General features: G+C 37.1%; 3 protein-coding genes across 3 annotated transcripts; 2 read left to right on the top strand and 1 right to left on the bottom strand.

Moving 5' to 3' along the window:
- Positions 1-19,647: 19,647 nt before the first annotated feature.
- Positions 19,648-20,421, top strand: LOC120355197 (protein NYNRIN-like). The gene has a single exon (XM_039443529.1). It carries the CDS (start codon positions 19,648-19,650, stop codon positions 20,419-20,421), a length of 774 nt encoding a protein of 257 aa, XP_039299463.1.
- Positions 20,422-43,770: 23,349 nt separating this feature from the next.
- On the bottom strand, positions 43,771-47,056 carry LOC120355196 (GTP-binding protein Di-Ras2-like). Its single transcript, XM_039443528.1, has 4 exons — positions 47,041-47,056; positions 45,893-46,179; positions 44,989-45,081; positions 43,771-43,842 (listed from the first exon to the last, which is right to left on the bottom strand). Exons 1-4 carry the CDS (start codon positions 47,054-47,056, stop codon positions 43,771-43,773), a joined length of 468 nt encoding a protein of 155 aa, XP_039299462.1.
- Positions 47,057-62,400: 15,344 nt separating this feature from the next.
- LOC120355195 lies at positions 62,401-63,965 on the top strand. Its single transcript, XM_039443527.1, has 2 exons — positions 62,401-62,793; positions 63,521-63,965. Exons 1-2 carry the CDS (start codon positions 62,401-62,403, stop codon positions 63,929-63,931), a joined length of 804 nt encoding a protein of 267 aa, XP_039299461.1. The 3' UTR covers positions 63,932-63,965.
- The last annotated feature ends 8,124 nt before the right edge of the window (positions 63,966-72,089 follow it).

The following is a 72,089-nucleotide window of genomic DNA, read 5'->3' as shown; positions in this document are numbered from 1 at the left end:
GATAACAATACCAGTGTTACTCAAATACAGCCATTATAACGTGGACCTCACTATACTCGTATTTGACAAAGTGCCATTTGACAGTTCAACTATGGTATAACGCTGAACCACGTTTACTTGTAGATATGTTTGCATTTATCATAATGTGTTTCATACGGGGATGAAACGAACAGCTGACATTAATTTCTCCGTTCATCTGCATCCGTGCCTAGTTAGTCCAAGTAGTTAGTCAAAGCAATAAGTAAAGGAAGAAATACTTTCCTCACCTATCAATGATAGTGAGTGGGGCAAGGGAAATAAAAACCACTCACATTGATCGGTCTATTGACCGCTTCACGCTTCCCAGGGTTGGGGGCTTGAAAGGAAATTTGTTGGCACGTTAGTGGTGAATGGAAACATCAGTTTGAAATGTTTGAACTGCCCGTTTGGAGTATTTTGAAACTTGTTGAATGAATAGTTTCCATTCACATCTACCGACCCCATGGACCCCATGAGCACAGACAGACACGTGTCAGACAGACACGTGCCAGACCTGAGAGGAATGCAGACAGTTTAAATTGAATCTCACAGAGGGTGTCTATAGTGAGGTCCACGTTATAATGGCAGTATTTGATTAAGATTGGTGTTTCTTTCCTTATCATATATGATAGTTATTATTATCATATAATTTAGATTGCATATATTGTTAATTAATTAAATTTCCACTTCGTTAAACAACGATCTAACAACGTCGCACATTTGGAAAAGGATAGCGCTATCTGCTTTGACGAATGATAGACAAGGATTGCAACACCAACACCAATGTTAATCGAATACTGCCATTGTGACATGAACTCACTATAGACCCACACGCTACAAACAGACGTATTAAATATGTGATATGTATTATTCAAGTTTGACCAACTCCTGTATTTGCAAAGGTCGATGACGGTTGCCACCGCCCGGCGACTTGCATTGAACCAAGTGTGACGAATTTCAAGGATTTCGACTCTAAAGTCCCTGAAGACTAGGCCTGCTGAAACAATTGAAACACATGTTGAAAGGAAACGTGGAGTCCTGCTGGGAGACCCTTTCCCAGGACACCTCCACTCGTCCCCAGCAAACTGCCAACCTGCCAACCAATTCATCCTGCAAATTCAAAAGAAAAGTCTGATGTCACGGCTTCTCTCCGTGCTGACACTGATTGTCACCAAACAGCTTCAAACAAAACATTTCTAAAAACGTTTGAGAGAGATATCTGGCAGTCACATTAGGCATGCATCATCCTATCTGCAAGTGTTGGGATTGTAATAGGGCCCAGAAAACCCATAAAAGTTTGTTGGGGTGCGTGATAAAGAATATTGGCAGGGCAGGAGTTGGCACAATACAGTGTTAGACTTGTGCCGCCAGCTCATTGTCGCCAACCTTTCTTCTTCCTCTTCTTCTCCTTCTTATTCTTCCTCCAACTCTTCTTCTTTTTTCCACCTGTTCCTCCCTTTCCTCCTCATCCTCTATCAACTCCTCTTCCTCATTTCCTCTATCATCTCCCACTCCTCCAACTTCTTCACCATCACATGTCTTCTTCATCCTCCTCCTCCTGCTCGTCGCCACTCACTCTTCTTCTTTTGTTTTCCTCATCTTCTTGATCTCTTCTTCTTCGTCATCTTTTTGATCTCTTCATATCCTTTTTGCTCATACTACTCCTCCTCTTCATCCTCAAACTTCACCTTCCTCCTTTTCTCCTTCTTCTCCTTCACAACCACCTCCTCCTCCTCCTTATGCTCATCATCCTCTTCCTACTTCTCCACATCCTCCTCAACTTTCTCCTCCTTCTTCATTATCACCTCCTCCTCCTTCTTCAACACCTCCTCCTCCTCCTTCATCACCTCCAACTCCTCCTCCTCCTCCTTCTCCTCCTTCTTCTCCTCTTTCTTCTCCCCATCCTCCTCCACCAACTTCTCCTTCTTTTTTTTTCTTCTTCTTTTCGTCTCCGGCTCTATTAACTTCTTGTCCCTCTCCTTCTTTAAGCTTGGCTTTCTTTTCTTATCACTTTCTATAATTCGGTCGACGTTATAATAACAGCTTGTGACCATTGACTGTAGACAAAGACTAAACTGGCACTTCTTAAATGGCCCTTGGATTATAAGGGTTGAGGGTAAGGGTGAATGGAAGGCTAAAGCACGGAGCACACTGGAGACGCGCAGCGCCGCGCCGCGCAGCCGTGAGCGCCGTGGAATTATTCCGGTTGAATACTTAGCATGTAAATAAGTTAGAATAAGCACGGAATTATTCCGGTTGAATACTTAGCATGTAAATAAGTTAGAATAAGCACACTGGAGGCGCGCCGCGTCTCGCAGCCGTAGACGCCGTGGAATTTGGGAGAACTTTTGGGAGAATACGGAGAGAAATTTTTCCTCTGTGGCTGCGAGGCGCGTCTCCAGTGTGCGATAGGAGAGGAATTTTTCCTCTGAGCACCGCCACCTTTCGGGTGCCTCTTCGCTACCCTCGGAAGCTTTTTTTTGCTACCCTCGGTTATGTTATGTTCAATCTAATAGAACCTATAAGGATTGAGTTATTAACATTTTGTTATTAACTTTGGTGTAAACACAGCTTAACGTGTGTTTATTGCCAAATTCTTATAAATAATTCACAAATACATGGAAAACAGAATTTAGTTTCATACATTAGAAATTCACTAGCAAAAATTACAAAAGCTTTCATTGATACTAAATAATAATCTAATATATAATATTAGCGTTGCAAGCAGAACAAAGTTTGTGCGCTAGCAACGAGAATTCACATTCAGTAAACACTTCAATTAGAGAAAAATAGAAAACAAAGTAACTGTATAGAACAAAAAATTTAGCAAACACTTCAACAAAGAATGAAAAACACAATAGTGGAGTAGTTCATAGCATAAACATAAACAAAATATAATTCATCAAACAAATATTCATTTTGATACATCAACACAGCACAGGATAACATTATATAAATTGAATTCAGTCTGAGAGACAACTTTCAGGTAGTAAAGGGGGAAATAATTAAATAAAGCAAGAAAATAAAGAATTGATAAATGCCTAGAATTAAAGTTGTGAATTATTATGTTGCATATTAGTAGCCGAAATCATTGTGTCAGAGCGTTTGATAGCTTTAAATTGCCTCAGCTGATGTTATGATTGAATGAATAGAAAACTGTACTATAATTTGTTGCATGCAATAAATTCTTCCGATGACTGAATGCTAAATCATAAAAATGTTTTCTTATGCACTTTCAATGCTATTTCCATACCATGAAAAAGGAGAAAGGAATGTGTCAATTTTGTTGTCCAACAAACTTGTCCTGTTCGAAGAATACGTTCAAAATTTGAAGCTCATTGATCAATCCTTTCTGAAGTTATTGAACATACAAACATGCGGACAACGACTTTCGCCTTCAGTAAGTCAAAAGTGAGAACTCGATAACCCTCGTTCAATAAACAGTAACTTTTTTATTTATTCATTCAATTTATTCACAAAAATACATTGAGAAAAAGCAATATACAACAAAACAATTACAACAACTATGGTTATGAAGTTACTGTAGCCTGGCCATGTTCGAAAGAAGCAGAGCACGGAAACAGCCGAGCCCTCACGAAGTTACCCGAGGTCGACATTTTTTCGACCTGACCGCCGTGAACTAGGAGTATGTAGGCTATTTATGAGTAGCAAATAAATCTGAATTTGAATCCAACCTGCAACCTGTGTAGATATGCCGCTAGGTCTGCAGGCGAATCAAAGTCTTCCACATCAATAGAGGAGTTCTTTGGTGCCACGAGTAAGTAGTATTCCTTGGGGGCTCCCATAACTATTGGAATAACCTTATGCCTGTGAAATATCATAGAATAGTTCATTGTAAATGTTTATTATACTATGAAGATAATGTTTTATTCGTTGAATAATTATAGCGTTAAAGAAGAGTTGATTTAATTGGAAAACATCATCAATCTGGGAGTTCGAACCCACTTTTGAGATTCAATTGTTACAAGATAAACACAAGAAACAGAAATACTGTAATAATGAATCTCCATCAACATTGACTGAATAAACATAAAAATTCTCCAATACATGCGGGATCGCGTGTTTTCAACCTTTTCCCACCTTATCTGAAATTCATAGATAGCAAAAGTCTGTATTTCCTTTCGAATAATTTATAAAGTACTTAGAATGCTAAGATCAGTCGTTTATACTTTGGTCACCTCAGGACACCATTTATACATTTATCTTCTTCATTCATTGACTATCACTATTATTATATTATATGAGATAAAATGGTATGATTGGGAGAAGACAACAGGTATAGCACAAAACTGTCATTCTCCCAAATTTTGATTAATGAAAGTTTATGGGCGAAGCATAATCTGACAATTTTTCAGACTATGACAAAGAATGAAGTGAAATAGTCAGGGTGACATTCACCTTATCAAGATTTCAGTTCATCAAGGATCAGCCCGGGTAGGCAACTTCAGTACATCAAGTTTTCAGTACGTTCAAGTTCCGGTTGCGTTTAGGAAGCTCAGAGGATGCACAATATCATTTATTAAAAACATTTTTAATCCGGGCGCAAATGTCACTCCGTGGTCATTTTTGGGTAACAGCCGTGGAATATGTCTCAATTTCTTCGTTAGGTCCAGCATGATAAGGATCGTGATGATAATAAGTCGAAATCACAAGCAAACACCTCGGAAACAAGGTTTCCAAACACAATTTTCAGGGTTTTGCTATATCGCTTGTATTTCAATAACCGTTCAAAATATTAAACTGTTTTTCTAGACGAAAATACTTTAAAAATCTTTCTCTACAATTTTTGCTCTATAAAACGCATATTTTTCTAGTTATAACCTTTAAAAGCCCAAAAAAACGTTTTTTCTATTTTTTCAAATTTTATTCCATTATAACTTTTCTCGTGCAAGAGATACAGATAAATTTTAAATCTATGAGATTTAGAGCGTTTTTTTCAACTTTGGAATGATATATCTTCGTGCGATGTACGTCGAGAAATGAGTTCTCAAGCGCCCTCCAAAGAAAACACTGCATGGTTTCTGGTGTGTTTTTCCATATGCATGAGGTTACAAGCTAGAACTAAAAAATGATTTTTTTATGACTACTTCAAGATAGAGACTTGCAAATGGTCTCAATCTCTCCGTTACGACAAGACGAATAAGAATAGAATTCCATATTAATGATGGAAACAACGATAATATTCGACATCATTGAAAAATTCAAGATGGCGGTCATTATTGACAGAAATTTTTATATCGCTTGCTATTTAGTTATTGTGAGAGATATAGGATTGGTTTTACCACCAAAGTGTTCAGAATTAACAAAACTATGATGTTCAAAAGAATCTATCAATTTCGACCACTCTTTTCATGATTTATTCAACTTCAAAAACTTGAAACATACATTTTTCAGGGCCAATATTTCACTTTCTACCCTGTAAATGTATTCGCAGTGAACATACACTAGTGTTATTGGTAAAGTGTTCTATTATATTTCCAAAGCTTCAAAATGACATCTAGTTGGAGGCCTTAAGTCCATATTCCACAGCTGCAGCGTGGAGCGTCATCGGAAAAAGAGAGAAAAGTACTATTTGCAGCGGAAAACAAGCTTTTTCCACCAAATGCAAATTCCAACAATTAGGAAACCGTGTAACTCATGACTTCTTGAAGGTACAGACTTGAGAATGGTAATCCTCCAAAGGCAGTTTTACATAATTGGGACTGGCCCAGTGGCCCAGGAGACCGTATTCATGCAGATTTTATATGACCATTTGTTGGTAAAATGTATCTAGTCATTACAGATGCTCATTATAAGTGGCCAGAAATTGTAGAAATGAAAAACATCACTACTGAATTGACTATCGAATTCAATTAGGATCAAAACACATACAGAATATACAATGTAGCCTACTTCAGATAAAATTTTAAAGCTTTTTCCCATTGTTTGTGAAATTTGTTCATTTTATTTTATTTCCAGTAATAAGATTGTCCAGGAACTTTGTAAATAGCGTGTCCCTAGTCCTAGGCCCGGTCGCACAAAAGCCGGTTAAATTTTAACCGTGACTAATTTCACGAGAACCAATTAGAGAACGCCTTTTAGAAAAGATAGCTTCTCTTATTGGTTCTCATGAAATTAATCACGGTTAAAATTTAACCGGCTTTTGTACAACCAGCACCTAGAAATGTTGGCCTATGCGACAACATAAAAACGTTCATTCACCAAACACAAGAGGTGTCTGTCTATACTTAGCGCTTACGTGAGTAACACATTCTAACCTTTCACTATAAAAACAAAGTAAGGCGAATCAGCTGATGAAAAATCTTTAAAATACATGAGAGTTTGCTCCCGAGTTCAGGAGCATAAGATTATTCATATGAAAATGAGCAAATAATGCTTATGCCTCTGCCTAATGCTCAGTTTTTATTCATATGGCCCATTGTCTGATCTAGAATGATAAAACATCACTTTCATGAAACATAACCTCACTTTCATTAAGAATGCACGGTACTACGCAAATCAAGTCGAGGATCGACCAACATGCCGATTTAATGCTCGACTCAGTCTCAGAGTCGTGAGACTAGAATCGACTGGTCTGAGTATCACCATATGAAAACACTTACTGCGTCGAGAAGAGACTAGAGTCGCAGTCTCTCCTCGACTTGAGTCGCGTAAGGCTCAACTCACACGACTCAGGTCGAGAAGAGACTCGACTCTAGTCAAGAGCATGTGCTGTTTCCAAATGGTGTGGTGACACTCAGACCAGTCGATTCTAGTCTCCGCGACGTCACCATTTGAAAGCACATGCTCTCGAGAAGAGACTCGACTCTAGTCGAGAGCATGGGTGGGTATAAAATGTTCGACTGGTGAGCTGGTTGACAGTCAAAAATGTAAACAAAAATAAACTTGAGTGGAACGATAGGATCGTTCCACATTTCCACTCTGTAAAAGCTTTACACTTCACGGTTTAAAGATTATGTTTATTGCACACTGTGCATAATAATTTATTAACACTGTTTATTGCTTACATGCTTACAGTGCGTTCACATTTTATTTATTTACTATTATTTGAACTCACTTCAAGTTACAAATCAAAGGTAACTGATTCAAAACTTAACATACTTATATGAAAATAATTTAAAGCAATATATATTTAATACGTTACGGAGAGCTAGCTAAAAGAAAAGTTTGAATCATTTTTACATTTATTTGTATTAATGTATAGAAAAATTATGTAGAAGATTATTTAGATAGGCTGTATGTATTGTAGCTACAATAATAAAGTCGATTCTTTGTTAGTAGTACAGCAACTTAAAATATTTTTTTATGAATTAAAAATGTAGGCCCATTATGGAAACTAATCACTAACCTAATCACCGGTTTCACTTTGTTAAAACATTATTATTCTAGTACATTCTTATCAGTAATAATTGCATTGCTTTTCTTGTTATAAACTTCACGAAATTTCAATTAGATGTACTTTGTGTAATTTTCGAAATGCAATAATGCACTTCAAAACGCTGTTTTTAGCCTTATCTTTGGCGTAATTTTAATAGGCAATGTTACCAGTATTTGGAAACATTGCATTATTAAAAAAAACTGGAAGAATAGGTAAAGAATGAAATCGGGTAATAGCAATATTCTATTTTTACTAAAATGATTATTACCGACAGATGATTTTTTACAATGTTATTTTTCTCATATTTGTTTGATAAATTTAAATTAATAATCTCTAATTAATGTTAGTTGCACAGAAGCCGGCTAAATTTTAACCGGTTTTAATTTCACGAGAACCAATCAGAAAAGGCATTTTTTATAAGACGGTTTGTCTGATTGGCTCTCCTGGAATTAATCACGATTAAAATTTAACCGGCTTTTGGCACTTAGTCATGATTTAACAATGAAACAGACAATCCTTTTTCATGTATTGTTGTGATTGAATGGAATTCAGTTTACTCAGTGGATAAGTTATTATTTAAAGGTATTTTATATTGTATTGATTCAAAATTGTGTTTGTAAAAGCTCTTGATTTAATAAAAGCATTATTATTGTTATTAAATGGTTATTTTTTATCATGGCTAAGTATTCGCTAAAATCTGGTTGAATTGATTATAAATGTGTAGGTATTACCTATACCAGACTTGTAATAATCTCTACCTTTTTAAATTTCATGAAAGTATCAATTGTAATAATTGAGGATAGACATTTGTATTTTAGAAGTTATCACATCATGTAATATTAAGAATAGTGAATTGTATTTGAGAAAGTATGAATTCAATTTGAGATGCGGTAATAAGATTTGTTAGTCAGAAGTTTCTGTTTCAATTAAGAAATCTGATTGAAAACCCAGTTAATCTTGTTCATGAATTAAAATTCATGCAAAGAATGCAAGTATGGAATATGACGTTGGACAAGTGGATTATTTTCTAATCTTCAATTAACAACTTCCCATGTAACTTACATCTCACTATTTCTCAATTACAATTCACAATTATTCCTAATTACAATTGACAGCTTCCCAAATAAAATTCAAAATTTGTAGAAATATTCATTTTCAAAAGGGTAAAAATATGATATTCAAAGTTAAATATAACGTATTTCTACCAATAAGAGTCAATCATAGGTACGGTATTGGAAACTATGAGCCGAATCTGCAATAACTGGATCTGAATAAACTGCTTGACTAGCCAGATTAGACATCCTATGTGTAATGAAAGTTTCATCCTAAATGAAAGTATCAGACAACTCCATAATTCATATCAGAAATATTCTTAGTAATATTTAAGGCAGTTTTGCTACTATTTGGTGGTATCCGTTGGAAGGCTTTTCAGTGGCTAGCTAAAGCTGCGTCTACACCAAAGTTATTAACAAAATGTTTATTTTTCCTTCCTCATAGATTCTATTAGATTGAACATACTGTAGCTTATCATACAAATGATGTGCCTATGTGTTTGTCAAGATCCGTTTAATCTAATAGAATCTATAAGGACGGAAAAATAAACATTTTGTTAATAACTTTGGTATAAACGCAGCTTTAGAAGAACCGACCGAGGTGATTATTGATAAACAAGTCATACGGTGATCAAACTAGAAAGATTTCTAGGCCTTTGAAGCACTTGGCGAGCCAATCCTGTTAATCTATCAATCAATAATATTGATTATTTCGAAAATTTGAAACAAATTAGTCACACAAGGTGTTTTTTGTTTAATGATAGAAATGAAAAGTCTTTATATTCTACATAATTTTCAAGTTGCAATTTATTTATTTATATATTAATACATTAATATTTACAAATCTATCCTAATAATATTTCCTATCTACCTAATATCCACAACCTCTTCTGGAGATACGGTCAACCTGAAAAGATGAAAATTAATTATTTTTAAATCAGTTATTTGAATGAACACAGTAATATTAGTTTATGACTCAGGAGTTCCTAACATATCATCACATGATTAGTCTGATTGAACCACATATGTAGATTATCAATAAATTTTTAGGACATTTATATAATTATAGTAACATCACACTAAAATGCATACAAATCAATAAAAATGCACATAGAATCCATAAAAAATATTTAATCGAGCATTAGCGAGTTTTTACTCTCAACTCAAGGCCAAAGTCGTTGTCCGTCTGTGTGAATATTCAACAATAACTTTTGAAAGATTTGATCAATCAACTTCAAATTATGAACACATACTCTAATTTACCGACTCCTTCGTCCTTTTTCAGGATATAACAAATAACATGGAAATTTTTTGTGTAGTTGAGAAGTTGATATTGTGGTAATTATTCATATTGAATGAAAAAGACTAAGACGACAATTTCTTAGTCTTTTTCATTCAACATTGAAATTGCTCAAGAAGAACATTTGTTGTTATTTATCATTAAGCCAGCTGAAGAATTCATTGCATGCAATTACTACAGTTTTTCCATTCATTCATAACATCAGCTGAGGCTATTTGGGAGCTGTCACACAGACAGTCCTTCTTGGGCTGACACATGATTTCAGCTAATTTGCAACTTTTACATCAAAAAATTGATAAGGGTTGAGATATCAATGTGCGGTTTTCTCTTGGAACTCTGTATTGAAATCATGTATCACATGACCATCTTCTCATTTAAAAAAAAATGAATTTCAATTCATATGAGGGACAAAGATGTTGAAGCGAAAGAGTAATTTTTTATTTCAAATATGATCCCCAATGAAACATCCTTTCAAATAATTCTTGTAAAAGAAATATTTAGCTGTTTTCATAATTTCAATCAACTCTGTATAATTAAAAGTTGCACGTTTCAAAAATTACAATGCAACATTTCATGAGTGAGTTCTCCAACCCAGTGTGTCACTAGTGCAGAGTTGGTAAAAATTATGGATACAGCTAAATATTTCTTTCACAAGAATAATTATTATGACATCAGGATTCATCGGGGGTCCCATTTGAAATGAAAAATAACTATTCAAAAATTACTCTGTCGCTTTAATATAAATGATAATTTCCACATACTAAAATTAAGGTACAAGTAATATGTAACTTTTTGGCTGTCGACCATTGATTGTAATGGTTATCTTGCCAATCTGACTCTTACCTTCTCACATTACTTCTTCCTCTCCAGCGATGTCAAGAAGGAACCACTCATTCTGAGGCACTGGCCTATTGATAATGTTGTCGGCACCATGAGCCACTGCACTCAGAAAGTGTATTATTGTGATCTCGCCGTTTATAAGACGACGGATCGCCTTCTTGACATCGCGAGTAACTTTGTCTTTTTTCGGTCGGTTGACCGCAATCTCTCTATGTACTCTAATGAGATTGTCATAGGAGGTTCTCTCTATTAACTGGAGCCTTCCTAAAAAGCAATTAATTCAAAGCTTATTACAAGAAAATTTTAAACAATTGCAAACTTCAAAGGACTTGAAATAACTACTGTGCTCTCATCAGTTGAGCCACTTTTTTATTGATCTTGCAGCTGTGTATTTGATCAAGTGCAGATTTAAATTGGCTTGAACGCAAGCTGAATGATTTTGGAATACACATTTGTTTCATTAAAATCAAATACCTAATTATAATAATAATAATAATAATTATAATCAATTTGTTGCATGTTTAGTACGGTACGGTAGTGATTCGTAAACAATAATCAATTGTCAATTTATAATATAGGAGTTTAAGATAAGATGAACATGAACTATGAGTGGGGATCTATACTTGTTTGTCAATGATTAGATGATACAACATCGCATGGCACTATGAGCAACACAGAATAAAATAAACCAGAAGGCATCCTCTATCTATTAATATCATGGACAGCCTATCTACTTTAATTGAATATCCAAGAACAACTCGAATTTAACTATGAATTCATATTGAACCAGTGTCTCCCCACTTTCGAAGAATACTTTTCATAGTATCCCACTCCAAATTGGCAATAGCCAAAGGGCTGGTTCTCCATCCAGAATCGCGCCTTTCAAGAAAAAGAATGCTGGGGCCGCCCTTGTCAAACAAGAGTCTATTTAGAAAAATATACAAAAGTCTATTTAGAAATTCCTTCACTGAAAGCGTTCGAACTAAGAGAATGAGCACGCTCAACTTTTGTTATTAACAATAGAAATGAAGACTAGACTCTAGACTAGTGTCGATTCTATTATAATGAATTTCGACGACATCTCCTTTATTCTCCAAGGACGCTTCAGAACTGATTGTTACTCGTTTCTTTGGAAATGCTCTGAACTTTATTATTATTCTGGACTTTCATGCACAAAGTCTCTTGTGTCCATTAGTGATGAATTTTCTTTTAAAAAGTAAATTCGTATGGCTTTTGTTGGTGTGTAGTCTTTTGATTTAGCCGAGTTGTGATGACTGAATATGTTTCTCGTCGTTTTGACGCCCAACCAGAATACAATGAGCTTCCGCCCTTATTCAACACCTTAAAAGAAAGTACCTTATCCAATTTCGAATTCAATGAACAAGCGGGGTGGATGAGTATTGTATATAAATCTCATATTGAATGATGAAGATTTTTCTTTAAATAACACCAAGAATTGTTTGACACGACCAATGATACTGTAACCGGTGATATCTTTGTCTCATGACTTGGTTAATTTTCCAAAAAAATGAATATATAAGAATACATGTGGTTCGATAGACATTCTTGCAGTCTATACCACGGCTGCGCACCCATGTAAACTGAGGGGGTGTTTATTCTCTTCTATAATATTTATTGAAATTATACTGATATCAATAAATCTCTATTTCAATCCTTGATTGTTTGGGAGCTTTTAGTGGATTCGTTCATTCAAATGCACAGATTATCTAAATTGTCACCTAGTTTAGCAAGTAGTAACCACTTCCCTGGGAATATTTCCTCGATCCTAAATTCCTGGGAATTTCACATCACTAGATGTAATCTTAAGACTCGATAAGCATCTCCAGCGAGGAAAATCGAGTGAGTAATCTTCACGTCTGTGAAGTTGGCCCGGATGATGTCAGCCCTTTCAATGAAAATGTTATTAGTCGTTAGTTTAGCGTTAGTTTAGCTTTGTTTTGACAAATTTGACGTTTGTTTAGGTTTCTAAATACTGTAGACTACCAAATTTGAAAGTTTCAAATTTTCCGGGTCAATTTCACACTAGCCCGGAAATTTTCATAAAATTAGTTGAAAATAGTATAGATCGTTAGTTTAGTGTCAGTTTAGGTTTGTTTTGACAAATTTGATTAGATTTCTAAATAGGTACCTAATTTGGAAGTCTCAAATTTCCGTCCGGGCCAGTTTCACACCCCAGCCACAAATCTCAATACTCAATGGAATGGGTTAAAAACTGTGTAGATTGTTAGTTTAGTATTGGTTTTGACAAATTAGACTACTGAAATTTATGAAAAAATACATAGTGTATAGCTATTTCCCGTCAGCATAATTATCTCTTTATTTGTCAAAAATAGCTGTTCTGTTATAGCTGAGTATTCCGTTTTAATTCCTTGACTTATTTCAAGATTAGGGAAAGATTGATTCCATAACAAAATTGGATATTCCAATTTTCCAATATATATATACAGTCGAACCTCTGTATAACGAAGTCGATTATCCCGAGAAAAAATTCGCTGCAGAGAGATATTCGTTATTGAGAGGTTGTTCTGTCAAGAAAACTGCCATGATCTTATGTATCATGACGGTTGAACACAAACTACGGTAATTTTAGCAATAAATACAGTATATGTTGTCTGGTACACTATTTTCGAGTTTTAGTCCTTGCCTGATAATTTTGCAAGCTTCAAGAACTTCTTGATCTGACGGATTTTTCTCCACAGGTTTGTCAAAGCCATCATCATCATAGTCAGTTCAAAGGATTGAAATTTGTGACAAAAGCAAGAATGGGGAAGTCCAGTCGTTTACCTACCTGGTCTACAAATGACAAGGTCTTGGAATTCTATTTCCAGTAACTTTCATTCAATTTCCGACATGTGTTTCAACCTCTATTGACTGTCTACCACCTCAATTGTCTCTATTGACTGTCTACTATCTTCTTCCTACCTGAATTGCCATTATTTTTAGTCTATTGACCTTTCTGCTGAAACTAAACAATTTCTTGAAAATGACCGTCTGCTTCCTTTACACACTACATATTGTATGTTGAAGTCTTCTTCAACAGTATTCTTGATTATTATTATTGAGGAGAAGGAGGAGAAGTGGGACGAGGAGGTGAAGGAGGAGTAGGTGGAGGAGTAGATGAAGGAGGAGGAGAGGATGAGGAGGTGAAGGAGGAGTAGGTCGAGGAGGAGGAGGAAGAGGAGGAGGTGGAGTAGTTGAGGAGGAGGAGGAGGAGAAAGAGTAGGGTGAGGAGGAGGAGGAGGAGTATGTGGGCGAGGAGGAGGAGGAGGAGTAGGAGAAGCTAGAGGAGGAAGAGGAGGAGGTGGAGTGGTTGATGAGGAGGAGGAATAGTTGGAGGAGGAGGAAGAGTAGTGTGAGGAGGAGTAGGTGGGCGAGGAGGAGGAGTGGGTGGTGGTGGAGGAGGAGGAATAGGAGGAGGAGGATGCGAAGGAGAAGGTAGAAGAGGAAGAGGAGGAGTTGAGGAGGAGGGGGAAAACTGTGAACACTGTCCACAAGACAACACTGATTAGCATGACCATGCTCGTAGCACGGAGTGCCCTTTCTACTTGGAGAGTAGAAGAGTAGGGTATTCAAATAAATGCGTGGCTGTCGCCTTTTCCAGAAAATGTAAACTTCCTCCCACTCTCACAATCCATGGCCACGCCCTGCCATGGTCCCCCACCGTCAAGTATCTAGGTGTTACTCTAGACAGAAACCTTACCTTCAAACAACACATTGACGTGAAAATACAACACTGTCGTGTGCTGTTTGGACAATTATACCCCCTTTTTATCACCCCCTCTTTCCCCCTGAAGTTTCGGCTGCTCATATTCACAGCTATCATCAGGGCATACATGACCTATGCCGCCCCTGTCTGGTTCCCATACCTATCGAAGACCAATAGAAAACGACTATTTGGCCTTCAAAACAAACTCATAAGAACCATCTGCAACTTTCACTTTACAGTGAACAATAGGCTACTCTATTAATATGTCTCCACTCCCCAACTGATTGACTTCATTCAGCTAACATCAAGAAAACTTCATGACACAGCTCAATGTCGTGGCGTACATCAGTAAGGCAGATGTACGAGATACCACGACCAGTTCAAACCAAAAAGCCACTCCCTTTTCAACAATGGTGGCCAGACTGATGGTCAGCAACTTGACGTTAAGGTCACCATTGTAAACAGCTCGTATTCCCTGAGGTGAACCCATCTCCATCACACTTCTCCCAAAAAAGTTAATTTGGCAAAAAAAAAATGAATAAATTTATAAATAAATGTCAAATGAACAGATTTATACATGAATGAGAAATAGATAAATATTCGAAGATACAAATATATTACAAATATTCAATAATATATAATCCATATCACAAAACTTAATATTACAAAACATATCATATTATATCTTTATAAAAGAAAAAAAATAAATAAAATAAAATAAAATGAAAGCCAAATTCACTTAAGGTCTATTATCTAGGAGCAACCCAAAATTTCCAGTTCTGTTAATTCTATGAGCAGTCATGAGGCAAACCAGCCTAAGGCACTGCCAATTAGGGTGATTCACTCACCCTGTTCCACCCACAGTCAGTCCCTCGATAGCACTTGCTCACTAGCAGCCTTCCCATGAAGAGCCAGAAGAGACCACCAGCTGAGACCACTACCAGAGACCACTACCAGCCGAGACCACTACCGAGACCAGGAGCAGAGCAGCAAGCAGGCCAATGAGAGAACCATGGCGAGACTAACCGCAACCTGAGGTGTCTCCCTTGTCTACTACCCAGCCGATGCCTAGGAGGAACCGAGCCGGCCGCCGAATCCAGAAGAGGAGGGCCCTACGTCGGCTTTGTCACGTGGAGGAGAGGCTGAGGCTGTACACCGCCGCGCCAGCTGCGCCCCAAGACTTAGCGCCCCAGCCTAACAACTGGCGCGCGGTTCTGGATGCGCGGGTTGGGTTCCGAACCGACATCGGAGTGTGTGCAGCAGAAGCCTACGACCCTGCCTGCCTGGGGTTTGACCGAAGGCCCCTTTTAAATGAGGAAGTGGTCGAGGAGGTCCTCCCGGCGGAGATTAGGCACGACCTCTGGCTAGTGGATCACCTGGTCAGCCCTCTCCGTAGCCCGGGTAAACCAGAGTGGAGACTGCGAACCATTGACTTGAGCCCCTGCCGGCCTGCTCTCGCACCAGACAGACCTGCCCGGGACCCTCGCGCGGCGTGGTATCACGCCAGTCAATGACTACTAAACATCTAGCCTGCCTTGGTCCCTTTTAGGGCCACCAGCAACAATCTTGGTCCCTTTTCAGGGCTACCAGCAACAAACTTGGCCCTTTTTCAGGGCCACCAAAAGCAATTTTCCAGACAGTGGTAACAAACCCCTCACTCGACCCGACTGACTAGCCCAATTGATGAACAAGCCACACCTTCCGCCATATCAATAATTGGCACCTGCCAAAGTGGGGCCACTCACTGTATAGAGATACAGTAACCCGTTACCACTGTCAAAACTTTTTTTCCAAACAAAATGTCAACCTAAATTTTCAACCAAATGTATGTCTTAAATTTTTCATCTGAATGTATGTCTTGAAATTTTCACACAAAAAATTCAAACTTATTTTCTTTCAACAAAATGTGTCTTTGAATCTTTCAATTCAGAATACCTGTCTGGGAACAGGCAATTTCCCAGTGGCGCCCATAACACCTGAACATGGTAGCGACTAGTACCGGAGCCGGAGACAGTGGAGATACGACCACCGAAGATTCGATGCAGTCAACCAGCCAGCACACCAAGTCTACATTCGCCGGCTGGCCTGCACAGACCACCGGTCAAACCAACAGCAGCACGATGCAGCCGCCCGCTTCCACCAGCAAAACCGGGGCAACGCAGCCACCCGCCTTCACCAGCGAGCCCGATCAACCAACCACCCTGCAACCCAGCGCGCTGACCGTCAACCTGCCTGCTCCACCGTCAACCTCTAGTCACGCCACTACCGCAACCAGCAACATGGCCAACTTACCGGCTCCAGCCGTCAGCTACACCGGCAACCTCAGCCAGCTGACCAGCATAGCGACCCTGCTACCGTTCTTCCGCGGCAAGCTCCATGTAGACCCCATCACCTTCATGCGACAGTGCACCGAGCTGCTACAGGGTCACCACATTCCCAGCAATACCTGGGTCATGCTTCTAAAAGGGCAACTACAAGACGACGCCGCCGCCTGGTGGAGAGACTACGGAGAAATCGTCACCACCTGGGAACAGTTCCATGACCGACTTCAGGCCCGTTTCTCGGGAGCCCATAAAATCACAGCCGCTCACACGGAATTTTATGGCACCACCCACAAACCGAACCAGCCAGTGGAGCGATTCATCCGTCAGAAGCTCCAACTACAGCAGCGCTTAGGAACCAACCTGGCTGAAGACAAGGTGATCGCCCTGCTCATCGGTCAGCTGAGTTCCGAGCTTAGCACCCTAGTTCGAGCTGCTCGTCCCACGAACTATGAAGAGCTGATCATGATCGCCAACGACCTGGAAACCGACCTCAACAGTCAACCAAAATATAAGCCGCCTCAACCTACGGCATCCGCAGGGCCACACCATCGAGAGCCGCCGCCGAGGTTCAACTACAACCAGCTTCCTCAGTGTCATTACTGCCCGGCCAAGCATTTTCATCGCGACTGCCCAGAACTCGCAAAGGAACGGCAGGGAAACGGCGATACTGGAGAGACCCAGACTCCACCCCTCCAGCACAGGAAGTAGGAGTCCACTACACTAATGATGAGGTGCAAGACCCACAGCGCCAGCCTCGCAGGTCACCACCCCAACTATAAGCAATAACCATCACCGAACCGGCCAGCCAGTCATTCCTTGGTCACGCCACTGTGGATCCTGCCAGCGTCACCAAGCCTCCTTCCAACGTCACCGAAGACCCCTCACTCTTCTCGGCTGACGGAGACTCTTCACTGTACCTAGCAGCTGCACCTCCACGGGCTATCAAGAATGACCCAGTACCAGTCGTCACCCGGGTCACCGTCTCACAACAGCAACCGCGTCTGGCACACCCTTGCGCATCAACCACCCAGCCGTCACTCATGACCGTCTCACTCACAACGGATCGATCGCCTACCTGTCACGCCACTGTAGAACCCTGCTAGCGTCGCTAAGTCTCCTTCCAATGTCACCGAAGACCCCTTGCTCTTCCCGGCTGACAGAGACTCTCCACAGCACCCAGCAGCCGCGCCTCTACTGGCCCGCGAGAGGACAGCATCACCAGCCGACGATGAGGATGTCATCGACCACCAGCCTGGGGAGGAACATGCAGCTGTGACCCACACGCACCCGCCACCTACCGGGGTTGCTGTCATGGACGGAGTCACCAACACTGCCCTCGCCGCAGTTGACGACCAGGTCACCAATGCTGACCCAGCCGCATTCAGCCACCAGGTCACCAACACTGCCCCAGTCGCAGTCAGCCACCAGGTCACCAACACTGACCCAGCCGCCGTCAACCAGCCGGTTACCAACACTGCCACAGCTGCAGTCAGCCACCAGGTCACCAACACTGCCCTGGCTGCAGTCACCGACAATGTCACCAACACTGCCGCCCCAGTAGTCAACAACCACATCACCAGCCCACGGTTAACAGTAACACTGCAACAACACGCAAAATTGTTCATGGAGCAGATGCCACCCTCCATCACCACGGCCGCCACCATTACAATTCAACTCAACAGCTCAGAAATACGCAGCCAGCAGCCTAACCGATACTCACGGGAGAAACTGCAAATTATCGAGTCCAAAGTTGCCGCCCTCAAGGAACGCAACCCGGTAGAAGCCAGTGATTCGCCTTACAACTCTCCAATCGTCGTTGTCCCCAAGAAGGACGGCACATCACGGTTCTGCATCGATTACCGATGGGTGAATTCCATCACCGTTCCAGCCACGGCACCACAGATGACCCTACAGGATGTCATTCAAAGCCTGGGAACTCCAAAAATATTCAGCTCACTCGACCTATGGATGGGATACTGGCAGGTATCACTCGCACCCCAGTCTCGACCTTACACGGCCTTCACCACTCCCTACGGCAAAAAGCTACAATTTAAGGTCATGCCTTTCGGCCTACGAAATGCACCCAGCTGCTTCCAATCCATGATGAACAAGTTACTGAGTGAATACGTTGACAAGTTCTGCTACAATTATCTCGACGACACCATTGTGTACTCGGATACCTGGGAAGAACACTTACTACACTTAGCCAAAGTGTTTGAACGGTTAAATCTATACAATCTCTCTGTCTCAGCAGCAAAATGCCAGATCGGCTGCAAGCAACTTGAATACCTCGGTCACATAATCACCTCCGAGGGCAACCAAGCAAAACCGCAGGCTATCCTAGCTGTGACTTCTGCCCAACCATCCACCACCAGAAAGAAACTGCGAGAATTTCTCAGAGTAATTGGCTGGCTACGAAAATTTTTACCCAACACCGCTGACGTTTGTGCGCCTCTGTCTGAGCTACTTAGCATGAAGATGCGATGGAAATGGTCATCAACAGAAGAGACAGCTTTCCGCCGCCTACTAGCATTGACCGCCAACATCCAACCACTCTGTCGACCAGCTTTCTCCAAGACCTTCATCCTACAGACAGAGCCAGCAAGGTCTGTATAGGGGCTGTCCTATACCAAGAAATCAACAATGACCGTAAGGTGATCGCATATGCCAGTGCCAAGCTGAGCCACACGGAACAACAGTATCACAGTAACGAACAAGAGTGCCTTGCGGTTGTCTGGGCAATATAGCGATATCGCCCTTACCTGAAAGGCAGGCCATTCATACTCCGTACCAACAATGAGGTGATTACCTGGTTACAAACTGCAAAGGACAGCCGCGCCAAACTCACTCGATGGGCCCTGCTCCTACAAGAATTTGACTAAACCCTAGAACACAGCCAGGGTAAAGAGAATCAGTTCGCCGACGCACTGTCATGGCAACCCGACAACGAAAAAGTTGAGGAGACTAGTCAACAACTAGAATGAACCATGCCTCTCGACATCCTGCCAGTCACCAGTGAACCCGCTACGCTAGCAAGCATCGCAACCGAAACTGACCTGTTAGAAGAGATTCGGAAAGCACAGGCCACAGACTACCAGATCAACGCGCAGGTGCAACGATGGATGGAGATCGAACCCCGACCGTTGGAGGATCAACCGGGAACTGATCAAGTATTCCTCACCAGTTACTGCCTACACAACCGACTCTGGGAGAAGAAGACATGTGACAGTTGGCGAATAGTCATACCGCCCAACTTTCGCACCCGTCTACTGTTCCGCTATAACGACGATGATCTAATGGGACATCCAGGCTACGCCGAAACCTACCGAAACATTGCTACATACTACACTTGGCCCTGTATGGAGGCGCAGATAACCGCGTACGTTCAAAATTGCCTGCTGTGTAGCTGCTCAAAAGCATACAACCGGAATCACGAACCTACACAACGACTGCAATGGTCTACTAGACCATGGGAAACCGTATGTTTCGATCTGATGGGCCCCTACCCACTCTCCAAGCAAAGAAATCGATTCATATTGGTCATCACTGATTCTTTCTCCAGGTGGATAGAAGCCTACCCGCTGCCTCATGGCGACGCCAACACGATTGGCCGCACGATGGATACGCACCTGTTCCCCAGATGGGGATACCCAAAAATCCTACTCTCCGACAATGGCACTCAGTTTATGGGGAAACTATGCAACAAACTCTGTCTCAAATGGGGAGTCTTACACTACACCACGCCAATTTATCACCCCTGAGCCAACCCTACCGAGAGAAGGAACCAGGAACTCAAGAAGGGACTACGGATCCGCCTACAAGAACAACACCAAGAATGGGAGAACCAACTACCATCCGTGCTATTCACCCTGCAAAATCGACAGAACACGGCAACATGATACAGCCCCAGTCAAATCCTGTTTGGCCAAACCCTTCCACGGCCAGGGGAATGGAGCCACTGGCCCGAAAATCAAATCGAACCGCACAAAGACCATATCAACCAGCGTCTACACACGCTAACTGCAATCCAACGCGAAGCCATGTTGAACCAAGAAAATTATCTCAATAGGAAGGGAGACTCGATAGCCGAGACACAGCCTCATTACTAGATCGGCAACCAGGTGCTCACACGGAATCATCAACTCTCAAACAAGGCTCAGAAATTCCATGTGGGCCTAGCACCCAGATGGAAGGGACCATATACGGTCGCCCACAACCAAGGAGCTGTCTACTGGATCACCCGTGACAACGAGACCATCAAGGTGTATGAGACTCAACTACGCTTGGCTCCAACCACCGACCAGCAACATCTCTTGGAATAACAACCCACCTGTTGGGGGAGACCCTTCTGGTCTTATTTCTGTAATTATCGACCACAACCCACCTGTTGGGGGAGACCCTTCTGGTCTCACTTCTGTAAAATTATCACCCATTGGCACTTTTGTATATTTTGTAACATTGTATCTTGTTTTTTGCAATCAATAAATTCTCGCCGTGGCTACCTCAAACGGGGGGGGGGGGAATTGATACCTCCCTCGCGTTTGCTACCTTTCAGCCTGCCGCTCTGCTCTGCTCCCCATGCCACGCATCAACCAAATGAGTGGTTGACCCACCCGCCACCAGGGTGCACCTCAGTCGCCGCCACCCGTTCCTGCGTTTCCATTGGCCGAACACCGCCGGCCAATAGCAGCGCAGGTGAACTCAGGGACTGTGAATAAAAGGGGGCTACTCAGCTACCCTCGATAGCACTTGCTCACTAGCAGCCTTCCCATGAAGAGCCAGAAGGGACCACCAGCCGAGACCACTACCAGAGACCACTACCAGCCGAGACCACTACCGAGACCAGGAGCAGAGCAGCGAGCAGGCCAATGAGGGAACCACGGCGAGACTAACCGCAACCTGAGGTGTCTTTCTTGTCTACTACCCAGCTGATGCCTAGGAGGAACCGAGCCATCCGCCGAATCCAGAAGAGGAGGTCCCTACATCGGCTTCGCCAGGTGGAGGAGAGGCTGAGGCTGTACACCGCCGCGCCAGCTGCGCCCCAAGACTTAGCGCCCCAGCCTGACAACTGGCGCGTGGTTCTGGATGCCCGGGTTGGGTGCCGAACCGACATCGGAGTGTGTGCAGCGGAAGCCTACAACCCTGCCTGCTTGGGGTTTGACTGAAGGCCCCTTTTAAACGAGGAAGTGGTCGAGGAGGTCCTCCCGGCGGAGATTCGGCACGACCTCTGGCTAGTAGATCACCCGGCCAGCCCTCTCCGTAGCCCGGGTAAATCAGAGTGGAGACTGCGAACCATTGACTTGAGCCCCTGCCGGCCTGCTCTCGCACCAGACGGACCTGCCCAGGACCCTCGCACGGCGTGGTATCGCGCCAGTCGATGACTACTAAACATCTAGCCTGCCTTGGTCCCTTTTAGGGCCACCAGCAACAATCTTGGTCCCTTTTCAGGGCCACCAGTAACAAACTTGGCCCTTTTTCAGGGCCACCAAAAGCCATTTTTTCAGACAGTGGTAACAAACCCCTCGCTCGACCCGACTGACTAGCCCAATTGATGAACAAGCCACACCTTCCGCCATATCAAGATCCATCCTAATAATATTTCCTATCTACCTAATTATATTTCCTATCTACCTAATATTTACAACCTCTTCTGGAGATACGGTGAATCTGAAAAGATGAAAATTAATTATTTTTAAATCAGTTATTTGAATGAACACAGTAATATTAGTTTATGAGTCAGGAGTTCCTTACATCATATCATCACATGATTAGTCTGATTGAACCACATCTGTAGATTATCAATAAATATTTAGGACATATATATAATTATAGTAACATCACACTAAAATGCATACAAGTCAATAAAAATGCACATAGAATCCATAGAAAATATTTAATCGAGCATTAGCGAGTTTTTACTCTCAACTCAAGGCCAAAGTCGTTGTCCGTCTGAGTGAATATTCAACAATAACTTTTGAAAGATTTGATCAATCAACTTCAAATTATGAACACATACTCTTCGACTCTTTACAGCTCAGGCTCGTTGGACAACAAAATTTACCGACTCCTTCGTCCAATTTCAGGATATAACAAAAAAGACATTGAAATTGCTCAAGAAAAACATTTGTTGTTATTTATCATTAAGCCAGCTGAAGAATTCATTGCATGCAATTACTACAGTTTTTCCATTCATTGTCATTCATAACATCAGCTGAGGCTATTTGGGAGCTGTCACACAGACAGTCCTTCTTGGGCTGACACATGATTTCAGCTAATTTGCAACTTTTACATCAAAAAATTGATGAGGGTTGAGATATCAATGTGCGGTTTTCTCTTGGAACTCTGTATTGAAATCATGTATCTCACATGACCATCTTCTCATTTAAAAAAAAAATGAATTTCGATTCATATGAGGGACAAAGATGTTGAAGCGAAAGAGTAATTTTTCATTTCAAATATGATCCCCAATAAAACATCCTTCCAAATAATTCTTGTAAAAGAAATATTTAGCTGTTTTCATAATTTCAATCAACTCTGTATAATTAAAAGTTGCGTGTTTCAAAAATTACAATGCAACATTTCATGAGTGAGTTCTCCAACCCAGGATGTCACTAGTGCAGAGTTGGTAAAAATTATGGATACAGCTAAATATTTCTTCCACAAGAATAATTATTATGACATCAGGATTCATCGGGGGTCCCATTTGAAATGAATAATAACTATTTAAAAATTACTCTGTCGCTTTAATATAAATGATAATTCCCACATACTAAAATTAAGGTACAAGTAATATGTAACTTTTTGGCTGTCGACCATTGATTGTAATGGTTATCTTGCCAATCTGACTCTTACCTTCTCACATTACTTCTTCCTCTCCAGCGATGTCAAGAAGGAACCACTCATTCTGAGGCAGTGGCCTATTGATAATGTTGTCGGCACCATGAGCCACTGCACTCAGAAAGTGTATTATTGTGATCTCGCCGTTTATAAGACGACGGATCGCCTTCTTGACATCGTGAGTAACTTTGTCTTTTTTCGGTCGGTTGACCGCAATCTCTCTATGCACTCTAATGAGATTGTCATAGAAGGTTCTCTCTATTAACTGGAGCCTTCCTAAAAAGCAATTAATTCAAAGCTTATTACAAGAAAATTTTAAACAATTGCAAACTTCAAAGGACTTGAAATAACTACTGTGCTCTCATCAGTTGAACCACTTTTTCATTGATCTTGCAGCTGTGTATTTGATCAAGTGCAGATTTAATTGGCTTGAAAGCAGCTGAATGATTTTGAATACACATTTGTTTCATTAAAATCAAATACCTAATTATAATAATAATAATAATAATTATAATCAATTTGTTGCATGTTTAGTACGGTACGGTAGTGATTCGTAAACAATAATCAATTGTCAATTTATAGTATAGGAGTTTAAGATAAGATGAACATGAACTATCAGTGGGGATCTATACTTGTTTGTCAATGATTAGATGATACAACATCGCATGGCACTATGAGCAACACAGAATAAAATAAACCAGAAGGCATCCTCTATCTATTAATATCATGGACAGCCTATCTACTTTAATTGAATATCCAAGAACAACTCGAATTTAACAATGAATTCATATTGAACCAGTGTCCCCCCACTTTCGAAGAATACTTTTCATAGTATCCCACTCCAAATTGGCAATAGCCAAAGGGCTGGTTCTCCATCCAGAATCGCGCTTTGAAGAAAAAGAATGCTGGGGCGGCCCTTCTCAAACAAGCTAGCTAAACAAAAGTCTATTTGGAAATTCCTTCACTGAAAGCGTGCGAACTAAGAGAATGAGTACGCTCAACTTTTGTTATTAACTATAGAAATGAAGACTAGACTCTAGACTAGTGCCGATTCTATTATAATGAATTTCGACGACATCTCCTTTATTCTCCAAGGACGCTTCAGAGCTGATTGTTACTCGTTTCTTTGGAAATGCTCTGAACTTTATTATTATTCTGGACTTTCATGCACAAAGTCTCTTGTGTCCATTAGTGATGAATTTTCTTTTAAAAAGTAAATTCGTATGGCTTTTGTTGGTGTGTAGTCTTTTGATTTAGCCGAGTTGTGATGACTGGATATGTTTCTCGTCATTTTGACGCCCAACCAGAATACAATGAGCTTCCGCCCTTATTCAACACCTTAAAAGAAAGTACCTTATCCAATTTCGAATTCAATGAACAAGCGGGGTGGATGAGTATTGTATATAAATCTCATATTGAATGACGAAGATTTTTCTTTAAATAACACCAAGAATTGTTCGACACGACCAATGATACTGTAACCGGTGATATCTTTGTCTCATGACTTGGTTAATTTTCCAAAAAAAAAATAAATATATAAGAATACATAAGAATATATAAGAATGTTCGATAGACATTCTTGCAGTCTATACCACGGCTGCGCACCCATGTAAACTGAGGGGGTGTTTATTCTCTTCTATAATATTTATTGAAATTATACTGATATCAATAAATCTCTATTTCAATCCTTGATTGTTTGGGAGCTTTTAGTAGATTCGTTCATTCAAATGCACAGATTATCATCATTGTTAAATTGTCACCTAGTTTAGCAAGTAGCAACCACTTCCCTGGGAATATTTCCTCGATCTTAAATTCCTGGGAATTTCACATCACTAGATGTAATCTTAAGACTCGATAAGCCACTCCAGCGAGGGAAATCGAGTGAGTAATCTATAGATTGTTTATTGTATCATAATATTACATATATTTTGACTATTTTAGGTATAAATTTAATCGAAATCGTTGGAGCCGTTTTCGAGAAAATCGCGAAAAATCCTGTTGTTGACAACATTTCCTTCATTCTAGCCGTCATCTTGAATTGCATTTGATCGAAATTGTTCTTGTCAGATCCTTATAATGTAAGGACATTAAGTTCTGAATTTCAAGTCATTCCGTTAATTGGGAGATGAGATATTGTGTACACAGACGCACATACACTCATACACACACACACACACACACACACCACCACACACACACACACACACACACACACACACACACACACACACACACACACCACACCCACACACACACACACACACACACACACACACACACACCACAACACACACAACACACACACACACACCCCAACACACACACACACACACACACACACACACACACACCACACACACACACACACAACACACACACACACACACACACACACACAACACACACACACACAACACACCACACACACCACACCCACACACACACACACAGAACACACCACACACACACCACACACACACCACACACCCACACACCACACACACACCCACACACCACACACACACCACACACACACACACCACACACACACACACACACACACCACACACACACACACACACACACACACACACACACACACACAACACACACACACACCACCACACACACACACACACCACACACCACACACCACCACACACACAACACACACACACACACACACACACACACACACACACACACACACACACACACACACCACACCACACACACAACCACACACACACAACACACACACACAACACACACACACACACCACACACACACACACACCACCACCACACAACACACACACACACACACACACACACACACACACACACACACACACACACACAACCACACACACCACACACACACACACACACACACACACCACACACACACACACCACACACACACACACACACACACACACACACACACACATACATACAGACCAATACCCAAAAACCACTTTTTTGGACTCAGGGGACCTTGAAACGTATAGAAATTTGAAAATTGAAGCACCTTAATTTTTTTCGGAAAGCAATACTTTCCTTACCTATGGTAATAGGGCAAGGAAAGTAAAAAAACTGAGAAACAAACAAAATATACATTTTTCAAGTACTTTTATTAATAATCCAAACACAGTATTTCATATTCTTGGTAAGATAACTGAAATAGACTCTCAATCAATTTAATTTATATCGCCTCTCATTTGAAATTTATTTACATCATTCATTTATTTTAATAAACTATGAGACTAAAATAGGGAGGTAAATAGTGACAATTTATATAATATTCTCTTCAATGAAAACATGATAATTCATATGTGAACTGATCAATACCATAGTTAACTGGGTATAATATCATAGCCACCTCAATAAAAGGCCTGTCCTACGATATTGCAACATCGCAGTGTAGGCCTAGAATCAAATACATGATTGGAGGAAAAGATTATCAGCTGGTATTTTTAAAATCTTCACCATCATGTATTAGAGGTGGCTATGATAATAATTAATATACTCTCATATCATACAATTTCACATTATATTAGTACAATAGTATCACTCAATATTACTCTTTATATTATCAGAAATACATAGATTTTGTAACATTAGGTACATTGGAACAGTTTACAAAGATAATACTGTAATTACATTATATTGGTAGAATGGTGTTTCAGTGGTAATATAGTAGGACATCTATAATATCGATAAAATATTGACACTCATGTATTAGTATTCAAAAACTATATATTATAATTTATAAATATTTAGTAGTTATTGGATGAATATAGAGACTGTTCCCATTGAAAATTCGATTGAGTTCAAACGAATTAAAGATAAAAACGTCCAATTGTTAACAAGGTTTAAATATTTTTAGTTTTCATAGCTTTGGACTGGAAATTTGTGTTGAATTGTTAACGACTTGAATTTCACTTGACTTTAATTGTGTTTGACTTGAATTTGTATTTGAGTAAATAAGAAATATGAAGGATATTAGATTAGTATAGAGACTGTTCCCATTGAAAATTCGATTGAGTTCAAACAAATTAAAGACAAAAACGTTTGATTGTTGAACGAGGTTTCGAGAATTTTTAGTATTTATAGCTTTGGACTGAAAATTTTTTGTTGAATTGTATCTGACTTGAATTTGATCGACTTGAATTGTGTTGACTTAAATTTTTATTTGAGTAAATAAGAAATATGAAGGCGATATTCTATGGAACTGATTACATTATCCATTAAAATTTGGGTGAGGAACAATATATTTGGGCTGAGCCTTTTATCTTCTTTATTCTTCATTCTTTATTGATTGACACAATAAGTACATCATCAAAATGATAGGGAGAGAAAAAATAAGGTAACCTTGTGCTATTCCTCTCCCAAATTTAGATAAGGTTACTCATAGTCCGAAGTGAAATAGGTTGAGTCTTTTAGTTGTTTACTTCACAACATTTCAAACATGATAATTGTATTAATTTCCATTCTAAACATAAATAAATAAGATGGATGGAAATATTAGAAAGATTTTTTAGTACGAAAGAAAGATTTCACTAGGGAGAAATTCTATTTTCTTATTAGAATATTCGAATAAGAGCATTTCTAGAAGACACAACTGTCAACTCAACTATCTGACTTTAGATAATATTTTTTTACATTTATGACCCGTTTCACTCCTCACAAAACCAACATTAAGTTGGCTCTCCACTAAAATATTTTTGAAATCTCTCAACGCCCCCTCTCTTTCTATGTCGAGTGGGTAAATGTGTGTCAGCTCGGCTCCGTCTTCTAACAGATATTTCGTAGGGTTATACAGTTCAATTCACTAGATATTATACATCAAGTTATTCAGTTTCTCGAGCTAAATTCAATAGTGTAATTATATTTCTGATTAACTCACACTCTTTTTATTTATCTTGAAAAAACATTCCTAATTCTTCAGTTCACCTTCTCGCCTAGCCTATAAAAGTGTAAATCCACCTAACAGTACACGATGGTTCGACCGAACAGAGGCACGCTGAAGAATGAGGTCAATGCTCCAAAGCCAGGGCCAGCTATTTCTGGATCACTGTCTGAAGAGACACTCCGAATTATTCGACAGCAAATCGAAGAGTCTGTCCATTGTGCTGTATCAATGGCTGTGAAGTCAATTTTCGAGGAACTTCAGGCATTGAAGGAGGAAAACAAACAGCTGCAGGATAGAACTCGTGAGCTGGAGGTGTCTTGTCACCTGAAGGTCGACGACCTCGAGCAATATGGGCGCCGACATTCCATACGTATTTTTGGGATCCCGGAGAGCGACAAAGAAGACACGGACTTGCTGGCACTCGATGTCTTCAACAAGAAGCTGAACGTGCCCGTGACTCTGGCGGATGTAAACCGCTCTCATCGCGTTGGAAGGCGTCAACCACCTCAACAAGGGCAAGCTAAACCCAAGGATTGACCCATCATAGTTCGACTCTGCAGCTACCGGACCAGGAAAATGATCTTCGACGCTAAAAGGAAGCTGAAGGGTTCCGGCGTCACCATTCGCGATGATCTGACTGCGGAGCGTCTCAAAATCCTCAACGCTGCGGCCGACCGTCATGGGCACAGGAATGTCTGGTCATCCGACGGGAGGATTAAGATCTCTATCGGCGAGGGAGGATCCAAGAGGGTCCACACAGTCGAGAGGATGACCGACCTTCAAAAAATAAAGGTAAATTAAATCATTTCAGGATTCAATGACTAAGGTGCCCTTCACTACAAATAGGAAATTCGTATTAATAGATTTCACAGTAGATATACCTTGGCATTTCTCATGAGCTGGCCTTCTGTTCTATAATGAATCCTTCCACTGCTATTTATGATTATAATAAGGCAATTATTTCAAACTAGAGATCCACATTTGTTAATACTGATTATCTTGATATTAATTCCCAAAACTACGTTCAATGCATCAATACTTACTCCAGAGGGGACTAAGAAAATCATATCTCTATTCTTACTAATAATTACATCTCTTACCAAAAGTAGTTCCATAATTAATAATTATTTTCGAAATGCTTAATTCTTTATTATTCTTATTCATAATTAATAATTAAATCTATTCTTAATTCATAATTAATAATTATTTTCGAAATGCTAAATTACAAATAAATGGATGATTTACATACGTTATAGATATAGATGTAATCTATAGTATAGATAGTAATCTCTTCTATATTAGGTATAAATAATGATCTTCTACTATTGCCACAGCTCGAACAATGAAAGCTAATGTGTGAAGAGTTATTGATGGAACAGAGAGGGGGGTAGTCTGTTCATATGCTTATAAAGGCTGTGTTTCATTTAACGTTATCTTTGACATTCATCACTAAAATATTACAGTACTCAATTTACTACTTTTATCGTTATTGCAACTCCCAATAGTTAATTATACTTCTATCACTATATAATATTTTTTAAACTTCACCGTTCAATCCTATTTGAAACTTATCTAAAATAATCTAGCTCTTTCTCAAGCGTCTCCTCTACTTCTTATTTTTCTTTCTCATTTCTTGATTTTTGCAATGATGATTATTATCCTTTTCTATTCTTCTTCGTCTTCTTCTTCTCCTTCTCTTTCTTTTTCTTTTCTTCTTCTTCTTCTTTCCTTGATCAATTCAAGATCACAATACGATGTTCTATTTCATATTCTATAGTTCAGTTTCATAATTTCTTCTCAATTGTGCACATTCCTTCTTTCTCTTCTCTTCTTCCCCATTATTATCATTATTTTCCCTGTGATTTTTCCACTAGCTATCCAGCATGTTCAAATGTTTATTTCTCTTTCTATCTCTATTAGTTCTCTTTCTTCCTTTTCTCTTTCTATCTGATTACTTTCCACTAATATCCATACTTGATATTCGGTTCTTTCTCACATCAAATCATACTATTCCTCTTCCATTTTATGCAAATATTATTCATTATCAGTTGTATTATGTATCTTTTCTCAATTGATAACTTTCTTCGAAGATCTTTCGTTTCTCTGCTGGCTTTTTCTTCTCTTTTGCAGTTTTTAATGGATCCCTTTTCGTTCTATCTCCACCTTGAACACGATCTTCCACTACTGGATTCCATCTCTCTCTATCTCAAATTGGACTCGATTTTCCACCACTGGATTTCATCTCTGTCTGTCACCACTTGGACTCGATCTTTTCCACTACTGGATTCCTACTCACACAATCTTCACTTCGACTCGATCTTCCACTACTGGATACCTTCTCGCTCTACCTCCACTCGGACTCGATTCTTCCACTACTGGATACCTACTCGCTCTATCTCAACTTGGACTAGATCTCCCACTACCAACTCTTCCTCAATCTTCATCGTATTCACCATTAGGTGAATTATTCATCACCGTAACTCCACAGATCACAACATCTACATCTTATTGATGTGTTTAGTGAATTTTTTTGAACTAGTGTTTTTAAATAGTGAAGGGAGCCGAACTGTCAAGGCATACAGGATGCACTCGAATCAAGAGACTTTTTCATTTAGGTTAAGTTTTATCAGTTTCATCCCCATTTTCCTCGTCATGTGTCGTTCTGAGGTCGGTTCACGATTGGTCTGCTGCTTCCATGATGCCTCCCACTGACACGTCAGCTCGCTCGCCCTCATGTAGGTATGATTATTTCAATAATAATGATGATGACGCAGGTAAGTTTCTAGCAAATAAGCTCCACTCTTCCAAAAAACTTTTCAAGGCTGCTCACCTTAACGTCCAATCCCTCAGCTGCCACATTGATGAACTCAGAGCAATCTTCCGTTTTCAGGACTTCAATATAATTGGAATTTCCGAATCATTTTTGAAGCCTAGTATTTCATCAAATTTTGTTGCATTACCTGGATATAATCTTTTCCGGAATGATAGATTGAATAAAGCTTGTGGGGGTGTAGCAATTTATGTGAAAGATGGTATCAAAACAAAAGTTTTAATCACATCTAAACAAGAGTATTGTTCCAGACCAGAGTTCATGCTACTTGAATTATCCTATCTAGTACTGATAAATTACTCGTTGGTATCTGTTATCGCCCACCAAAAATAGGTCATTTTACAGATTTCGAAAGTGCCTTGCTTTCTCTTATGCCTTGTTATAGCCGTATACTAGCTATGGGGGATATGAACACCGACTTGAACATGACAAATCGTAACTTTGACTACTTTCAACTGACTACTATTTTCCAATGCCTAAGCATGACTATTTTACCTCTCGATCCAACTCATCATACTAATGTATCTGACACACTCATTGACCTTCTCATTGTTAGTGATCCTAACGAGGTTGTTCAAGCAGGCCAAATCCCAGTCCCAGCTATTTCTGGACATGATTTGATCTACTGTGTACTTTCCCATAAGATACCTTAGCCAGAACAGAGAATTATCACTTATAGAGACTTCAAAAACTTTAATGAAGCCGCCTTCCTGACTGATGTGGCTCAGACTCCATGGCATCAAATTGAAGCGTTACCCTCAGTTGATGACATGGTAGAGACTTTCGAGAATTGGACTTTGACTTTGTATGACAAACATGCACCTTATGTGACAAGGAGGATTGATAGAAAACGACGAGTACCGTGGATGACTGAAGACATACTTAAGATTATGGAACGTAGAGACAAAGCACATAGAAAATTTAAAAAGACATTTGACTTGGACAGTTTGATAGAGTATAGGAGCCTTAGAAATAGAGTTAAACAGGAATTACGGAACTCAAAGATTAGGTACTTGAATTCGTTTATGACAAACAATAGACAAGACTCTAAATCACTTGGCAGGGAATAAAAGAATTCGGGCTTGGCAAACAGAAACCGAATCCACAAATAAACTTACCATTGAACAATATAAATGACCATTTCGTTTCACACTCTAACCAACGCGACGAAGTTGTCATTGCTAATCATATCGATGATCTTGAAGAGCAGGTTACAAACTTAGATTTACCAATCACTGATCAATTTCATTTCCATCCAATCTCAGAAGAAGACACTTTCAGAGCAATTCAACGTATTCATAGTAATGCTATGGGTGTAGACAAAATTCCTATTAAATTTATCAAGAAGATGTTATTTGCTGTTTTACCAACCATTACATACATTCTCAACAAGTCACTTGAAGAAGGCATTTTCCCTGAAAACTGGAAGTTTGCTCTGGTTCGCCCTCTAAATAAAGTTCCATCACCCAATAAAGTTGAGGATTTTAGACCAATCAGTATTTTACCTGCATTGTCCAAAGTGCTAGAAAGACTCATTCATGCTCAAGTTGTAAAATTTCTAGACAACAATAGTAAGCTTCATAACTTTCAATCGGGCTTTAGAAAATTCCATTCAACTGAAACAGCTCTGCTCCGTGTCACTGATGATATAAGATTAGCTATGGACCAAAGAAAATGCACCATCCTCACCCTATTTGATTTTTCTAAAGCATTTGATACTGTTGATCATACAGTCCTCCTGAATAAGTTGGCTATTCTTGGTTTCAGTCACAACTCGTTAGTTTGGTTTTAATCCTATCTATTAGGTAGGAAACAATGTGTATCTGTCGGTGACAAAAAGTCTACTTGGAAAAACGTTATGCATGGAGTACCACAAGGTTCAATTTTAGGCCCTCTCCTCTTCACTTTGTATGCTAATGACCTTTCTTCCATTATCAAATTCTCCAGTTTCCATACTTATGCAGACGACCTTCAAATCTATTTAAGCTGTCCCATAACAAAAATTAATGGAACAGTTGGGATAATGAATCAGGATATCAATTCGATAGTGGAATGGACAAGGAAAAATGTCCTTAAGCTTAATCCCATCAAAACACAACTCATTATAATTGGATATTCTCGTCTTATAAACAATATTGACCTTGAATCGATTCACAAAATTAGTGTAGATGGTAATGACATTCCTTACTGTAGCTCAGTTAAAAATTTAGGCATTATTATGAATAGTACTCTTGACTGGTCAGAACAAGTGAACAAAACTTGTAAAAAGGTATTCTCAGCAATGCATGCATTGAAGAAAATGCACGATATTCTCCCTAGAAACATTAAATTATTATTGGTTCAATCTCTCATCTTCCCACATTTAATGTATTGTAATTCTGTTCTTAACGATATGCAAGTCACTCTGAATGATAAACTACAGCGTTGCCAAAATTATTGTCTACGTTTCGTCTACTCTCTCCAACGCCATGATCATATCACCCCAGCCCACATTGCTAGTTCAACATTGAAGCTTCCCAATCAAAGGCTTTTTCGAATAGTCAAGCTTGTTAGAGATATCTTAAAATACGGTAATCCGAACTATTTTAAAGATGATTTCAAATTTGTCTCTGAAGGTAGGAGGATAGATGCTTCACATACTAGAACCGGAGAAAGTACTTTAAGGATACCCAATCATCGAACTACTATTTTCACAAAATCCTTCTAAGTCAGTGCCTGTCGTGCATGGAATGCACTTCCTGCTTCTATCAGGTCCATCGAGAGCCGAGCGAGCTTCATCCTGACTTTAAAAAAACATCTTTTGGAAGAAATGACTGAAACTGTCCGGCCCTAGAACGATCACATAACAACCATCCCCCACCCATCCCACAAATACAAACCTTTAAACCTGTTATAGAACGAATTGTATTATATATATATATATTATATAAACTCATGTTATTTCAATTATCCACTGCATACTGCTGTATATTACTGAAAGTTGATTACCCTGATCTACTTTCAGCCTACTTCATTTTATAATCAATTATTTGATCTTATCTACCTATATAATTATTTAACTTTATAAATTTTCTGTTTTTTTCTCTTAAATATTCATATTGATTAAAACTTTTACAATATTTCCATTAATGAATAAATCCTTAGTTTGAATAATGAAATTAACGTTTTGGTAGAGAGTTAGTGGGGAGGATATTTTTAATATTCTTCCCGAAGAATGGACATTGATATGTCCAAGCTCCGCCAATTCATGTAGATGCATAACAATATAATTATTATCTATAGTATTATATTACAAATTGCGTTTTCATATCATATACAGTTCAATAATTATTTTCTTAGTCTATATCATGTAAATTCATCTATAATTTTGCTGTATTGTAAGCTATTGTATATAAGTGTATAAGACAGTATATATTGTAATCTACATAAATAAAGTACTCAATCAATCAATCAACGCCATCGTTTTGAGCTCGTTTTGAGCTGATTAGAGCAACTTTCATTTCGTTTTGAGCACCCACCGTTTTCGAGATGAGACGTTTCAAAAATTGGAGAGCAGCTCTCCACTTTTGTAATCGAAAAAACAAACATGCCATCGTTTTGAGCTCGTTTTGAGCTGATTTGAGCAACTTTTATTTCGTTTTGAGCACCCACCGTTTTTGAGATATGACGTCTCAAAAAGTGTGAGCCAACTTAATGCCAGCTCTCCACTTTTCGAAATCGAAAAAATAAACACGCCATCGTTTTGAGCTCGTTTTGAGCTGATTTGAGCAACTTTTATTTCGTTTTGAGCACTCACTGTTTTTGAGATATGACGTTTAAAAAATTGGAGAGCCAACTTAATGCCAGCTCTCCACTTTTCGAAATCGAAAAACTAAACAACCAACTTATGCCAGCTCTCCACTTTTCGAATCGAAAAAATAAACACGCCATCGTTTTGAGCTCGTTTTGAGCTGATTTGAGCAACTTTTATTTCGTTTTGAGCACTCACCGTTTTTGAGATATGACGTTTAAAAAATTGGAGAGCCAACTTAATGCCAGCTCTCCACTTTTCGAAATCGAAAAACTAAACACGCCATCGTTTTGAGCTCGTTTTGAGCTGATTTGAGCAACTTTTATTTCGTTTTGAGCACTCACTGTTTTTGAGATATGACGTTTAAAAAATTGGAGAGCCAACTTAATGCCAGCTCTCCACTTTTCGAAATCGAAAAACTAAACAACCAACTTATGCCAGCTCTCCACTTTTCGAAATCGAAAAAATAAACACGCCATCGTTTTGAGCTCGTTTTGAGCTGATTTGAGCAACTTTTATTTCGTTTTGAGCACTCACCGTTTTTGAGATATGACGTTTAAAAAATTGGAGAGCCAACTTAATGCCAGCTCTCCACTTTTCGAAATCGAAAAACTAAACACGCCATCGTTTTGAGCTCGTTTTGAGCTGATTTGAGCAACTTTTATTTCGTTTTGAGCACCCACCGTTTTCGAGATATGACGTCTCAAAAATTGGAGAGCCAACTTAATGCCAGCTCTCCACTTTTTGAAATCGAAAAAGTAGACACACCATAGTTTTGAGCTCGTTTTGAGCTGATTTGAGCAACTTTTATTTCGTTTTGAGCACCCACAGTTTTTGAGATATGACGTCTCAAAAATTGGAGAGCTAACTTAATGCTAACTATATAGTAAATCAAAAAATCAATTATAACTCCTGAACTAGAGGTGCTCAAAAAGTGGAAACCTGCACAAGAGTAGAGTTCCGTGAGAAGCTACTCTCAGCAGAAATTGACGTTTTGAGCCAACACAGTTCTCAAGTAATTCCCACTCATAGTATGTCTCCTGTACTATATGGTAAATCAAAAAATCAATTATAACTCCTGAACTAGAGGTGCTCAAAACGTGGAAACCTGCACAAGTGTAAAGGTCTATGAGAAGCTACTCTCAGCAGAAATTGACGTTTTGAGCCATCACAGCTCTAAAGTAATTCTCACTCATAGTATGTCTCCTGTACTATATTGTAAATCAAAGAATCAATTATAACTCCTGAACTAGAGGTGCTCAAAACGTGGAAACCTGCACAACATTCGTTCTTCCAAGGATGAATCATCCTTTTAATGTCGTTCAGCGTGGCTCCCAAAGGATGAGACGTAGTGCAATTGAATTTTTATACCATAAACCTACTTTTTTCCAAATTTCGTGGAAATCGTTAGAGCCGTTTTCGAGATCTGTCGAACATAAATAACCAGATATAAAAATTAATAACTGGACCTCTTTTAAAATAATAGGATATGGGAACAGGATAATCATTCACACTTCGAAACCAGTGGGACTCAGAACGTGAATACATGCATATGGGTAGATTCCAGGAGAAGTTACTATTAATAGTTGGATTCAGCAAATTATTATGCCTCCTGCTTCCTCTTTTTCTTAGTTTGTCTAACTTTTCCCTTCATTTTGAAAGAGGAAAATAGAAGAATATCATTTCTATAAACCATGATTTTCCAAAAATGTAAAATATGTTCTTTTATATGGATTACCATTAAAATCTGTCCAGTGGGGAAAATGAAGTTTCGAATCAGATACTTCACAAGTTTTTCCCAACTGCTATTCATACATTGTATATATCTTGTAAAAAATTCAAATGTTTTTTCTTCCTCCACATTGAAATTCTGGAAATGTATTTACTGGTATACCATATTGACTCGGCTTGTGAAGGTTTTGCCAATGCCAACTTCCTCTTTTTGGCATTGTTTCCAGGGACACCGTACATTCTATTCTAATAATGTCACTCGAGGAGGTACCTTCACACTGTCCCCATATTTACAACATTTACATTATTTACAATATTTACAATATTTACAATATTTACAATATTTACAATATTTACAATATTTACAATATTTACAATCAAAATTCATTTACAAAGTATGTATATTGTTATATTTCTTACTGTTACGATATTTGAAATTTTCTAGTAGATATCAATAGCGGTTCATTGTCAGTCGAATATTGTCAATGATATGATAGTCAATCATATCATTGTCAATGATAGATTAGGATAATAATTATAATAATAATAATCCCTAATCATCATAATTATAATTGCTGTAATAATAATATTATAATGATAATAATAGTAATTCAAGTATTCCACTTCTATTTACAAAGAGTACAAACATGATTAAACAGATTATTTTTCAAAGATTTTTATGATATAAGTTTTATATACATTTCCACAGTGCGTCCCTCTTCAGTTTGAAGCTGTGTGGAGGATGACTAGCACTCTTAACAAGAAAATACATCAAGGCTTTATATTCCACAAACCTGATATTGAGTTCAATAAGTGAAATAACTATGAAATGAGTAATATGTAGTTATTAAAATGAAATAAGTAAATAAAGAAGAAGTTTTTCAAGAACTACAATGCTTAGAGTAAATAGAATAAAATGAATATCTATAAAAAAAACTTATTTCATAATACTGTAGATAATTGAAGATTGATAATCAATAAGAGGTAGAGTTTATATTATATACATTTAAAAATTGAACACTTCCAATTTCAAATTATTATAATATCTGTTGAATAGAAACAGATACAACCTATCAGGAGAGAATCTGTTAATAGTATCGATAGGGTTCACCTTATCGTGAAAATTATAACAAATAATTACCTTTAAATATTACTTTAAATGTAGGTGGTTATTTATGATAAATAATAATAATTTATATAATATTCTCTTCTATGAAAACATGATAAATTCATATGTGAACTGATCAATACTATAGTTAACTGGGTATAATATCATAGCCACCTCTAATAAAAGGCCCTGTCCCACGATATTGCAACGTCGCAGTGTAGGCCTAGAATCAAATACATGATTGGAGGAAAAGATTATCAGCTGGTATTTTTAAAAATCTTTTTCACCAATCATGTATTAGAGGTGGCTATGATAATAATTAATATACTCTCATATCATACAATTTCATATTATATTAGTACAATAGTATCACTCAATATTACTCATTTATATTATCAGAAATACATAGATTTTGTAACATTAGGTACATTGAAACAATTTACAAAGATAATACTGTAATTACATTATATTGGTAAGAATGGTGTTTCAGTGGTAATATAGTAGGACATCTATAATATCGATAAAATATTGACACTCATGTATTAGTATTCAAAAACTATATATTATAATTTATAAATATTTAGTAGTTATTGGATGAATATAGAGACTGTTCCCATTGAAAATTCGATTGAGTTCAAACAAATTAAAGATAAAAACGTTCAATTGTTAAACAAGGTTTAAATAATTTTTAGTTTTCATAGCTTTGGACTGGAAATTTGTGTTGAATTGTTAACGACTTGAATTTCACTTGACTTTAATTGTGTTTGACTTGAATTTGTATTTGAGTAAATAAGAAATATGAAGGATATTAGATTAATATAGAGACTGTTCCCATTGAAAATTCGATTGAGTCCAAACAAATTAAAGACAAAAACGTTTGATTGTTGAACGAGGTTTCGAGAATTTTTAGTATTTATAGCTTTGGACTGAAAATTTGTGTTGAATTGTATCTGACTTGAATTTAATCGACTTGAACTGTGTTTGACTTAAATTTTTATTTGAGTAAATAAGAAATATGAAGGCGATATTCTATGGAACTTATGATTACATTATCCATTAAAATTTGGGTGAGGAACAATATATTTGGGCTGAGCCTTTTATCTTCTTTATTCTTCATTCTTTATTGATTGACACAATAAGTACATCATCAAAATGATAGGGAGAGAAAAAATAAGGTAACCTTGTGCTATTCCTCTCCCAAATTTAGATAAGGTTACTCATAGTCCGAAGTGAAATAGGTTAAGTCTTTTAGTTGTTTACTTCACAACATTCCAAACATGATAATTGTATTAATTTTCATTCTAAACATAAATAAATAAGATGGATATATTAGAAAGATTTTTTAGTACATACAAAAAATCGGTGAGTCTAGAAATTATAAGCATTCGTCTTTGCTTAGTAGTATGGAAAATTCGTTCGTATCTTTCATTTCAATACTGTCATTATCAGAGAGACTGTCATCGTAATAATTTGTTGAGACACCGATCTCAGATGAATCAGTGTCATTGTTGTAGTCCTGTGGCCAGAACCGATCTCGCAGTCCATATCGGTTAGTCGTGAACCACAGATGAACTGTTTTTGGTGAAACGTTGTATACATTTGTTATTAAGGAACTCAATTCAGTCCAAAGAGAATCGTTTCTGGGTGGGATATTGGGATACTTTTCTATTGAAAAAATAGTTTCATTGTTATTCAGTAATTGGTGAATTTCATCGACCGGAACTGTACCCTGTTTTGGCATTTTGAATCAATTTCATATAATCGTCGTAGCCTATAGGCTATAGCCCAATCACACTCACCGTTGAGCTTTCAATGTTGAGCCTCTCAAGTGTGCGTTAGAGAACAAGGTAGGCTGAGAAATTGCTTTATCAGAACAGGAAAGACGTATGTATGCTCTGCTTCACTGCTCAACTCAGACAGAGACTGAAACTTAATGAATGCAATAGTTGCATAATAGTGGCATAGTTGCTGCAATCATCACAGAAGGGAGTGGGAGGGGAGCAATGAACATCTGCTTCTACAGCAGTGCTACCAACAGTAAAACTGGATGAAAAAAAATTACCATGTAAGGCTCTATGCACAGTCGCGTTTTGTACGAGTGGAGCGACTGTCTGCTGGTTAGCCAATTTAAGTTCAGTCAATTTGTACTCAGCAATTTTCGCGGCTTGTAAAACTTGGCCATTGATGGGAGAGTTCTGATTTCGAATTCTCAATGTTTTTTGTAATACCGGACATCAGCAATTTTTTATGAAAATTACAATTATTGAAGGAATCAATTATTATTCATCGGCATTTATTACTTGAATTAATCGGTTGATAACTGATAACTATATTTTTTCATACAAAATTAAAAGAAAATAATGCAACTTTTTCAAAAATACCTTCTACTTCTTTTTTAAATACAATAAACCTCTAATATTATGAAACCAATCAAATTAATTGAAAGAAATATAAATTCAAGGACTTACTCCTATCTCCTGGTGGAAATTCAAAATAAATAAACATCAGTGACCTCTACCCTTGTGCTGGTTTCCACGTTTTGAGCACCTCTAGTTCAGAAGTTATAATTGATTTTTTGATTTACCATTTAGTACATGGTACATACTATGAGTGGGAATTACTTGAGAAATGTGATGGCCCAAAACGTCAATTTCTGCTGAGAGTAGCTTCTCATAGACCTCCACTCTTGTGCTGGTTTCCACGTTTTGAGCACCCCTAGTTCAGAAATTATAACTGATTTTTTGATTTACCATATAGTACTTGAAACATACTATGAATTGGAATTTCTTGAGAACTGTGATGGCTCAAAACGTCAATTTCTGCTGAGAGTAGCTTCTCGTAGACCTCTATTCTTGTGCAGGTTTCCACGTTTTGAGCACCTCTGGTTTAGGTGCTATAATTGATTTTTTGATTTACCATATAGAACATGGTACATACTTTGAGTGGGAATTACGTAAGAACTGTGATGGCTCAAAACGTCAATTTCTGTTGAGAGTAGCGTCTCATGGACATCTACTCTAGTGCAGGTTTCCACGTTTTGAGCATCTCTGGTTTAGGTGTTATAATTGATTATATGATTTACCATATAATCATACTATATAAAGTATGGTACATACTTTGAGTGGGAATTACTTGAGAACTGTGACGGCTCAAAACGTCAATTTCTGCTGAGAGTAGCTTCTCATGGACCTCTACTCTTGTGCAGGTTTCCACCTTTTGAGCACCTTTGGTTTAAGAGTTATGATTGATTTTTTGATCTACTATATTGTACATGAAACATACTATGAATGGGAATTACTTGAGAACTGTGATGGCTCAAAACGACAATTTCTGCTGAGAGTAGCTCAACATAGACCTCTACTCTTGTGCAGGTTTCTACGTTTTGAGCACCTCTAGTTCAGAAGTTATAATTGATTTTTTGATTTACCATTTAGTACTTGGTACATACTATGAGTGTGTACACCTTTGGATTCTCTACAAAAAAGGACCTTTGCAAATTTTTGATAGGATGTGTAGTTTTGGAAATATAATTGAAAAACTAAATCCCTGTCAATTACACTTGAAATACTCTCAAATTTCGCTTCTATCATTGACAGAGCGAGTTGAAAAAATACAAGTCTTTTAGAGAAATTTATTTCCTTTGAAAAAGATTGTCTACAAAATTTGAATAGGATGTGTAGTTTTGAGATATAATTGAAAAACTAAACCTCTGTCAATCACGCTTCAAATCTGCTCGAATTCCGCTTCTATTATTGACTATGCAGGATTCAAGATATGTATCTTGTAGAGAAACTCATTTCCTACAAAAAAGGTTGAATTACCAATTTTTGATATGATGTGTAGTTTTCGAGATATGATTGAAAAACTGAAACTCTGTCAACTCCGTCTGAGATCTCAATGTTCTTAGTCAAAGCTTCAGAGCAAGTGCAGCAGTCAACCGTCTTTGAAATCTGATGGTTGAGGGAACACTAGCACAGCCAAGCGGCAGAAATTGTAACTGTACCGGACAGTAGCTCAGTTTTATGAAATTGTGGCCTTATCTCTCACTATTTTGCAACATTACATGAGACATCATTTGTGGAAAATTTATTGGGCTACAAATTATGTTCAGTCACATTTTCCCGTATCTATTTAAATAAAGCCTCAATTAACCGAATAACATGAAAGTGTTGCATTTCTAGTTTCAACAGTCATCAGCAAAAGTTATAGAATTTCTTATGGGAAAAGTCGACATTACAATAAGAGACTATGATATTGTAGAGAACTTGATGCTCTACGATAAAGTATGAAAACAAAATTTGGCTATTGTCAACCATTTGGTACTTAGAATCAATAAACTGTTGATTATTGTTAAAAGTAGATGGAAGAAGTAAGTTTAAAATATCTATTAATATCTCACTATGAATTTTTGAGATATACATTTGTAATAGTTTTGTAGAAAATTTTATGCTCTATAAAAAGGTCATATTCAAAATTCAGTTCAAGTTCAAGGTTGAGAAGTTATTAACGAAAAACAATAGATACATACAAGAATTTTGTCCAACATTGACTTTTCAGAGCTTCGTAACTGTTCCAGTAATGATTCAAAAATTAAATCAACATATACATCTTGTACAAAATTTAATTTTATACAAAAAATGTTTGCATGGTGTTTTCTTCAAATTCAACCGTTATCGAGTTATAAACGAAAAATCGGGAAAGGGTCAAAATTTGTCATCAAATGAGATCTGAAAATTATTATACGGTACTCAAGTAGAGACTGACTTGACTGCCTTGCTTTGAAAGACCGTTGGGATTGAAGACATGAACGCTCACGACATCTAACGGGAGAATCTGTAACTAGAGTTATTTGAGAATATCGTACATGGATTCAGTTTTTTGCTAATTACAAGCTCATTATTCATTAAATCAAGAAATATCATTAGGAATAATTTGTAGAAAACAATCTTTTACATCAGTTTTGATAATAATATTACTGATTTATTGAATAATTATCCAGTATTTTATTGAAAACTATCGGTAAAAATGATCCCTTCCAATAGACACATCAACTTATTTTCAACTTTTGAACTTCAGTATCTGTTTTGTTCCCAATTCTACTGCCAATTAAATAAATGAAATGTATGTAAAAGTTCATTCTCTACAATTATTATACAGTAATATTTTTCGATTAAGTGAACTGTAAGCTTGAAATTTGAAGACAACTACACTCATGTACTGCAAAACAAGCTCTGATAGTTCCAGGTTCTGACGCTAGGTGTCAGGAGCGTTCAGTCTTTCAAACTCTTCACAGCGCTTCAGCAATCTCTCAGATCAAGAGTGTTTTCAAGATAGACTGATAAATTTTGGTAGTCGCTCAGGTTTTTTGCTTATAACTCTGGAACTATACGTTTTTATGAAATTTTACAAGAATACAATTTTGTAGGTAATAAAATTTCCTATCAGAATATAACCAATTGAAGCTTCAAATAAGGAAAATAGCAAAGTAATGGAGCATCAAAACTAACAAATTGATACTGAAGTGTACCCCAATATTTATGATGCATCTCAAAGTGCCAAAAGGAAACTCTTTTATGGTGAAAGGTCAGTTTTTCAAGCTGAAAATTGCATTTTTCACAGGTGTTCAGAGAACTGCTGACCCAGGCGAAAGTCAAATACAACCTGAGCCCAGCTTTGAGACGCCGACGCCGTCAATCTCTGCCGATGACGCAGGGGGGTCTGGGTGGAGGAGCGAACACCCCCAACCCCGTCATTCCCTCTGCCGCACAGTTGGCTTACCTGCAACGCATACAGGAAAAGCATGCCGCCTCCGGGGGCGGAGCTGTGGGGGCGGGTGGCAAGAGGAATTCCTGTGTCATATCGTAGGGCACACTTTTCAGAAGTTCAGTATTCTATTTTAGAGTTTTTGGGTGAGGTAGGAGATATAAGAAACAACAAGGTTTGAGGCAAGGTTGAGGCATGCGTCAACCTTAGAAATTTCAGATAAAGGTTTGTTGATGAAAGGATTTAAAAGCAAGGTAGAGGCATGCATCAACACAAGGGTGTAACTAGCTTATGGAAAACTGAAGAATTTCGCACGTTATTTTTTAAGAAGCAAGTTTTGAGGATTTGAGGCAAGGTTGAGGCAAGCCTCAACCTTACACCTTTCAGATAATGGTTGATTGATTAGAGGATTTAAGGCAAGATAGAGGAAAGGTTGAGGCATGCCTCAACACAAGGGTGTAACTAGCTTATGAAAAACTGAAGAATGTTGCATGTTATTTTTCAAGAAGTGAGTTTTGAGGATTTGAGGCAAGATTAAGGCATGCGTTAAGCTTAAAACTTTTAGATAATGGTTGGTTGATGCGAGAACTCAAGTAAAGTTAGAGGAAAGGTTGAGGCATGCCCAACACAAGGGGTAACTAGCTTATGAAAAAATTGAGAATTTTGCACCTTATTTTTCAAGAAGCAAGTTTTGAGGATTTGAGTCAAGATTGAGGTATGCGTCAACCTAACAACTTTCAGATAATTGTTGGTTGATGAGATGACTCGAGTAAAGGTAGAGGAAAGGTTGAGGCATGCCTTAACACAAGAGGGCATCCCTTACTACTAACTGGAGAATTCTATTTTAAGCTTAAATTGTCTTTTAGTTTTTCAATCATATCTCGAAAACTACACATCATATCAAAAATTTGTAATGAACCTTTTTCGTAGGAAATGAGTTTCTCTACAAGATACATATCTTGAATCCTGCATAGTCAATAATAAAAGGGGAATTCGAGCAGATTTGAAGCGTGATTGACAGAGGTTTAGTTTTTCAATTATATCTCAAAACTACACATCCTATTCAAATTTTGTAGACAATCTTTTTTAAAGGAAATAAATTTCTCTACAAGACTTGTATTTTTTCAACTCGCTCAGTCAATGATAGAAGCGAAATTTGAGAGTATTTCAAGTGTTTGCAGGGATTTAGTTTTTCAATTATATTTCCAAAACTACACATCCTATCAAAAATTTGCAAAGGTCCTTTTTTGTAGAGAATGAATTTTTCTATAATATCAGTATATGTTCTACTTCCTATAACCAATAATAGAGGATAAGCAACATATTTGAAGCGTATTATTGATAAATTCACCTGTGTGACGTTGATATTATCCTTAGCTGACGCCTCTACAAAACCGTTCTCCCAGTCCACTGTTACTATCGACTCTGTCGTTTCAAATGACACCTGAAACATGATGAAGGTCAAAACTAGTGGATTTTTTAAAAATAATTGGAAAGAAAATACACAAGGAAGAGTAAAAGAGAAACAAGAATGAACAGAAGAGACACAAAAATAGTAACAGTCCCTTTAAATGTTTATTATTGTCCCACTCTTGTCTATTTTTCCAATATTTCCAGGGTAATACTAGACTTGAAGAAAAGTACTAGAATTCAACATTTATATTAGATTATTATATTGGGCCTTTGGGTTTTCATGAACGCTAATTGAACTTAAACTTTTGAAAGTAAAAATTGACCTGCCGAGCTCAAATCACGTTCATTCAATTTTTAAACATAGAATTATTCTACTTTCCAGTATAATATTCCACGACTTCCTCCAATTTCTCAACATTTTTATGTTATCTTGAGTCCAGGCGGTCACTTATATTTTATAATAATAGTGAAAATAACATTATGGATACTGAACATTTTGAATGAAAAAGACTAAGAAATTGCTAAAAAACCACAGATTTGTGGTGAATCTGTGGGTTTCTTGACTATTTCTTAGTCTTTTCCATTCAATATGAATAAATACCACAATATCAACTTCTCTACTACACGAAAAAGAATGAACATTTTGCGAACAACTACAAGACCTAACCTATTTCGGACTATGTGTAACCTTATCTAAATTTGGGAGAGGAATAGCACAAGGTTACTTTTATTTACCTTCTCTCCCTATCATTCCTATGATGTACTTATTTTATCAATCAATAAAGGATCAATATGGAATTCTGTACGTTATCTTCAACCTATTTCTGATAAATTTCACATACCTCTCGACTCTCATCAGCCAAATCCAGCTTGTTCCCTACAACCACAATGGGCACAGCCCGGTTGCCCTTAGTCTCAATGATCTGGTCGCGAATCACCCGTGCTTCGTCAAAGGTGGCCGCATCCACCACTGAGTAGACAAGGATGAAAGCATCAGCTGACGAGATGGACAGCGCTCGCATAGCGGGGAATTCAAACGAGCCAGATGTATCTAGGATGTCCAGGGTTAGGTGGACTCCGGCCACTGGAAAATGAAAGAAAATTATTGATGAAAATTCGCTTCCAGTCACTGGAAAACACAGTAGAACTAATGAGAATTCATTTCATAAATTGTGTTGAAATTCTAGTAGGTGTAAGGCCTGCTTTCTATAATGAGGTCTTCGTTATAATGGCAGTGGAGAAAGATAGGTGAACAGCGGAGCCTTGCCACTCTGTTCTGAAGAGGAGAGCTAAAATCTGATATAATTAGTTCATTCTTGTTTTAATCAATCATTTTTATTTGTGAAGAAGAAATATTTTTCAATGATAAAATTTGATTATTGGAATTGAATATTTTGTCAATTGATTTTATTTCTACATTGTTAAAAAACGATCTGGCAACAGAGCAAAGCGAAAAAGAGATAGCGCTATCCGATTTGAGGAATGATAGACAAGGATAGCAACACCAATGTTAATAAAAAATACAGCCATTATAACGTGGACTTCACTGTAGTATGGATACTCTCTGGTTCATTATTGTCTGTAATGTTCAGTATATGACCTGTTTTATGTGCTGTGAATTTCCTGGCTGCTTAATAAATTGAAAATTATTAGATTTCCAAAAAATAGATGACGGGATGTCCAGGGTTATTAGTGAGATTCACGTTATGAAGTCAGCACCTGATTAACACTAAGGCCCGGTTTTACAAAAGCCGGTTAAATTTTAAACGTGTTTAATACGGCTGCTCATATTCACAGGTATCATCAGGGCATACATGACCTATGCTGCCCCTGTCTGGTTCCCATACCTATCCAAGACCAATAGAAAACGGCCATTTGACCTTCAAAACAGACTCATGAGAACCATCTGCAGCTTTCACTACACAGTGAACAGTAGGCTACTATATGAATATGTCTCCACTCCCCAACTGATTGACTTCATTCAGCTCACATCCAGAAAACTTCATGACACGGCATCAATGTCGTGGCGTACATCAGTAAGGCATCCTAAGGCTCGTGGTATGAGATACCACGATCAGTTCAAACCAAAAAGCCACTCCCTTTTCAATACCTTTTCTCCCTTGGCCAGACTGATGGTCAGCGACTTGGCGTCCAGGTCACCACCATTGTAAACAGCTCGTATTCCCCTGAGGTGAACCTATCTCCATCACACTTCTCTCAAGAAAGTGAAATTGGCAAAAAATATATAAATAAATAAATATACAAATGAAACAAATATATAAATATGAAAAATAAATAAATATACAAATATATTACAACTATTCTATATTATAACTATTCAGTGATACATTTAAAAACAATTTCATATTATGTCAGTAGAAGCTCGACTACCGAGCCGAACGAACGTCTTTTCGGCTTCTCTGTTATCGTAAAAGATAAGTAGTATTTCTAATAGCTAGTCATTCGTTTGGTCTTACAAATTAGTTTGCTAGAATGCAAAATTGTGCGTGCTTGAATTGTGATAATAGTGTTACTGAAGAACAGCTATCGCTTCGCTGTTCAGACTGCAAGTGTTTATTTTACTACGGCTGTACTGGTTTAAGTGAAACAAATTTCAAAAAGTTATCCAAAGAAAATCGACTAAAGTGGAGGTGTGCGGTTTGTAAGTCAAGTGTTAAACGAGTTCCCGAAAAATGGAAAAGATTTCTGACTTCCCTGAACAACTATTATCAGAAATTAAAAATCTAATTAGAGAGGAAATAAAAAGTAGTGTGAATCATGTAGTACAATCTCTTAAAGATGAACTTAATACGATTAATGGTAATATGAAAGAAATTGGAAAATCAGTGGAAATGTTTTCGTCAAAAATTGATTACTATAATAAAGCCATGGAAACTTTAAATAATGAACATCTTGAATTGAAAAAGATGAATGCTTCACTTCAGATGAAACTAAGTGACATGGAATCAAGAGTCTGTGAATTGGAGCAATACTCGCGAAGGAACAATATCGAAATTCATGGTATTCCTTCAACAAACCATGAAAATATTCATGAAATCATCGCATCAACAGCTAAAGCTCTTAAAATCAGCCACCAGCAAACAGATATTAACGCCGCTCATCGACTTCCAGCAGGAAATAAAGAAATTCCTTCTTTAATTGTATCATTTCGCACTAGAGAAATAAAGAATAATTGGATGAAGTGTTATAAAGTTTTTCGTGAGGAATTGAAAAAATCTAAAAACGACCCTAAAGCTAATCTTCGAACCATCAACATAAATAGAAATCTCCCTGATAAACCAGTTTACTTGAATGAAAATTTATCTCCCTACTATAAGAAACTCCTATACGAGGCAAAACAGTTCACTAAGAAGAAGAATTTCAAATTTGCATGGTCAAGAGATGGAAAGGTTTACATACGGAAACAGGAAAATACTAGAGCACTAAGAATTCGGACCGTGAATGATCTTCTCGAAATTGGTAATGGCGATGTAACTCGGAAAAACGAATAGTCTTCAGAGGACCGGGTTGAATAGGACTTCTCCGGAGCTTTTAGAATAAGATTTTTTATTTAGTATGAACTCTTTCAATGAGTTATGTAACATTCTGAGTGATGACGTTTTTAAGACGGGAGAAATTGAGGATGTGAATTATGATTTACTCACTGATAAAGAAACAAGTCCAGTTAACTATATGAAAATTTTTCAAATGAACATTCGTAGTATTTATAAGTACTTTAATGAATTCATAGTGTGTCTTAATAATTTCATAGTGTCATTCGATATAATAATTCTAACTGAAACTTGGTATTCTGGCGATAAGCCTATTAATTTTTATATAGATGGCTACAATTTACTAAACCAGCCCAGTAAACTTAATAAATGCGATAGTCTTTGCATGTATATTAACAAAAAATATAATTTCACAGTTTTAGATTGTGAGTTGATAGAAGCTAACGCGCTGAGTGTTATTGTTGAACTGGGTAATGATTTGATAATACAAGTTATCGCAGTCTATAGGTCTCCGAACAGCAACACAGATAATTTTATCCGAATGTTGAATAACTATCTTGAATCTCTTCCGAATAATGTAGTTTTTGCAGGTGATATTAATATCGATATTTTGAGCACTGATCGCTGTACATTCCAGTATCTGAATGTTATGAATGGAAATGGTTTTAATTCTTTAATTAATATTCCGACTAGAAAAGTGGATAATAGCCAATCTTTAATTGATCATATATTCTTCAAGAATTCTACACATTCTATCGAACCAAAAATAGCTAATGTCTTTAAATTAAATATCACTGATCACTTTGCTACCACTCTCCATATAAATCTAAACAGTAAATCGCCTCACACTCCCGTCACACAGACAAATATAATTACTATGATTGATTTTAATAAACTTAAATCATACCTACTGCACGAAAAATGGGAATTTCTGAACAATGATGATTCTGTTGATTCTATGGTTGAGAGGTTTGTTAATACTCTTACAAATTATATACATATTTCTAAATATGAAAAAAAATTAATCATAAGAAAAAACCACTGAAACCATGGATCACGCTGGGCTTGATAGAGTCTATTAATGAAAGAGATAAAATTGCCAAACAACAAAAAAAGGAACCTTTCAATACTAACTTGAAAAATAAATTCAGGACATATAGGAACATACTGAATAATCTTATAAATCGTACAAAGAATGATTATTATAAAACTAAAATTAACGAATGTGGGAATAATGCAAAAAAATATGGTCTTACATAAATGAACTACTAGATAGGAAAAGGAAAGAAAATGAAATAAAATTAAATGCACATGAATTAAATAAATACTTTGTAAATGTTGGTGAAACTTATGCTGATAGGATACCTAAATATACCAACCAGTCCGCTTATGAATTCAAATATAAGAAAAATAACTCGAGATTGACCAACTCGTTTGTCTTGCAACCGGTAAATGAAATTCAAATAAAAAATGCCATACTCAGTCTGAAAAATAATACATGTCCAGGTATTGATGGTATGAATAGTAAAACTTTAAAAATAGTAGCCGATTTCATTGCCTATCCTTTCACATCAATTATAAATAAATGTTTTCGCGAAGGAGTTTTTCCACAATTGTTCAAGGTCGCCAAAATCAAACCTCTATTCAAATCAGGTGATAAAAAACTCACTGAGAACTATAGACCAATCAGTTTGCTTAGTTCATTAACGAAAATAATGGAGAAAGTGATAAAATTTCAAATTATTGAATTCTTTGACTTACATGGGATAATAGAAGACCACCAATTTGGATTTCAAAAAAATAAATGTACTGATGATGCTCTAATCCATTTCTCAAATTCTGTGGCAGATTTGTTAAATAAGGGAAAGAAAACTCTTGCGGTTTTCCTTGATCTAGCCAAGGCTTTCGATACTGTGGCTCACAACCAACTACTAAATAAACTGGATCGAGCAGGAATCAGAGGTACAACTCTGAGATTGTTCCATAGCTACCTTGCACATAGATCACAAATTCTTACACTTGATGACTGTGTGAGTGATCTGCCTCTCTCCGGTTATGGTCTCCCTCAGGGAACAGTCTTATCACCAATCTTATTCCTTCTTTATGTAAATGAGATACTCAGATTAGACCTGAATGGAGGTGTGGTATTCTCATTTGCTGACGATACTGTGCTGTTGTTTGGAGAGAGCACCTGGCAGAGAGTCTATGGAGCCGCCTCCAGAGGCATCTCCACTCTGAAGAAATGGTTAGATGTTAACTCCCTAAGCTTAAATATTAAAAAAACAAAATATATCGCCTTTTCAAGAAATATCTCTGGACATGAAGAGACAAATTGTACACTTAAATTGCATATAAATTGTAATTTATTGGACGATGTTCCATGTAGATGTCCTGAGATTGAAAGGACTAGTCAAATAAAATATTTGGGTTTGATAATCGAGGAGGGATTCAAGTTGAGAAGGCATATTGAATACCTATGCCATAAACTAAGGTTTGTCTCCTATAATTTTTATAAGTTGAGGTCGATACTTGATTTATCAAAGTTGAGAATGCTTTATTTTGCAATTGTACAATCTCTATTAAATTATGGCTTGGCGGTTTGGGGTGGTACTTATGACACTCTTTTGTTACCACTATTCATTATACAGAAACTGATCATAAAAACCATATTAAATAAACCCATATTGTTCCCCTCAAAAATTGCATTCAGTGAATTGAGAGTCATGTCAATCCGTCAACTCTATGTGCTTAGCATATTTAAATTTTCCAATAAACATAGAAGCTCATTTTCAAGAATCAATGTAACTCATAGAACAAGATACAATCTACATAGATATGTTACGTATGATTCGAATTTAATGGTTATTCGTAAGCAGCTGGTATACATTGCTCCAAAGATTGTAAACTGCATCCCGAACGAGCTCATCGGTGTACCTATTAAGTTTGTACCAATAAATATTAAAAACTGGATACTTCAACTATTATTTCCATCTTAATATTTTATGAGTTAAAATTTTTTTTCAGCTTTTAAAACTATTCATTATTGTCTGGATTAATTCACAACTAATAGCATTTATTTTAAATATACTTACCATTGTTTGAATAAAAATATTCCATTTTAAATTATTAGCTTAAGATTTAAAAACAGTTACGGTAAGTCTCTACTCCTACTGGCGAACAAGTGTTTCACTTATGCCAGTAGTTCTTCACCTCCAGCCGTATTTTACAGATAGATAATATAGATATTTAGAATAATAATTATTGTGTTTTTTTTCTGATTGTCACATCTTTGTAAAGTTTTTGTGTTTTGGTGAAATAAAATGAATTGAAAATTGAATTGAAAAATTGAATATCTAAAAAAAATGCCAAATTCACTTGAGGTCAATTATCTAGAAGCAAACAAAAAATATTCAGTTTTGTTAATGCTTTGAGCAGTCATAAGGCGAATCAGCCTAAGGCACTGCCAATTAGGGTGAGTCACTCACCCTGTTCCACCCACAGTCAGTCTAATAGTCAGTCACCACCCAGCCACCAGTTTGACCAGACCAAGGGAGCCACAGCGAGTCCTGCCTAGAACCCTGCCTACTCATTTCACGACCACGTCCAACCAATGCCCAACAGGAGCTGTCAGCGGTAGTTGGGGAAGAAGATCCGTCGCAGGTTGCGGAAGGGAGGACGGCGGCCGGCACGGACAACTCTCTCCAAGCTCCAGCTAAGGCGCAGCACCGATTGTCTCGCGGCTAACGCTGACTTTGAGACTGGTGCTGTCGGCTGTGGCGATTGTCTCGCGGCTAACGCTGACTTTGAGACTGCCTCAGCTAGCCACAGCGATTGTCTCGCGGCTAACGCTGACTTTGAGACTGCCTCACCTAGCCACAGGGATTGTCTCGCGGCTAACGCTGACTTTGAGACTGCCTCACCTAGCCACAGGGATTGTCTTGCGGCTAACGCTGACTTTGAGACTGCCTCACCTAGCCACAGGGATTGTCTCGCGGCTAACACTGACTTTGAGACTCCTGTGGCGCCTCCTGAAGTGAGCGTGTTAGTCGCTGAGGAGTTGCCCGCGACGATCGGTGTCCTAACCTGATCAACCCCATCCCGAGGCATCAAGGTCCCCAGCTGCAACGCGACTCTCCGCCAGCGACGACGACCTGCCAGCCGACATACGAGACTTGCAGCGACTGGTAGCCCACCCCCTCTCGCCTCTCAAGACGCTCATCAAGGAGTGGCGACTGCAGCCGCTACACCTCAGCCCGGTCAAAACGACCTACGCGCCCGGTGACGGCCAGGACCCTAGGAGTGCGTGGAAGCGGGCCACCGCCATCCTGCTCGGCCTCTACTAACAACGGCAAAACCCACCGGCCTCTTTCGGGCCACAATCACATTTTCAGAGTCAGTGATACCCCTCTCCGCCGCTAGCCAGGCATTAATGGCCCATGAAAGGAGTGGCCGTAGTCGAGTGGATTAGATACTGGCTTTGTAACCCAAAGGCTCGGGCAAGATATTTTCCTCGGGCAACTTCCGTGTTTCGGAAGGACACGTCAAGCTGTCGGTCCCGGCTGCCTAAAAAGCAGTCGTTAGGTCATTTCAGAGGCCCTGAAATTGATCAGTTGCGACCTGAAAACTCTGACACCAGACCTGAGCCTGCCAGGTCACACGATATTATTATTATTTAATCACTCATGAGGGATAACAAATATACTACAATTAGACACAATTATACTACAATGACAGATTAAAGTGAATCTGTATTCTCTACTGTCAAATTAAAGTGAATCTGTTACATCTAATAAAACTTTTTCTGTAAAATTAAATTGAATAATACAATTGGTTTGCTTTCCGCCCGACAGTTAAGAAAAATTTCACAAATTTATATTGAAATTTTCTATGTGCTGTACAAACCTGTGGGCGTTATTTTTTTGTAAAGTGTTTCTCCGAGAATATCTATAGTAAATTTAGAATAAACAAGCATATCCAAAAATAGGTATAGATATCCTCAGACCTATATCACTTGGTGTGGACAAATCATCAATCCCTGCAATCACTGTACAGTTTTCTTAGGAAAATTCTATTTCCTCTAACATTTAGTTCCCATGAGCGAGAAAGAAAACTTTTAAGCTTATGCTTGTTTAAGACTAGAGAATACTCATTCGGCGATTTGATAGTGTGCTATTACCTTCGCTATCAATATCAATAATTTTAATGTGAATTTCTCCATTATCGGGAAATGTAACTTTTGTTACTCTAAACCAATCAAAAGGGTAACAATCAAAACCCCAATTGACTCAATTGCATCAATTGAGAATTCATTAAAACTTGTGCAATCAAAATAACCAGTCATTTTTTCGTCTTATCAGCTCGAACGATTAGAACCAAATGACACACCTCCTGCAATTAACTTAATGGAATTCGACGCATGCTACACTTTCCTTATCTAATGATGATACGTAGTGAAATCCAGCGCACGCGTCAAGGTTATAGAGAGAGAGAGAAATTGTGATACGCCTCCTATGTGTTTCTCTCTCACACAAGCAGCAGACTGACTTGCACCCAAGTCGAGCCCCTGGCACGTTGCCATATCTACCGCTTTTCCTCTATTGCGAAAGCCATGACAAAACTCAGTGAAGTAACTGAGTTCCTTTTTAATCCGCCATTCATATACTGTCAGATTTAAGTGAAACCATATGCTTCTCTCCGCGCAGCAATCTCTGCGTTACGAATGACGAGTGAAGGAGAGAACACTCAGCTCTCGACTGTTCTCCCCTTTGATCGGCCGTACGCTACTGCCAGTTAAAGTGAAACCATCATCTTGTTCTTGCAGCTATGCGTTGCAATGGTTACCGCTCTTTATAAATTTTATGTTTTCGACAATCAATCACGGTCGTCTAGACTGAAACAACATATCGTTCACTCTCTCTCACACAACTGTTTACAAGATTTTATGTTTTCGGCGCCAATATAAAGTCTTTATATTTGACTAAATCCATTTTTTCTGTAATAATTTGCACTACCTGATTTTCGGAAAGGTTATGTTGTTTGGCCTCAATCCAGTTCATGTGAAAACTTACCTGGGCATATTTGGATACAATGTCGAGGGCGATTCTGTGAATGAATAAATTTAGATAGTCAATGAATGGAGCCGAACATTGCAGTCTCATGACAGTACCCTCTTCCGAATTTTTAATTGCCTCAGCTATTTCATCACGAACGCTTTTCACAGCGACTCCCATCTCGTTTTTCTTAATAAAATCTCCTATATCATTTTTAGTTGCATACTTTTCTGCAATTTGCTTAATTAGAATAGCAATAGCATCTTTTGTAATGAACTGTTCAATACCTTCCATAATATTAGCTTTTATTGCACTCGCCATTTCAGATAATCGTTTTTCAAACTCTTCCTTTGTTAATGAAGAACTAATCAATTTCTGCAAAGCAGATTCTAAATATTGCTTATCAATTCCCGATGGCTGTGTTTCATTTACTTTAGTAAAAATTTCTGTACTAAGTTGTTTTAATTTAGTATTGAGATAGTTTCTGTCCAGCACCTCCAAATTCTTAATTTTATCTGATACGGCTTTTAATTTCTCATCTAAATAAGCTTTATCAACTTTATCGTTGTCAATACTGAGCAACTGAGATGAAAAGCTGTCTGTTAAAGTTTTCACTTCTCCTAATGCACTCTCTAGAGTTTGAGTTCTCTCTGCAATAGCTTTATCGATATTAGCACTGAAATTTTGTAATGTACTTAGAATATGTTCTCTTTCAATTATGCTCACTCCAATATTCTTTGTATTTTCCGAAACGAGTTTGGTTATTTGCGAATCTAAATAAAATTTCACAGCTTCGCTGATTCCTTGTTGATTTATCGATTCGATTATCTTCTGTGTTATCGAGTCAATATCACACGTAAGATTAGCAACAGCTCCGCTAGCACTAGCCGTATCAATTCGTCCGAATCGATGTAGAGTCATCGTAACACTAAACAATTAATTTTGCTTCTTTTAGCTCTTCAATTATAGACGCGATCTCAATATCATGCCCGGTGTTGCCACTAGCTTTTGAGGAATAGAGTAAATTTAATCTTTCCACTAATTCGTCAAAATTATCAAAGTATTGATAAATTCTTTCATGAGAATTATTTTTTGCAAATTTCAATAAACCCCAACCCTTCTTTTTACTAATTTTTTTACTGGGAAATAACTTTTGAATCATTTGCGATTTAATTCCCTGATTTCGTTTAACATAGCCTCTTCGATCTAAATGTATGCCTGTAAGTGTTAAGATTTTTTTATACTTATCCAGATCTCTCTGATTATAAAGATTTGAGTTTGGTCTCGCACTGAATAATAACTCAAGTAGACCATGTGTTAAACGGAATCTTTCATTATTAATATCTATATAACCGTTATCGAATATTACTTGCTGATTTCCAATATAATACACGTCATCTTTAGAATTATATGAAATTCCATAACTGATTGAATTATTCAATTTTTCCGCATGAAACGTTTTTAGATATTGTGACAGCACATCATCGTTTCTGCTAGAACCAAGTAAACTGTTTTCAAATTTAGTCGAGCTTAAAAAATTGTCTGTTGAACTCTCATAACTCTTTTCATCCCCCTCCTCATTATCATCAATTTCCATACTCTCTTGTTCCTCTTTTACTTCTTCCTTTTTAGGTGTAAAATCATGATTAGAGTGCAAACTAGATTTGGTTTTTCCCAATTCAATTATAGGTTCTATTAATGGCGAAAGAGATTTCCTATTGAATTCCTCCGTTCGTTTTTCAAAATTAATCAGGCTTTTATGCTTGTCACTGATCACCTTTCTCAATTTCTTAATCTTTTCTATTAAACTCTCCTTCTTGTTATTTACTATGCTATTTCCTCTCCTCTTTCTCCTCCACCTATGTGTTTTAGACAACATGACTGTACAAAGAATTAATCTCTACTGAACGGAAAGAATCGTGTCCAGTGAATCCTGATATTTTCCTTCCTTTATATTACATTCTTTTAAAATTGTAAGAAAATTATGCGGTTTACGATTCCAAACTGTATGACAAAGTTTACTGAAATCTTTATAAGACATATCTCCTCCAACATGATCTCTGTGAATTAATTTCAGACTCAATAAATCCATCTTAAAAATTATTATCATATTTGCATTATCTCTAGTGAAATGTTTCTGTGTAGCTCCATAACTCTGAATTAAATATGCAGTGTCAATATTTCGATGTCGTCCCATAGTAAAATATTCTCTTATCTGTGGGACATTACTCAGTTGCAAGTCATCAAAAATTACCAAGCTATATTCAGGGATACGGTTTGGATGGGGAATTTGGCTCACATCCTCTTTCATGTGAAATCCGATATTTTTCAAACCTGCAAATACCTTGCTGAGAAAAACATATTTTGGTTGATATAAACTTTTGCTAAATAAGTAAATGTGCTTAAATTTTAAACCATTTTCAGCAAATACTAAATTAAATAAGAGATTTGTTTTTCCCCCAGCACTGGGTGATATAATTAACATTCTTGCATTGTGAGGTAGTAGCTCTCCATTTTTACAAAATGCAGGCTTTTCTTTATTTGTAATTAATTCATCAAAGTTAACAATTGGTAATTGACTTATGATTACAAACGTACAGAATCATGTTAGTCATGTGTACAGCATGTGATCTGATAAGGAACTAATCATTTTTAGTGAGTTATCAGTGAGGGGGAGGAGGCGGCTTATCACAGTGGCAAGCGTTCGCTCGCTCCCCCACTGATAGAAGTTTCTCACTTCAACTGGCCCTCTCTTTCCCGCACCCTCTTCTCGAGAATGCATCATCTGTTGGTTGAGCCTTAGCAAATTACGAACTTCAGATTGAAATGAAAAGCAATGTTTGATGAGGAGCTATTATATTTTCAACGAATGTACATCATGATATTTACAATAAATGTACATGTTATTTACAATAGATTATTTACAATAAATGTACATGTTATTTACAATTGATTACAAAAGATTATTTTTCATCTAATAATTGATCTTTACTAATATAACTAGGCGTTGAAAACCCAATCCATTTCACTAACAATCTTTTATTATCACGTTTTAATATTTTTTCAATCAAATACACTTGTCTCTCCGTTTCATTTAATTGTGTTTTTTCAATTTCTTCTGCATAAAACCTACCACTAATTACTTCTCCATTTAGATCTCTCAGTGAGTAGGTTATAGGTTTAGAAGGGAATATAGAATGAATTACAAAATACTCTGCGCTCCAGTTTATGTTATAAGATTTATCGAAAAGAACCCTTTTCTTTGAGATTCGTACAACATCTCCTAGCTTAAATTTTGGTTTTGAATTTTTCAATTTATATCGTCTATTGAATGCAGAATTCAAAGACATTAAAACATGACTACGATCTTTTTTCCCCACATCTTTAGGTTTCATTCTAATGGATGAATGCATTGTTGCATTATAATCACGAACTAAACTGTCTAGTTGTGATATCCAGTTTTTGGTTCCATGTTCAGTTAAATATCTATAAATTTTTGCTTTAAGTGTTCTATTAAACCTTTCAACTATGGAGGCTTTCTTATCGGTAAAAACATGATAATGTTTAATACTATATCTATCTAATAACGCTTTAACTTTTGAATTAAAGAATTCTGTTCCCTGATCTGTTTGGAACAGCTTAACTCCCTTATTTTTAGAAATAATTGGTTCGAGAGCGTTAAATACAGATTGGCTTGCCTTGTCTTTTAATGGTAACAATATGCAAATTTTGAAAAACAATTAATAACAGCTAAGATATATTTGTAACCCTTATTAAAACGCGATAAACTTGTCATCTCAATAAGGTCGGCTTGAAGCAAGTCTTTTTCACTTTTCAACTCATATTTGCGAGTGGGATAGTTCACACGCGGCACGCTATGAAGCTCTAAAGCTAGCTTAGATCTAATAATATTCATGATATTTACAACAGTCAAATCAGTGGTGTTGGATGATTGTCACGGGACATACTGAGCAATTGTTAGTATGAAGACTTCCTTACTACTGTTCAATCAATTTTATATGTGTACATACTTAATCAGACTAAACTGGCTTCATATATTATTCTAACTTACACATAGCTTTACAACTAGAGTAGCTTGGTTTAATTCAATAAATCAACATAGAATGAGAAACATTATACAGCATTTATTTTTTGTCAATAGTTATAATAATTTTGCATTTATTCGTAACTTACAACTAATACATTTATTCCTTAAACCTCTACAAGTATTACAATTAATTTTCACATTCAAAGCTTTTAGTATTTAATAGTTTTATTCTCTCCTCAATTAACGAGTTCATCATAATTTCTGTAAAAAAGTTAAAGTTATAGTTTGTACAACATTGCTGATTCGCCACACATTTTCATAATTTCAAATGTAAATCTTACACTATCAATGTTTTTATCTGTTAACCTATCATCAATGAAATAATACATTTGAATATTCAACCAACCTAATGAATTACAATAGCAAAATTCAGGAATTTCCTTTAATTCACATCTTCGATGTCTATCAACTATATTCTTATTTATAATATAACATACGCTTATATGTTCTGACTTCTGTTCTTCACTTTTACCAGGTTTTATAAATGTTAAATATTCCTCAAATGTTAGTCCTTCTTTTCCGAAATTATTCAATTCTAATATTGTTTTGTCAATAAGTTCGAAATAACAACATCTATATTTTTCATCGATTTTATTCGAAAAATAGTTCTTATCAAATGAAATTGAATCCATCTCCAATCTGAAATTAAACATAATATGCTATCAATCTTGTTCTAGCCCACTCTCATCTGAACAAATAAAAAATTCCAGATAAGTTCATTTAATTGTTCTTTTGTTAAATGTTTATTTTTTTCTGTTATACATTTTCTAATTTTATCGATAGACTCTTTAAGATGTGCACACACACATCTCCATGAATCGGGGCAATCTCTTCCCCTGTAAGCATCATATGATGTACCGTATGAATCACAAACTGGAATATGATTATAGTTATCACTATGCCAAACTCCTAATTTTTCATAGTCTCTCACAAATGTTAGATATTTCATATTCGTCCATCCTTTTTCTGCTAACTGGTCCAATAATTGGTGATGCGTCTCCAATAGTTCAGTTAGTTCACAACAATAACTTTGTATTCTCGCCTTTTTTTCTAAAGAAACAGAATCATATTTAGCCACAAATAAGAAAACGAGCAAACATAACTTGTAAGCTTCTCCCATACCCTGCTAAAGAGATACAGCCCAAGTCTCCTATCACAGTGCTATCAGACAAAAAGCATAAGCTAGAACTGGATGAAATTGATCTAAAACGTAGGAAAACTGAGTTTTTTGAAACCACACAGTCATTTAGGGCACAGCATAAGCAGATAGAAGAATTTGAGGAAGAAATAGAAAATTTGAGAGAGGAACTTGAGCCATATTTCCATTCACATTGGCGAAATTTTGATCTAAGTGGAGTGTACAATGTGACTGCATTTACTGTAAATAATAAAGGAAAATTTGCATATGTAGGTGTTTTAGGAGAAAAGGAAGGTTTGAAAAATGTTTACTTTGTAAAGGGCTGTCATAAAAATGTTTTTATTAATGAAAAAAAAAGGAATTATTTGTCTACCAAGGGAAGAGAAAATTTGTGTAATTACAGTCAATGGTATGACAAGCTATAATGGTCATACATTTCCTAGAATAGAATCACTTAAGTTTCTCTCAGATGTATGGAAAAACTTGGAAGACACTCCCTCCACACAAAAAGAAGTGGAGCAGTATAATAACATCACAATGCTGGAAATTAAAGGGAAAGTAAAAGTAGGACAGTGTGAAAGATTGGAAGAGTTACCACAAGGTATAGAGTTAGTCATTATTGCAATAAAAGAAGTGTACAATAGAAACAATACTCGCTATATTCTGCAGTTTGAAAATCTGGAAGAATTGTATGTCTCAAACTATTGGTTAGAGGAGGAATTTGAGAGCTCTAACATTGATTTGAATTATAAAATTAGAATCAAGCTAGATGTTTTTAATACACCCAGTAGGAATAAGGAAAGAGTTACTTTCTGTATTTGATTTGTCCATAGATATGGTTTGATGTATGTATAATAATTTAAAAATAAAGAAAATTTTTGTGACAATGACTGTTGACATTCACCTCTCACCCCTTCTCCTGATTCCTCTCTCATTTTTTCTTTCCTGCTAAACGAGTGGAGGACAGAGGAGGAGAACAAAGGACAATTTTTGTCCTCGGAGAAGAGGAAAATTGTCCTCGGAGGAGAAAATTGTCCTCGGAGGAGAAAATTGTCCTCGGAGGAGAGGTTTTGTCCTCGAAGGATAAAATTAAAGTGAAAATGAACTTACATGTGTTGATTTCACGAAATGACAGCTATCTCCTCGGGTATGTTTCCCTCACGAGAGCTCAACTGGTTATGACACCGAGGAAACCCCGAGTTGTGAGGTGAGAAAATGCTGTGAAAACAATGAAATATTTAATAACTGAACTGAAATCATTCAAGAATGCTATTCCTCTATGTTGTGAAATATTTAATAACTGAATCGAGAATGCTATTGCTCTATGCCGTGAAATATTTAATAACTGAATCGAGAATGCTATTCCTCTATGGCGTGAAATATTAGAAATATGTTTGAGTGAGTAGACATGGGGGATTTCAGCTTCTAGCAGGTGAAGTCTCATGCTGAGTTCTACATTTGCAAACCATTAACTGATAGAGCAGACTATTTTGCAAGAAATGGTTATTTCTTACATAACTATCACCATCTGCAATGTGTATATTGTAAATATATTATCGTTGAACCATTTGAAAAAGTAATGCATTTACCGTTTTGTTTATATGCTGATGAGTGTAAGAAAAAAGGAGAAGAAGAAGAAGAAGAAGCACATCATACAGATAAGCCAAAAAAATCACAAGCATGCAGTATGATGTAGAAGGTCAATTTTGTCCTCGGAGGACAAAATTGTCCTCGGAGGAGAACAATTGTCCTCGGAGGAGAAAAATTTAAGTAAAAATGAACTTACATGTGTTGATTTGACGAATGAAATAATCGGATATGCTTCTCTCAGCTCAGTTAGCTCCTCGACTCGGTTCAGGTATCATCTCAGCTCAGGTAGCTCCTCGTTCCAGCTTAGCTCCTCGGCTATTCTTTTCTCGATGCAGGTATGTTTCCCTCACGAGAGCACAACTGTTTATGACACCGAGGAAACCCCGAGTTGTGAGGTGAGAAAATGCTGTGAAAACAATGAAATATTAATAACTGTAACCAAATATATATATATATATATATATATATATATATATATATATATATATATATAATATATATATATATATATTATAAATCAATTTAGTGTTATTTCACAAAAATATGAGAATGTAACAAATTTTACTTACAATCAATAATGTTAGCGTTGAGCTCGTGCTAAACCTCTGGGGAGTACGCAGTGCTCGCCAATTGTGATACGCCTCCTATGTGTTTCTCTCTCACTCGTACAAGCACAAAAATATGAGAATGTAAAAATTTTACTTACAATCAATAATGTTAGCGTTGAGCTCGTGCTAAACCTCTGGGGAGTATGCAGTGCTCGCCAATTGTGATACGCCTCCTATGTGTTTCTCTCTCACTCGTACAAGCCTGCAACAGACAGAGGAACGACTTGCTATATAATCACTTCCCTCAGAGGAAAATCATCATTCACGTTAGAGCTATACACTTTGAGTGTTTTGTGAATTTCTCCACAATACTTCGTGAACTCCTCCACTTCACAACGGCGACAATGGACTCATCAAACGCTTCCTCCTCCTCCTCCTCTACATTATTCATCATCCCGGACACCCCCCCATCGGAGAGGGAGCTGAACTACTGGGAACAGCAGAAGCAGCAGAAGAAGCAGCAGAAAAGCCTCAGCTCGGCTGCCACCTCTGCTGCTACAGCTGTCGCCTCCACCTCTGGCGCCTCCTCATCCTCACCCCTAAAGATGCAGGGAATATTTGTTCAACGTGAGGATAAGAAAGAAGTCATCATACCAGACACCAGCCCTCTCCCGCAAGCTACACCGGCTACTTGGGCACCACGCCGAGCGGCCCTCACATCGGTACCCGCCGCCAAGCAGCCGGTGAAGCGGAGGCTGGTCTTTGATGACGAGCCCGCCGTCCTCACTCAATCAAAGGTTAGCATACAAAAAATTATTATTATTATTGTAATGTGCACAAAAGATTTTATCGAAATTAGTTTTGGATAAAATCTTTTGTGCACATTACAAGTCTCTATGTTTATTTGAATAAATATGAAATTACTGTGAGCAAAGTCAAGACTGAGCTTGTACGTATTATGCTATCAAAACAATCCGAACACAGATAACTTTTCACACAATGGTTGCATTGTTTAAACATGTTTACTAAATATGTTGCATGAAACAATTTGAATTGAGTTATGTCGGTGAATTTCCGAGTTATTACATACTGATTACATATATTGTTATTTGAATTATGAAAAATCCAATCATATGCATAAACTGTTTGATTGTGTGAAACAAAATTGTTAAAAATTTGCATGAGTAATGAAGTGAAATTCGAATGATATATATATATATATATATATATATATATTGATATTATAAATTCAATCATATGCATAAACATTATTCTGCAATAACTTTGATGACAAATTACTTATTACTTATATTGTTATTATGAAAATCTGATCATATGTTGATTGTAATGAACTGAAAAAATTTTTCGACTCGATTATCCAACAATTTGAATTGAGTTATGTCGGAGAATTTCCGAGTTATTACTCACAGTTTTGAGTAGTGAATCTGTTGAGCAAGATCTCTCTCTCTTGTATGATTTTATAACCTGAAACAAATAAGAGTCTAATGAAATATTTTTCAACAGAAACGTGCGGCGCAAGAGCACGACAGCTCCATGACGCCTCTTTTGCGGGAGGAGGAGGAGGAGGACGAGTTGGACGTGGAGACGGAGGACTTCCTTGCCATTATAAATCGTCATACTGAGAAACCGTGGACGCCTCTCCGGCAGTTGGTGGAGGACACGGCGTACCCCATCGTGGGGGTACGGGAGATTACAAACCAACATGGTCACCGCATTGTCTTAAAAGTCCATTTAACATCTGTACGGCTGACGGACATATACATGCCGGAGAGGTATACCCACAGTTTAACGTCCAAAGACATTGAAAGTTTTAAAAGAAATTGTAAATCACTATGTCTGTTTGTGAAGCATGTTAATGCTTTTTTGACAGACATAAAAATTGTTGAGTGCAAAATTAGCAAATTTGGCATTTAACAATATTTATGTCGGTGAGCATTAACATGTTTTGCATGTTAATATGTATAAATTTGTTATGTATAAATTAGTAGTGCTCACAATAAATAGTTTGTTATTCTATAAAAATTTTTCTCAATTCTCACCTATCAGTTCGCTAGTATGTGTAGACAAGTGCACTCAATCACTCTCCACTATGCAAGTTGCATTGAGCGATAAGAAATGGAAATGTGTTTTCATAGCTTGTTGTACGCACGCACGCACAAGCACAAGCTGACATCAGTCGGTCGCTCACTCAGTCAAGGCCGGGCAACGCTCGACCTTCACAAGGCCGGCCGCCTTCCTTGTTGTGAAGCTCGGGCATTGCCCTCACACATCTGGTTCGGCTCGCGTTCATATCTGTATGAGCGGAACACTTCCTCCTTACAAATTGTATTTGCCTTTTCAGATTTGAAAAATTCATTTCAAATAGCTGATCTGAATAGGTGAATTCGATTTGAAAGGTGAATTCATTTCCAAATTAATAGAAAATTCAATTTTCTTTTAGATTAAGTTAGTGTAATGATTAATTAATTAACTTTAGTTAATGTTCAACCATTGAGTTGAAAGGTAATGAAAATGGTATGTAGGAGAAAGCAAAGTGCAAGAAAACGAGGCAGAGGATTCTTAAGCTCTGCTGCCAGAGTACTTAAGGGGGCAGCGGGTGCTGCTACAGGTATTACTTCAACTATTTTAAATAAATTGATCGATATTACACCTGTGGAGATCCCAATAGCCCCTGGCTACCAGTATTGTGGCCCTGGGACCAAAATTGAAAAGCGATTAGCAAGAGGTGACCCGGGAATTAACAAACTTGACCAGGCTTGTAAGGCCCACGATATAGCATATTCACAATATAGTGATAATGCAAATCGATCGAAAGCTGACAGAGCACTAGCGAACGCAGCGTGGGAAATTTTTAAAAATCCTCAAACTCCTCTTGCAGAGAGAGGTCTCAGCTACCTAGTTACAAATGTAATGAAAGCTAAAAATTACTTTGGAGGTTCCTTGAGAAAGAAGATGAAGAACAAGAATGTGAAAAGGGAAGGTTATACTAATGATATTAGACGCAAAGCTATAGCTCAGTTGAAACAACATATTGCAGGAAAAGGATATTATTTGAAGCCTTACCCACCGCTTAGTGGTGGCAGACTTTTAATACCACCCGCAGCCCCACCACCATCATATGGTGTGAGTTTATTCCCTCAAGTTAAGAAACGTAGAACAACAAAGAAGGGTAGTAGGAAGAAGACGAAGAAGAAGAAGACATGAATATTGAAGGAGAATTGAGTAATTATGATTTGATTGATTGGTCAAAATTATTACAGATACGTTCAAGAGGAATATATATGCTAGATGCATGACCCAAAAAAATTCTAAAAAACGAAAATGGGATCCTGAATTTAGCAAGGGAAAGCGAGGATGGTACACATTGGGTTGCATATAAGAAAGTTGGCTCTAATGTATGGTATTTTGTATGTATATATTTAAATAGTGATATTTGTGGTCATCTCACGTTATTGTTTCTTGCAAATCAGTTGTAATTAAGTGTTTGTGCTGGACACACAAGATGGTCGTTATTACCTTAAGATCAAAGTCAAGTAACCTCTATGAACATTTACAAGAAATTATAGAATTGGACAAAAATTGTGAATGGGAAGTGGACTGATTAATTTTTGTAGTTACAATAGCATTGCAAATGTAAACAAAGGAACAAATTCTAGCTTCAAATATGGCGATAAGTTAATCATGTTGGATACCGGCGCATATGAACTTGAAGATATTATAAAGTCTATAAAGAATAAATTGAACTATGATGAGAAGAAGAATAAACTTATTATACGTGCAAATGCAAATACTATGAAGATTGAAATTTATTCTGATAAGCCTATTGATTTAACACGTTCTGATTCGATTGCTAAGATACTCGGTTTTGATAATGTTGTTTTGCAAGCAAATAAATGGTATTATTCCAAACATTTGGTTAACATAACAAGCATTGACAGTATTCTTGTTGAGTGTAATTTAGCATGTGGCAGTTACTTTAAGGGAAAAGAAAAACATATAATCTACGAATTTTTGCCAAAGGTTCCTAGCGGTTATTTAATAAATGAAGTACCCTCTCCAATTATTTATGTACCTTTGAATACACGACGAATTCAAACTATTAATGTAAAGGTAACAGACCAGAACGGATCGTTTATTGATTTCCGCGGAGATACAATTACAATTAGACTGCACATACGTGAAAAACAAAAGTAATGGGATATCTTGTTTTTAATCCGCGTTCGAATAAGACCAATCAACTCATTAGAGAAAAGGTTGCAATAGCGTCAACATCTACTAAAAGCAATAGGGCGTTATCGGCTAAAAGCGCGAGAATATTGGAAAAATTAGGTTTTATAGTTGATTGGTGAAATGTCAGGCGCAGCAATTAGTGATATTCTGGATGTGGAGACAGAGCTTCAGTTTTATAATGACATAACCAAATTCCAATTTCATACTCATACAGTTTATTCGGGACAAGAAATAAAAAACTCTGATGAAGCTCGGATAGGAATAAATTCATTGGATGTGTACACTTTACCTTGTAAATCATTTATATTGATTGAGGGAACGGTTAGCTGCACAAAACCGGCAGCGCCTGCGATTACAGTAGCAGGGGAGGCAACTCAACCAGCTGGTGCGCCCGTTCCGGCAGATTATAGATTAAGCAGTAACGTAGTGGGCAACCTTTTTGATGAAATACGATACCAATTAGCAGGTCAACAAATTTCCAAATCAAGATTAATTGGTTTAACTTCTACAATTAAAGCTATTCTTGTGAAGAACGCATCTGATAAAAACACATATCATTTAGCTGGTTTTGACAGAGCAGGATATGAGCTAACAGATAATAAATTCACTTTATGTGTGCTGTTGAAATTAATCCTTCCATTTTTTGAAGATTTTCAAAGAATAATTTTAAACTTGAAACAAGAGCTTGTATTATTGAGGTCGCCCTCAGACCTCAATTGCGTCAAGTCTGCAACCGGTACAGAGGTTAGTGTAAAAATTACTAAGCTCCAATGGCGGATGCCCTACATTACTTTAGAAGATCATGTGCGATTGAAATTTTTGAGACTGCTCGATGCCGACACTCCACTGAAATTAAGTTTCCGCCATTGGGAAATTTGTGAATTACCAAATTTGCAAAATTCACTTGTTCATTCTTGGTCAGTATGCACGACATCAAATTTTGATACTCCAAAATATATTATAATTGCATTTCAAACTGATCGAAAGAATAAAATTAAAAAATCAATATCTAATTTTGACAGCTGTGATATTTACAATATTAAAGTATATTTGAATAGTGAGTATTATCCATACGAAAATCTGCTAGGTAAGAAGGAAGTTTTATACCGGATGTTCCTGGATTTCGCACCCTCGTATTATAATCATTCAATCAATAGCGAACTCGGAACAGAAATTGACTTTAAAACGTTTTGTGAATCAACACCTCTGATTGTTGTAGATTGTTCACACCAACCAAGTCATTTGAAATCATCGACAGATGTTCGTATTGAAATGGAATTTAATAGTGCAGTACCTGCAAATACTTCCGCGTATTGCGTTTTAATTAGCGATCGTGTGATGGAGTACACACCTCTCACGAGCATGGTGAAAGAAGTTCAGTAATTTGTTGATAGAGTGCATCACTGCATGCAATATTATATATAAGGTGTGTACTGCGCCAAATGTAAGCCATTATCAGTTTTACCTTTGAACAGGAATCATCTGAGCAATGTCCTATTCTTTGTGTTCTGATATTTTGGACAAGCCACAAACTCGGACTGTTGGTATCCAGTGTGATCTCGATTCTGATATTTTGGAGAGTGAGAACAAAGCTCAAACTCAGTCGGTACTTTACGATATCGAATCTGATAGTTTCTATTATGAACCAAGGAGAAGCAGTACACCAATCCAGAAGTCGGGAGAGGAGGAGGAAGAGGAGGTGGAGGAGCAGAAACGTGAGGAGGAACAGATACGTGAAGAAGGACAGAAAGGAATGGACAAGCAGACGTCTACGAAAATTGCTACGGTAGATCTTCACTGTATTAAACAAACTTGTAATCAAATTATTGTGAAAGAACTTGCTATAATTGACGAGTGCAATAATTATGCCGTATTCCATTTCAAATCACCATTTGCAAAGATGGAATTGAGTGCAAAATTGTATAACGATGTAACATGGCTGGAACGTAACTATCATAAAATAAAATGGACCGATGGAGATTTGGAATACAATGAGACAATGATTCGTGATTACCTCGCAGGTTATGAAAAGATTTTTACAAAAGGAACTGAGAAAGCAAAGTTTTTAAGAAGATTGCATTCTAACATACAATGCATACCGGAGGACTTTGTCAAGCCCGATTTCAGCTTTTTCACCACTTCGTGGTGTTATGATGCATGTAAGATACATAAATATAGACCCGATGGAAGATGTGCTTTGTACAGTGCCCAACATTATAATTCTTTGTTGTTTAAAAATATGTATCAAACAAATAATTTCTTGTGCGAGAATACTCGTATGAGAAGTATGAAATTGGCACCGATGTATACGAATGCGCAGAAAAGAAACTTTGCATGTTATGGATTCTTCTACAACGGAAAGGAATTACAGTGTGTTTATTGCTTGCATGCACTGAGATTGCATAAAGCACGCACGTGTTGTCTGTCGTCAATTATTAATGAAGAAAGACCATTTAATTACTCTATAATAGTGCCTGCCTATACTTAGTTTTCTTCATTCGCTCAACAACATGGATCCGACAAAGTGGTTAGCTGCTGACAACCAGTTGGAAGTGAGGTTAAAAAACTGCATAGACTGGTATGATGAATGCGAAATTGCAATTAAGAAATCATCTCGTGAAAATTATAGTTTGGCGAAACAATTAAAGGCTATTTTTCTAAGCACAGTTAATTTGAACGATATAAAAGACTATTTGTGCTATTACCGTCCACATAATTTGTCTATAGATAAATTAATTAAAATTGAAGATGAAGTTATGTATTGTTGTAGTGAAATGTTGTAAACAAATTTTCAATTCAGATATTTCCTCGAACATTTTGGTTTAGTATCAGTGTAGACTTGATTGAGTGAGGACGCGAGATACGCCCCCTCAGACACAACTGTTACAGCTAAGTGCACATTCCTACCTTATCGAGATACGCCCCCTCAGAGACAACTGTTACAGCTAAGTGCACATTCCTACCTTATCAATTATAGTTCATAGCTTGATCTAGGTCATGCAGTGTTTTAGCTTTGCAAAATTCAAAAAATAAACTCGCCTCATGATGTCAATTTCATTCAATGAATTTGATTCTATTGCAAAAAATATTAAATTTTCAACAGGATTCCAAGGCGATGATGTTGATCTAGCGTTAACAAAAACAGAAAATGTACATTTTCCAATTTTATCTGAGATTTTCGAACTGCTCGATATACTAGATACAGGCCATCTACATTATTGTAGTGCAAATGATTTCTCAACTATTCCGATGAACTTTGGAAATGCTTGTATGACATTGCAGATGAAAAATGTAAAAGATCAACTTAGATCATTGACCTCTCTCTGTTAAGATATGTCAGACATCAATAGAGCTTGAGTATGTTCCCCAAGTGATATAGGTCTGAGGATATCTATACCTATTTTTGGATATGCTTGTTCATTCTAAATTTACTATAGATATTCTCGGAGAAACACTTTACAAAAAAATAACGCCCGCAGGTTTGTACAGCACATAGAAAATTTCAATATAAATTTGTGAAATTTTTCTTAACTGTCGGACGGAAAGGAAACCAGTTGTATTAATTTGCAATCAATTTAATTTTACAGTATAAAGATGTAGTAATATGCATTCACTCAGTATAAAGATGTAGAAATATGGATTCACTCTAACTGGCAGTATAGGAAGGCGGGATTAATAGTATGGGAGGCATGATTAGTATGGGAGGGGGGAGATTGCACAAAAAAGCTTCCTTTCACTGTCTAATGTACTCTACTCAGGTCACACGATATTATTATTATACAATGACTCATGAGGGATAACAAATATATTACAATTAGACACAATTATACTACAATTAAACACTAATTGAGTACTCGGTTTAGCAAGCTGCATTCATTCATTACGCAGTTACCAAGCAATAATCAAAACTACTTAATCATTTAAAAAAAATTAAATATTCAATGAATATTGTTTTATTCTATTGTAGAGAAGCAATGCTTCTTCATATCATAACTTTGTCAACAGGTAATGGACGAAGCTGACCGTATCCTAAATATGGACTTTGAAGTTGAAGTGGACAAAATCCTGAAAGTTATTCCAATTGATTGATTGATTGATTGAGTACTTTATTTATGTAGATTACAATATATACTGTCTTATAGACTTATATACAATAGCTTACAATACAGCAAAATTATAGATGAATTTACATGATATAGACTAAGAAAATAATTGTTGAACTGTATATGATATGAAAAAGCAATTTGTAATATAATAACTATAGATAATAATTATATTGTTATGCATCTACATAAATTGGCGGAGGTTTGGACATATCAATGTCCGTTCTACGGAAAGAATATTGAAAATATCCTCCTCACTAATTCTCTACCAAAACGTTAATTTCATTATTTAAACTAAGGATTTATTTATTAATGGAAATATTGTGAAAGTTTTAATCAAAATGAATATTTAAGAGAAAAAAAAACAGAAAATTTATAAAGTAAAATGATTATATAGGTAGATAAGATCAAATAATTGATTAATACAATGAAGTAGGCTGAAAGTGGATCAGGGTAATCAACTTTCAGTAATATACAGCAGTATGCAGTGGATAATTGAAATAACATGAGTTTTTATAATATATATATATATATATATATACAATTCGTTCTATAACAGGTTTAAAGGTTTGTATTTGTGGGATGGGTGGGGGATGGTTGTCATGTGATCGTTCTAGGGCCGGACAGTTTCAGTCATTTGTTCCAAAAGATGTTTTTTTAAAGTCAGGATGAAGCTCGCTCGGCTCTCGATGGACCTGATAGAAACAGGAAGTGCATTCCATGCACGACAGGCACTGACTAAGAAGGATTTTGTGAAAATAGTAGTTCGATGATTGGGTATCCTTAAAGTACTTTCTCCGGTTCTAGTATGTGAAGCATCTATCCTCCTACCTTCAGAGACAAATTTGAAATCATCTTTAAAATAGTTTGGATTACTGTATTTCAAGATATCTCTAACAAGCTTGACTATTCGAAAAAGCCTTTGATTGGGAAGCTTTAATGTTGAACTAGCAATGTGGGCTGGGGTGATATGATCATGGCGTTGGAGAGAGTTGACAAAACGTAGACAATAATTTTGGCAACGCTGTAGTTTATCATTCAGAGTGACTTGTATATCGTTAAGAACAGAATTACAATACATTAAATGTGGGAAGATGAGAGATTGAACCAATAATAATTTAATGTTTCTAGGGAGAATATCGTGCATTTTCTTCAATGCATGCATGGCTGAGAATACCTTTTTACAAGTTTTGTTCACTTGTTCTGACCAGTCAAGAGTATTTTTCATAATAATGCATAAATTTCTAACTGAGCTACAGTAAGGAATGTCATTACCGTCTACACTAATTTTGTGAATCGATTCAAGGTCAATATTGTTTATAAGACGAGAATATCCAATTATAATGGGTTGTGTTTTGATGGGATTAAGCTTAAGGCCATTTTTCTTTGTCCATTCCACTATCGAATTGATATCCTGATTTATTATTCCAACTGTTTCGTTAATTTTTGTTATGGGACAGTTTAAATATATTTGAAGGTCGTCTGCATAAGTATGGAAACTGGAGAATTTGATAATGGAAGAAAGGTCATTAGCATACAAAGTGAAGAGGAGAGGGCCTAAAATTGAACCTTGTGGTACTCCATGCATAACGTTTTTCCAAGTAGACTTTTTGTTACCGACAGATACACATTGTTTCCTACCTAATAGATAGGATTTAAACCAAACTAACGAGTTGTGACTGAAACCAAGAATAGCCAACTTATTCAGAAGGACTGTATGATCAACAGTATCAAATGCT

The sequence above is a fragment of the Nilaparvata lugens genome, chromosome Y (assembly GCF_014356525.2).
Source record: "Nilaparvata lugens isolate BPH chromosome Y, ASM1435652v1, whole genome shotgun sequence".
NCBI classification, from domain to species: domain Eukaryota; kingdom Metazoa; phylum Arthropoda; class Insecta; order Hemiptera; family Delphacidae; genus Nilaparvata; species Nilaparvata lugens.
This window is presented reverse-complemented; position numbering and strand designations above follow the sequence as displayed.

Bases quoted from the DNA above. Each gene is read 5' to 3' on its own strand.
- LOC120355197 (XM_039443529.1), top strand. From the start codon at position 19,648: ATGCCTCTCGACATCCTGCCAGTCACCAGTGAACCCGCTACGCTAGCA.
- LOC120355196 (XM_039443528.1), bottom strand. The intron at 45,082-45,892 runs GTATGTGAAATT...ATCATGTTTCAG, and splicing joins TGGCTGATGAGAGTCGAGAG to GTGTCATTTGAAACGACAGA. The intron at 43,843-44,988 runs GTGAATTTATCA...GAAATTTCTAAG, and splicing joins ATAATATCAACGTCACACAG to GTTGACGCATGCCTCAACCT.
- LOC120355195 (XM_039443527.1), top strand. From the start codon at position 62,401: ATGGACTCATCAAACGCTTCCTCCTCCTCCTCCTCTACATTATTCATC. The intron at 62,794-63,520 runs GTTAGCATACAA...ATTTTTCAACAG, and splicing joins CCGTCCTCACTCAATCAAAG to AAACGTGCGGCGCAAGAGCA.